Source organism: Delphinapterus leucas, chromosome X (genome assembly GCF_059928025.1).
Source record: "Delphinapterus leucas isolate spDelLeu-1000000601 "Yukka" chromosome X, BTC_Dleu_Yukka2, whole genome shotgun sequence".
Lineage (NCBI taxonomy): Eukaryota > Metazoa > Chordata > Mammalia > Artiodactyla > Monodontidae > Delphinapterus > Delphinapterus leucas.
The window spans coordinates 21250175-21319729 of NC_143150.1; the positions used below are offsets into that span (position 1 = coordinate 21250175).

Below are 69555 nucleotides of genomic sequence, written 5' to 3' on the forward strand. Positions count from 1 at the left end.
GCTCTCAGCTCCAGGCCAGGGAGAGCCGTAGTTGCAGATAGTTGAGTGAGGTTGCCTGGTGTTGGAGGGATGGAGACTGAGGCGGAGGCCAAGGGAACTGAGACTCCAGTCCTTCTTGCCTGGCCAAAGGGGTGTGTGGATGGAGAGCGCCTTCAACAGGGCGTGCCCTTTGAGTTTTCTGCCCGAGGAACGTGGCTGCGTTAGGCATCCTGTCTCCCTTGCCCCGGCGGCCCTGGTTAACAGCAGTGCACGTTACTGCGATGGTTGCTGATGGGGTAGCCGTAGTCGATGCGGAGGGCAGATTAGAGCGAAGCTAACTGGCGGAGGGGAGGGGACACAGTAACTCTGGACTCGACACCAGAGGTTCCAACCTCTGTCCTACCTGCCCAAGAGATAGCTGTGGGAGGCTAACCTCCAGCCCTCAACCTCCACCCCACCTAGCGTCCTTCTCCCTCTCAGCGGGCAGAAGACAAACCACCCTCGGGGCCTACCACCACCCACCCACCCGCAGGGCGGGAGCACTCCCTCCCCCTCCCACCCCTCGATCCCTAAAGCCAGGAGATGCTACGGCGAAGGGAACCCTGGGAGTGCGCCTTGAATGACCCCCCAAACACATCTGGATTTTTGGAGTTCGGGCCAGCCCCCGAAACGGACCCCAGGGAAGTCCGCCAGAGGGAGGGGGCGGGGGAAGGGAGCGGCAGAGCCGAGCGAAGGGCCTGCCGTTTAGGACTCCCGGCCCCACGACTAGGACCGTCCCAAACTTCCTGTTTCTTCCGGCCGCTCTGACCCTGGGGCTGCAGCTCGGAGATAGCTCGGGGCCTGGAAGTGCATGCTGGGTAAGCGCAGACGGACAGAGTAGGCGAGCTGCTCGCTGTCGCTGTCGCCGCGGCGCAGGGCCGGTGTGGGCGCGCGCTCGCCTTCCTTCCCCGGCGGTCACGCTTTGCATGTGGGATGGGCAGCGGGCAGGTGGCAGGGAGGCCCCCGCGCCCAGGGCTCTGGGAGGAGCTTAAGCCGGGGCGGGGGCGGAGGGGGAAGGGGAGGAGGTGGCCGAAGGGGCGGGGGTGTGGGCCGGGAGTTTCTGCATTTTAAAGGGAAGCCGAGTCGTCTGCTTCGGAGGCCGAAGTTCGAGCCGACCTCGCCGCGCCGAGTGCAGGAAATCCTGGAGGGGCAGCGCAGCCGGATCGGCCCCGGCCCGGCCCCCGGCTCTCGCGCCCCGCTGAAGCCCTAGGGGGGTCGTTTAGGGCGAGTAAAAGGAAGTCCTTCTTTACTCTGCGAGGAGGAAACTTAACGGAACGGGTGACCCCCCCCTCCCCAAAGGTGGGCCAGATTTAGGATTAAAAAAAAAAAAAAGTGTGGGCAAATACCCGACTCCAGAGAGAAACTAAGGTGATCCCAATCGCGGAGGGGGTGAAGGTAGGAAAGGACAGCCCTTCCCTCAGTGCTTCCGTCCTCAAGATAGACGGCATGGAGTGGGGGGCCTGAAGCAGACGACGCTCGACTGCTATCCTGAGGTGCCTTCTCCCCAGCAGCCCCACTCTCCTCCCCGATGCTGCTACTTAGTTCCCGCTTCAAGACGCCGAGGGAGAGAAGTCGCCGGGGAAAGATAGTTAACTGCGTAACGAGGAGATTAACCACCACCCCCCCGACCCGTACCTTCCTTTGGGGCCACACCCCCTGAACGCCACCGCATCTCCCACTCCCATCACCTCTCAATAGTCCCCACTCTCTGGCTTCGCCACGTGTTTGCGTGGCATCTCGATGAAACTGGTAGTTATGCTCTCGACCTGGGGTCGAGGTTGGATATAGGACCAAGCAGGGTGGGAGGTACGGCACACAGGGGCCCACTTCACAGATTATTGCTCCTACTTTGAAGATGAAGAAACTGAGGCAGCCCAGAGAGCTTGGACGTTTGCTGAGCTCACACAGGGAATTAGTAATAGAGGTTAAAACACACCTTGGAGATGGGGGGCAGGGGTTGATGTTTAAGACTCAGATTAAGCAATCACATCCCCCACCAAGTCTCTCCAGACTCCATGCCTCCCACTAGCTGGGTGCTACCTTAGCAATCCTCTCTTATCCTCTCTCTGATGGCACAACGCACTTAGGGTTTGTTTGTTTGTTTTTTTAAATCACGTTTCTGTCACCCATGCGCTGCTGGACTGTGAGTGCCTCAATGATGGAGACAGGGTCTTGATATTTATTATGTGATCTCAGTGCCTAATAAAATGCCTGGCACATAGAAGTCATTCAATAAATGTTTCTTAAAAAAAAATGTTTCTTTTTTGAACAATGGAAATCAGGAGTCCAGACTCCCAGCCCTTTTCAAGTCAAAATGCTCTCTTATCCCATAACTAAGACCCGGCACAACCAAATAAATAAATAAATATTTTTCTTTTAAATGCTCTCTTATCTACCCATCCACCTACACACCCGGCTTAGAAGTACCCCTTTAGGCACAAGATCTTTCTATTGCCACATATCCCTGGTGCTGGACTCTGCAGTTGGAGGGGCTTTCAAAAGTAGACACGGGGGGTGGGGAGGGGCCGTCTTGGGCTGGCTGGCTAGCTCACCTAGCCAGGGGCAGGCTCAAGCTGCCCAGTTACAAATCTGTTATGTATGTTCTGTACTCTGGTGCCCTTCTCCCGAACCAAAATATAGCAGGCAGTGCAAACATTTATGCAAATGAGCCAAGAGCCCTGCTGCTTTCAAAAATAAATGATGGAGCCCGTATCAGTAGTTGCAGTGTGTCTTGGCAGGGTTTGGAAGGGGCCCTGCCCGCCCCTTGCTAGTTCTCTCGGGAAGCCAGGCACAGTGAGAAGCAGTGTCCCCTACCCCCGTAGTTTCCCCCTCCCTTCCAAAACTACAAACAGTCACAAACCACATGGCCCACAAGCAACCGAGATTTGTGGCCTTTGGAACCTCCCAGGGCAGGGGTCAGTAGGGAGGTCAAAGGGGGTGTAGGCATCACACAGTCCAGAGTCATTACTCTAATGCCCTCTGGGAGAGTTTCAAATCAATGGGCCTATTTGTCCTCCCTCCAGGGAGGACTGGGGGTAGGGCAGTGGGGGTCCATTATCATGCCCACCCCCACCCCCCATAACACTGCCTCCAAAAAGCTCACTGAAGGCCTGGTAGCCTGCAAATCTCCCCACTACCAGAAAAGCAGAAACCGGAAGTGGGATGATTTCTGTGGGGATGGGCAGACAGGACGCGTTCTTTGGATTCTAGGTTCGGAATCTAGGAGTCTGGACTTTCATTTGGGAGTCTGTGGCATTTACAATGCCAGTGGGGTAACCCAGGGCCGCTGTTGACCCCCCACATTTTGGTAGCCAGCCAATTTCCAGCAAGATTGTGCCCTGGCCCATGATTGTCCCTATTCCTTCTGGGAGAGTTTTAGAATCACTCGCTGTGGGAAAGAGGCGAGATAGTATAGTGAGTGGTTGAGGGCCTGGACTTGGGCGTTGGCCAGACCTGGATTCCAAACCCAGCTCTGCCACTAACCAGCTGTGTGACCTCTTCAAGTTACCTTCTCTGAGCCATAGTTTCCTTATCTGTTAAACCGGGATAATAATAGTACCTACCACATGAGACTGTTATTGGATTAAATATGATGTGTACTACGCACTTGGCACTTGCTTACGTGCTCAATAAGTTGTAGCTGTGGTGACCATTCTTAATAAGTTTTATTTTTATACATCTTTATTGGAGTATAATTGCTTCACAACTGCAAGTTAAGTATTGTGTTACCTGTTACCTATCAAACCTGGGGCATTTCTCAGCTCAAGTCCCTCCCTAAGATCCTGGAGAGATGGAATTCCTTCCGGCACCCCTCCCCTCCCAGCATTTGGGTAATTGTTATCAGGATTGGCTCGGGATATGCCTAAGGTGCGGCAAGGGTGGCTTTGGCCACAGGCTGTATCCCTTGAGGGAATTTAGCTTTATTGACTAAAATGGTTTTAAGTTGTGGTCAGCGCGGGGGGGGGGGGGGTGTGGGCGGGGCTCAGGGAAACTGTCCCTCCGTAAGCTCTAAAACACATGCCCATGGTATCTAGGGCCAGGCTAGTACCATGGCTCTAGGCACCAGCTAAGTGTGCATTTACAGTGAGGCAGCTTTGAAAATGGTTTGCCTGATTTACTTGATAACTTCCATCTCTAAATGGCCTTTGTTTAAAAATTTACCCTGGTATGGAATGAGAGAGAGTTCACTTTTAATTCCAAATTTTGGAGGCGGGGGTTGGTAGGCCAGGGAGTGGCAGTTCGCTAAGTGCTGGCCAAGATGGGCAGGGAAACACAATCTGGTTCTGTCAGAAGTTCACGAATATGTAGGTCCAGCTCTGCTTTTGCAGGGCACTTTCGGATTCATCCTTTTTTTCGTTGAGTTTGTACTGCAAAAGAGAGGGAGACTGAGTGTCTCTCATCAGACTTTGGCTCCCTGAGGTTGGAGTCCTTGTCATCCACCCTCACAGGACCAGGAGCCTTCCGACGGCGGGGTCCTAGTCTCCCCAGTTAGGCTGGCGGTTCCCCAGCCTGGGAACCGAGAGCGTTGCCTCGGTCCTCGGAGCGTCTCCCCCCACCGGCGCCCGGTGCATTCCTTGATGTTCGAGGCGCCCGGAGGCTCAGCACCCGCGGCAGAGCGATTGGCGCGAACGGGGAAAGGATGATGCCTCGGGGGCCCTAACTCCCCAGACCTCTGGCTGGGGAGGGGACGGGGGAGCTGCACGCCGCCCGCGGAGGGAGGGGCCACGTGGTGGGGAGCTGCAGAAGGGTGCCCCCGGAGTCCGTCCGAGCCCTTTTGTCTGTCCCCCGCGGAGAAGCCCCCTCCCCAAAGAGGGCTGGCATCGGGGAAGGAGGGAGGTCCGGGCAAGGGGTGGGGGGGAGAGGGGAAGGAGGAGAGGAGAGGGAGCGAGCACTATGGGGGCTGGGAGAGGCTGGAGGGGTGGAGGGGCCGGAGACCGAGCCGAGAGGAGCGGCCGGAGCTGCCCGAGAAGGCGAGGAGGAAAAAACGGAGGAAGGAAACCCATCCTGCCCCCAACACCCGAGTGTCTCCTGTTACCAACCGAAAGGTGCTGCCTCAGGAAGAGGTGATCGGAGCCGTTGAGAGCAGTCGGTCACGTGAACCGAGGGGGGGCGGAGAGAGAGCGAGAGAGAGCGAGAGCAAGAGAGCCAGTGCGAGAGAGAGCCGACAGACAGACCGACCGACAGACAAAGAGCCCAAGAGGGAGGCCGGCGGGGCCCGCGAGAGAAGGAGGAGCCGGAGGGAGGGCAGCGCGGCCCCGGGCCTCCCCCTCCCTTTCCCTCTCCTCCCCAGCCTCAACTCTCAGGTCTCCCACTTGGGGAGACCAGTGATCCAATGAGGGCCGGAGACCCGGTCCTCCCGCAGAAGGGGCCCTTTATTCCCCTCGCTGTCTCACTCTGCCCATGCAGCTAGGCTTGACGCTTCCCCATTCCTGGAACGACAAAATCAGCTGTAATTGGGCCTGGTAAATACTCCTTTCTAGCTTGCAGAATAAGGGCAACTCCCTGTTATTCGCAGAGGGGCTTCCCCAGGGCCCTGGGAATCCGGAATCTTCCAGACCTTAGAGCTACCCCCGTCCCTGCAAGTCCACTGGGAATTGGGACCCCGTGGGGTAGACACTGTTGTCCATTGGGCAACAAGAAATGAGGTTTGGGTGAGGAGTCCACTGTGCCAGGCACTGTGCTGAGTCCGGGGGCTGCTGAGATGGACAGCACAGATGAAAGGCTGTGACCTCCCTTCTGGGAGCTTCTGCCCTAGGAGAGGCGGTCACAGTCGGACAGTCAGAGTTGACTGTGAAAGGGCTCTACCCAGCACTTGGAAAGAGCTAGAGGGAGTATGGAAGAAGGAGAAATGACCGAGGAACTGCAAGGCTTCTTGGAGGAGCATGGCCTTGAAGGCTGAGGAGAGCTCTGGAGTCTGGGGGATGTAGGTGCAGGTGGAGGGATTAATCTGAGCAGAAGGTCTGGAGCACAGGCTAGCTCCTTCTAGCAGGAACCTGCACTGGTTCATAATTATAAAGATAAATTTGCTGTTTTAAAACAAATTGGATTGTAAACATTGCTATTTTTCTTGATCTAATTGCAGGCCCTACTGCTGGCCCCTTGTTCATGCTGATTACTGGGAATTGGCTATAATTTTACAAAGTGCTACCAGTTCAATGAAAACTTTCCTCAGCCCGCTTTTTCCACTTTTTCCATTGGGGAAGCACGGGCTAGGAGGAAATGAAGTCAGTATCCTGTCCCCTGTCCCCCTGCCCCACAGGGCTAGGAGGTGACCACCCACTGATGAGTCTGGGCCAGGGGCACAGAGAGGTTTGCCTTGGTCCTGCCCTCCCCTCTCACTGCCTGCTTGGCCTCACCATTGGGGTCACTGGGCAGGGATTCCAAATCCAGATTCCAGGTCCCTGTGAGCAGGTCAGGTGTTCCTTGGCTATCCCAGGCCTTTCATATTGGCATATTAATCGTGTGAATTCCTTTATCTTTCATCTTTTTTAGTTTGCAAAATACCATCAACTCCCTGTTATCCTCAGGGCCTTCCAGGATGCTCTGAAATTCCAGCGTCTCCCTGACCTTAGTTAGACCCCCTCCCAGCTCCAGCCCGCGAGGAGCTGGGGCCTGACAAACAGGGGTATTTTAGTGGAAGGAAGGACGTGGTAGCTACAAGCCTTGGGTGGCAGGCCCAGTACATGGAGTCCCCAAGATTAGGGATATCACTTGAGATATGACTAGCTGGGTTGCTCAGGGCAAGGGGACCCAAATCTCATAGGAAGGTGTATAGCCCTAAAGGTACCCTTCTCAACATTCTGGTGAAAGGGCCGTCTCTTCCCCAAACACCTTGTAGACACACGGTATTAACATCACCACAATGAACTTTTTACGACTGTTACTCATTTATTCCTTCATTCAGTCCGTTATTCCACAAACATTTATTCAGCATCACTGTGTGCCCGTCTGTGTTCAGGACTGGGGACTGAGTCCGCCCCCACCAGGAAGTACTGCTGTACTGAGAAAGAGATCACAAATTCTGAGGAATGGGAGAGAATGCTTCCCTTTGTTCCTAATCCAAGAAGGATTAATTAGTTGAAGAAAGGGACAGTTGGGAAAAGGTAGAAAGCACATGCTCATTGTCAAAAATTTGGAAAATAGAAAAAAGTAGAAACATAATTTTTAATCATGTCACTTCTGAGCTGTGTGGATTTTAGCTAGTTAGCCTCTGGGACACTCAATTTTCTCACCTGTAAAGTGGGAGTAATTGCCTCACAGGGTTGTTGTGCAAAGACATGTGATAATTTATCTAAGTAAAATGCCAAGCACAGACCTGATACTTAATAGGTCTTTGATAGTTTGCCTGTACCTAGTATTGTTAAATAACTACCATCCAAAGACAATCAACTGCGGTCAATATTTTGGTGCATTTCCTTCCAGTCTTTTCAAAAATGCATAGTTTTTCCATACAGTTTGTGATATACCATCAATATACCATTTTATAGCTTGCCTTTTTTAATTTTACTTAAAATTATAATAAGAATTTCCTCATGTTATTAAAAAGATCCTTGTAAACATCATTTTAGTGGCCATGTAATAGCCCCTTGTGTCGATTCCTGTTGCTTTTTAAAAGCTCCCAGGTTATATGTCAATTATTTCTCAATAAAGCTGGGAAACAGAAAATAAACAAATAAAATAAATGAAAGCTCCCAGTCCTACTGTCTCCTTTATCCTTTACCCATGACCAGCCCGGCAATACCATGTCTTTGCTGAAGACAATTATGGAACCACCTGTTTCCCACCCGCCACGTTCAGATCTAGTTATTTTCTGTGACATGGATTGGTCCTTTCACTTGGGCATTTCCACAAGTGTCTGCCCTTCCATACACTCATTGGCAGCCAGACATTCTCAGGCTGTGTGGTACCATGTTGTAACTCAACACAGTCCCTGCCTCAGAGGACCCTCTCCTCCTCCCCCTCACCACCTTTGCCTCTCCCCATTCCCTAGCCTGCCCCTTAAGCTTGGGCTGCGAGTTCCTTAAGGACTCTCTGGATGCCAACTCCACTTCCACCCTTCCAGCCAGAGATGGCACCTCCACTGCTCTACAACCTCAGTTTCAGTTTTTTTGTTTTCGTTTATGTTTTTTGTGGCCACACCTCACGGCTTGCGGGACCTCAGTTCCCTGACCAGGGATCGAACCCGGGCCACAGCAGTGAAAACCCAGAATCCCAACCACTAGGCCACCAGGGAACTCCCAACAACCTGTTTTGATGTCACCAAGAAAAAAGACCAGGAGGCAAACACTGTAGCCTCTGGCAGGTCTCAGGAGGGCTATAGATCAAGCTCCTGTGTCTGGAGGAAGCTTAGTAGGTCCTCCTCTCTCCTGGGCGTTGCCATAGGTGACAGTGAGAATTACACAGAATAAGGAACCAGTGAGGTGGGTGGAGTGGGAGTGGGTGCTTGTCTTGGGGCATTTCTTTTTTCATTAGGTAAGCACTTCTAACCCCTCTGAGTTTCTCCAAATGGGGGCTGGAATCGTCAAATAGATGTCTTGCTATGGGGAGACCTAAAGTCAGCAGACATGTTTCTTAATGCAGTCCTCCAGCTTAAAGAGAGAGAAGTCCTTAGATATCCAGAGTGTTCAGTGTGAAGCAGGCAGTCTGGGGTTCTAGAACAGGAGACTTCCCTTGGGGAGAGGAGAATGAAAAACCCTCTGGTGTTCTAGGAGAGACAAGGAATTCTAGTCAATGGGACAGTCCCAAGAGCAAAAGCTCATTCGGTGGAAAATGTCACGCATTTCAAGTCGGTGGGAAGAGAATGGATTATTTAACAAATGGTTTGTGGATATCTGATTATTTTGGGAAAAAAGTTAGCACCTCATGCCATCTGCCAATGTAAATTCCATAGTTAAATCCTAGTAGCCTGATGAGTCAGGTTCTTGGTTGCAAACCACAGAATCTAATTGGAACTAACTGAAGCAGGAAAGGAGTTTGTTGGGAGGCTATTGGGGATCTCACTGTGACCTTGACTATGTTAAAGAACCAGCCTCAGGAAAAGGGTAGGAAGCAGGGGAGGCAGGCAGTCAGGATCATGCCAAGGATGGGCTTGCCCGGGATGCTGTGACTGCATGGTCCCCTCCAGAGACTTAACTGCTGCTCTTCTGCATGTCTGGCTGCTGAGATCTCCAGGAATAATTGCTTTTCTCCCCTGCAGTGCTGTACCACTCAAGTTCCAAAGTCCAGCGGGAGAGAGGGCATCTGACTGGCACACCCTGGGCCATATCCCTGCTACCAAGCTGCTGGTGGATAGAGAAAGGGAATATCTGCCTTCGTGTGTCTTGGGATTTGCTTCAAATCATCAGAGTGCTTGAATACTGAGCAACTCAAAATAAAAAATGTCCAAATACTGTTGCTGATGTTTCCTGAGCACAATCAATTTGCTATACATATTCCCCTTGCCCCACTCCCTACCCTGCCCCCTAAGCCTGGGATGGGGGTTCCTTAAGGACTCTCTGGATGCCAGTCCCGTTTCCACCCTTCCAGCCAGAGATGGCACCCTCATTGCTCTACAGATTCTTTACATATATTATTTCATTTAATCCTGAAAACCACCCTGTAAGTTGGAAACTATTATTATCCCCACTTTATAGTGGAGGAAGATGAATATGCCCTTGGTCACAGGGCTAGTAAGTAAGGGGTGGAGCTGATTTTGGTCCCAGCTCCATCTGACTCCAGAGCTAATGCTTGCACTTATACACTCTGCTCCAGAGTGGAAAAGAACAGCGAGCAGTAAGACCATAAGCAACCTAGAAGAAAATAGGGGAATATTCCTCTGGTCCTGAGAATAGGGGAAGTCTTTCTAGACATAAAGGTAAACGAAGGAACAATAAAGGACATGAAAATACAGATTTGGCTATGTAAAACTTCTGTATTTAAAAAATAATAACACCACAAGCAAAATTAGACAGCAAGGAGTGTTTACAATATATAACAAAGTTTAAGTATCTTTGATATATAAAGAAGTCCTACAAATCCACATGAAAAAGACAAACATCTCATTAGAAAACTAGGCAAAGGACATGAATTGGCAATTTGCAAAACAAGAAATACTAATGGCCATTAAAGTAGGAAAAATATTCAATATTGCTAAAGAAGTGCAAATACTGAGATACTGACATACAATTTTTACCCATCAAGTTCACAAACATATATGTATACATTTTAATTTATTTTAGTAATAGTTATTTAAATAATACTCTGTTGGTAAGAGTTTAGGGAAGCATGTTTAAAAAATCAGCTTGATTGATGGATACTTTAGCTACAATTAATGTCCATTTAAATGGTGCAATTTAATGAGTTTTGGTATATATATCTACCCGTAAAACCACGGCCACAATCAAGATACAGAACATATCCATCTCTCCAAAACTTTGCTTTTAATAGTCCATATCTTCCCCCATGTCTCTCCCCAGGTAACCATGGACCTTGCTTTCTGTCACTATAGTTTTGTTTGTATTTTCTAGAATTTCATATAATGAGATTATACAGTATATAGTATTTTGGTCTAGTTTCTCTCACTCAGCATAAATGTTTTTGAGGTTCATCCACGTTTTACCTGTATCAGAGTTTATTCCTTTGCATTTCTGAGTGGTATTTCATTGTAATAAATATACTATTAAAAAATTATTTAACCGGTGATACTTATTTGGGTTGTTTCCAGGTTGCACTGACTGGGTTATTGTGAACAAAGCTGGTATGAACATTCTGGTAGGAGTGTAAACTAGTAAAATATTTTAATAGGTCAATTTGGTTCTGTGTGTCAAAATATTAAAAATACACCTATCAAAATTACATGATGTACACCTATCAAAATTACATGATGTACAAGGTTTGCTTCAAAATAATCCATTGGCAGGAAGAAATAGGTGAAGGTGTAGGTGAAAAAAGATCAGCCATCAGCTGATAATTATTGAAACTAGGAGATGGGTACATGGGGGTCTGTTAAACTATTTTACCTTCACGTATGTTCCCATCATAACATTTTAATACTCATACCTCTTGATCCAGTTTTTCGTAAAATCACATATGCACAAAAGACGTCCATAAGAAATTATATTTATAATAATGGAAAAAGCTAAATGATCTAAATACCCAACAAAAGAGTGGGTAAATAAATTATGGCACATTCATTGAACAGAATACTATGAAGTCTTTAAAAATCATGTTTTCAAAAAATATTTAATGACCTTGAAAATTACAATATACATTTTATATAAAAAATGTAGGTTACAGACCAGTTATATACAGCATGATTCCACTTTATTTAAAATATATAGTAAAATACAAAGACTGGAATGTTAATGATGGTAAGCTATGTGGTAGGATTACAAATGTTTTTTATGATCTTCACAGTTTCCTGTATTTTCAAAATTTCTACAACGAGCATGTGATACTTTTATAATGTTTTTAATGAAAGAAAAATAGTATTTCTTTTTCCTCTGGTCTTTTGCATTCTTTTGAACTCTCTTCCCTTACAGTGTCTTAGTTTTAACTCTACAAGATCAGTAGAACAGCTTTTTTTACATTTCCACAGACCCAAAGTAATACATTCTCAAAACTAGATGGAACCTTAGAGACTAAGACTGATCCCATTTTTCAGATGAAGAAACTGAAGATCAAAGAAGGGAAGTGACTTATTTAAGGCCAGCCACACAGAAAATGGGTGTCAGAGTCAAGACTAGAAGTCAAGCCCCCTGAGGCCAATTCTAGGGATGTTTCACTGCCTTCTGGAAGGGATCCCAGGTAACCCAGCTCCTGACAGGGAGCGTGACTGGACATTCTTGAATAGGAGGCCCCAAAGATAAGACCCCTGCCCTGACTTCTAATCCTGATCCTAACCCTGGCTGCAGACTGAACCCAACCCCATTAATCCAGGCCTCAATGGACCCCTCAACTCCACACGCAGACCAATCTCCCCAGCCCTGGCCAGAGGCTGAATTCAGATCTGTGTTGCACAGGGAGCCTTTTCTCCACCCTCACCCTCCATCATACAAATCTGTATGATGGAAAGGCTGACAGGGGCAGAATATAGGTGAATCGATACAACCTCCTCCCTTCCAGGGTCAAGGGCAGGACTCTCCTATAGGCAGGCAGGCAGGCAGGCACCTTTTAACTAGAAAGACAAAGGCAAGTCCAGGGCTCCAAAGGAGGATACTCAGAGCCAGCGTTCTAACTTGGGGAGAGTCTGGCTCCTCTTGAGAACATCTCTCCTATCCGTCCATGTGGCTCTCTGGGGCCCTCAGCCTGCTGGATCAGAAAGATCAGGCCCGGAGGCCTTTCCCGGGGTCCCCGAGTTAGCTGAGGGAAGGGAGCGGCCCAGAGTAGGGCGGTTCTTGAAAGGCCTTTGGGAAACAGGGGCGGGGCGCAGGGGTGGGGAGTGTTGAGAGCTGCTGGAGGGGCGCCAGAAAAGATCGAGGGAAAAGATGCGACACGTGACGCCTGGTTAAAGGAATTGGAGCTACAGGAAGGAATGGACCATCCTCTCTTCACCTTCATTCCCGGAAATTCTGTCAGAACTCCGTCGTGTTGGGAACCCCAGCGGAGGGGACTGGGACTCCCTCAGGGATAAGGAGTTCGCCAAAGTTGAAAAGGAATTTCTCTTCCTGTGAGATAATTGGACCAGTGCCTCAGTTCCCCCTATCTGTACAATGGGGCAGCAATAGCCTTCCGGGCCCTTCCTCCTTGGGGACATAAATGAAAATGCATAAGAATCGGGTACAACGTTGTTGAAGCATCTCTGGTTTCAGGCTCAGCTGGGAGGGAGGTACACGTCACACTAAGAGAGTTATAATCCATTTCGGTGCCTTTATTGACAGGCACTGGAAGGCTGGGCATTTAGCTTAGGCCTTTTTAAGGGCTACGCCACAGCTCCTCGCCCCCCCTCCTTAAATTTCCAGGGGTGGTATTGGGAGGAAGGGAGGGGGCTCAACCCTTGCCTCTCCATCCTCCCTGGCCCAGCAGGGGAAACCTATTCCAACATCACTGCTCAAAGATTAAGGCGACCCCTCAACGTTCAGCATCTTGCCAAGTGGAAAGAATTCCTTTGGGGGCATAAGGTGGCCCCATCTCTGAGTCTGTGGAACACTGTCGTCCAAAACTTTGCTGTTTGGAGTTCCTGAAATCTGGAAAATGAACTGTCTCTTTCTAGCTGTAATTGTGTGTGTGTGTGTGTGTGCGTGTGCGTGTGTGTGTGCGTGTGCGTGTGTGTGTGTGTGTGTTGGGGCGGTTTGTGGGGGAGAGGGAGGTGAAGTAGGTAAAGGGGAGGGAAATTGTAGGTAGTATTGCAGGTATTAACCTGCCCAATAGATTTTGTTTCCCCTCCCACAAATGCTTAGAAAAAAAAAAAAAAAAAAAAAAAAGACCCGCAAAGCCAGAGAGGAGCTTCAGGGTGAATCTTCTGTGGTTTAAGGCTTTTCAGACCCCAGTTAGCCCTCTGCCCACCTGAGCAAATTAAAGATAAGGATGAAAAAGTAAAAAGAAGAGATCAAGGTAAACATGTGACTCTCCTTTTTACCTACATCATGATCTTCATAGAAAAGATGCCAGTGGCAGCAAAGCTACAAACCCAGGTGACAACATGGAGGAAGCAAGGACCATGGGAAGAAAAAGGAAGCTGACCACGTGTCTTTCTTGAAAAACTTTCCTTTATTTCTCTATAGCCAAAACTGTGAGCTCAAGGGGCTTACAGTGTGGGCAAGGAAACAGGTTATAAGAAACTAGAGAACAAGGCAAGAGAGCAGAGCATCAAGATTCAGGTTAAAAAAAAATCAGACAGGATGAAAAAGTTGAGAGGTGGTCAGAATCAGGGAAGGTTTCTGGGAGGAGGTGAATCTTGAACCTTGACTTGGAAAATTCAGGTATGGAAAGAGGTAGGGAGGGTATCAGACTAGAGGGACACCACGAATCTGAATCCATGTGCGGTGGGGGGTGGTGCAAAAGAACAAAGGCTGCAGAGAGCAAGGTTTGTTCAGGGAGGCAGCATGGCTGAAGAGGAGGGTGCTGTGTTGCAAGGTCATTGTGCAGATCTGAAGAGAATGTACTGTACTGTGGGGGGTCAAGGAAAGACATGTTGTTTCCTTTTGAGAACACTGGGAGCGGGGAAAGAGACTTTGTCTCCCTTTTGGGAACACTGGCCCCAGGCGATGTGGGAGAGGCTTCCACAGTTTCCCCAGCCCTTGGGACACACACAGCGCTCAGCCCTCTGACCCCTTGCACCCCCTCTTCCTTCCATGCTTACAGGGCTAAGGGGTGATTTATAAAATAAGAATACTGACCCCACAAAGATCAGTGTAATTATTTTACAATCCTACTGTGAACATGCAGGTTGCTGCATGGGTGTGCATGCGTGTGTGCGTGCACGTGTGTATGCACGCTACAGTGCAAGGACACACACAAAGCATGTCTTGCATTTTGTCAAACTGAAGCAGAGCAGGTGGCAGCCTGCTCGGCACTCTTTGAGGCAGACTGCACAGCATAGCAGAAGAACACAGAACTTAGATTTGAATCTCAGCTCTGCCACTGTCCGTCTGGGGGACCTAGGTAAGTCCCTTCACCTCTCTGAGTCTCGTTTTCTCATCTGCAAAATCAGGATAACAGTACCTCCCCCAATAAGGTGAAGGTGAAATGAGATCAACAGGAAACCACCTGGCTCATAATAGATACTCAAGCATGGACAACTTTTTATATTAATTACCCAACTCCCCAGGCCCACATCACCCCCCTGGGAACCTGCTGTGCAAGCCTGAATTCCCACCGTTTCCCACCAAGCCTCAGCTCCTTTGTTGAAAGAGCTGTTCCAGGCAGTGCTAGGCACTGTTTGTGTGGGATGCAGGACACAAACATGAAGCAGAAACAAATGTGGCAAAATCTTGATATTTGTGGAATCTAGGTGATGGGTGTGCATTGTGTTATCTAGTCCTTTGTGTGGGTTTGAAACCCAAAGTATAAAGTGAAGCAGAAGCCCTCCTCAGCTGCAAAAAAGGTTACATCTATCCCACAGGAGAGCAGCAAGCCAGCAACTAATTTTTATGCCAGGCAGAATGTGCAAGGAGGCCCTCAAAGAGGGACTACTGAGTGCTGCAAACCCAGGCGGGTGGGCGGGAAGATTACTTCACCTGGGGCACTGTGGGCAGCTTCCCAGAGGCAGGGGCAGTTCAGCTGGTCCTTTGAACAAGAGACTTTGATTTGCAGAGAACAGGGTTGGGGGCCTGGTTACAGTGGTCCAGGCTCAGAGAACAGTTGCCAACTGCATAGACTCTGGCACAGACCTGACGGGTGTGCTTTGAGAACTGCAGTCCAGTTGGGTGTGGCCGGAGGGAGAACACATTAACCCCTGAGTGCTCAATAAACAGTTGTGGAGAAGGCTGAATTGATCAGGTTAATCTGTTCTTTGCTAGTGAAGGGCAGAGCCAGGAGGGGGGCCTATTTCAGAGCTCAGCTGGGAGATGTGGATGAAGGAGCATGGAGCTTGAGGACTGAACTGGTTCCTGGGGTGTGGGGTTACTCCGGGTGTAGAACTGGAGGGGAGAGGGTGAGTGCCTGGGGGCGGGGTGTTGGCTGGGCCTGCTCAGGGCCCAGAGTACAAGGCAGAATTTTCAAGGAGGCAAAACAGAGCAGCATCACGGACAACGAAGGGTAAAAGTTCTCTCCTGCCCATGCCACCTCAGCCTGTTGAAGGCCCAGAAATCCCCTGCCATCTGTTTGCATTCTTTTCTAGGCACCTTGAGGATTTTTTTTCCAAGTTAAAGAGGCTCCTATGCAACCACAAGACCTGGGGAGGGGGTGGCATGTTAAGCCAGTACTAGCTTAACTCCTTACCTGTGCAGAGAGAATTTTCTAAACCAGTACTTACCAACCTTCCAGACTGAGAGCAAGACTCTCTTGAAACAGGAAGGGACAAAGGGAGAGGGGGCATCAGTGGAGCTGGCGAGTGAAGAGGGACACTCCATTTGGCTGAGGACAGACCTCCTTGGCAGGTGACAGGGAGGAGAGCGGGCTTCAAAAGGAGAGGATGGGTCAGGAAGCAGAGGCCACCAACGTTGTCTAGGTCACAGTTATTTCTCCTGAGCGTCCTGTGGGCCCCTCCCTGCCCCCTTCCTCCTCACTTTGGCCCCTCTCAGTACTGTGGTCCCCACCCGTCTTCACACACAACAGGAAGAAGGCAACTGAGAACAACCCAGAATACTCTCTACAGGATGGGTCTGGTTAGCTGGGGAAGGATGCCCAGGCCACTACCAGGCTGGTCTCCACCTGGGAGAGCCAGCTTAACTCAAGCTTCTTAGGCAGGTGCCAGGACAGAAGGCCCTAGAATCCAGCAACCTGGAACACAGGACAGTGATCCTTATGGGCTAGAGCTAATCCCGGGTTAAAGGGATGGCCTTAAGAAGTTGGAATTAACCAACCAACAGCATCCCTTTGCCAGCTATATTTGGGAGGTTCTGGGGACACCAGGGGTCCATGTTCACCTTTTATGGCTAATATCTAGCAACCAAAATCATTTATTTTTCATCTTCATTGCTGCCATTTTTGGAGTGTATACCATGTGCTAGTTACTTTATTATCATCAGTAATAGCTAAAAGGCGTGGAACACTTACAGCGTGGCAGGCTCAGAACTTGACTTGTATTATCTCAGTTCATCCCCACAACAGCCCCGTGATGGAGGTACTGTGCTGGTCCCCATTTTACAGAATGCAAAACAGAAGTTCAGAGAAATGAAACAACTTGACTCATTGAAGGCCACATAGCGAACAACTGGTAGAGGCAGGATTCAAACTCAGTATGTGGGTCTCCAAAACCCACATACCATGTGCTTCAGCAGCCCGCTCCACAATCTCCAGCGTGCTTTGCTGCCTTGCTCCTAACTAGCGATGCCTTCTCCCAATTAGTAGATTAGTCATGTGTTGACACTTCTAGTCTCAGTCTAATGGCTTGTTTATTTAACTGATGGATGCTGCTCCCCATTTGAGGCCATTAGCATTTAAACAAAACAAAACAAAACTGTTGAGGCTGGCATAGTGACACTGTGTTTACTGTTTTTCTCCCAGTGTTAATTGTACTTTCCAAATATGTATTTTGATGTGCTAACAGTCCCTAAAGAGAACATCGGAACAGTTTAGTAATCCCCTCATGTAGCTCCAGCCCCACTCCCCTTAATCTCCTTAGTGAGGGGGACAAATGGCTTGGGGACCAGCCTTGGCTAGGATGGGGAAGAGGGATGGTGACTGTCCCATTCTGAATAATTAGGGGGCAGAGAGACTGGGGCTGGGCTAGCAACTCTGTCCTTGGAGGCTAAGCCCTGGAGCATCCCCCCTCCACACTTGGGGAGGGAATTTCGTATTTCTTTCCAGGACAATAAGAACATCTGTGCCAAGGCAGAGGAGGAGGCCGGGCGCTCCGAGGCATCTCTGCCCGAGTCTCTTGACACTGTCCGATTGTTACTGTTTCAGTTTCTGCTTGGATCACTGACCGTGTCCATTTAGAGCAGGCTGGCTTGGGTAAAGACAGTGTAGGGCTGAGGAAGGACAGAGAGGACCTGTCCGACTGGGGGTGGGGGTGTGAGTTGGGCAGGGAGCTGGACTGACTCTAAAGTGACCAGGTTACAAATAAACCGCTGCAAAGTACAGGATCAATCTTGCATCCATAAATGGGAGGAAGGAGCACTTCCACTGTCCCTCTTTCCCTGGGGTTGACTGCTGTTGATCGGGTCCAGTTTGTTTGTAGCCTCCTTACTCTGACACAGTGGGGTTCAGCTTGACCTTGGGGTAAATGGATGAGGAGCTTCAGGTTTGATCCTTATATGGGACAGTTTGCTTTACAGGGAGAAAAAAACTGGCTACTTCCTTCCTCCCAGCTCCAGTTGCAAACTGATGGGAGTTAAAGTGGGGAGTTTACGGCTCCCTGCAAACCCATTCCCACCCAGTACTGGAAAGTCACATCACCCAGTGTGTTCTGATGAGTGCAGCCGGTTCTGGCCCTATGAAGTCGGCCTGGGACTGGGAATGAGCTAAGGCAGCTCCTTATTTTCTTCCTTACTCGGGACATCCAGCTCTGGAACTGGGAGTTCTGAGGACCAGGAGGAGGTAGGCATCTGCCTCGTGCATAATTAGCTACATCAGACTCAAAAAACATTGACGGCCCATCCCTTTGGGCATCATGCTGCGCCTGGCACGAGCTAGTAATCCCTACCCGGTCCTGGCCCTCCCGAGTTTACAACCTTAAGTCACACGATAATGACACAGATCCCAAAGGCGGGCAGTTAACAAATAAATCCACTTGTCCGCCAATCACAAGGGATCCATTGAGGGAGCCACAGAGACAAACAGGGCCCCCTTCAAAGAGCTTCCAATCTGGTGGGTAAATAGGTAAGACTGAGTGAGGGCTTGGGGGAAGAGGTTCAGGCAAGGAAACGCGGTCAATTTGGGCATCACCGAACAGACTGTTTTAGAAAAAAGTGCCCATTGACCTGTGGCTGGGTTTTCTGTTCACTTGAGCCGCGCCTGCCACCCCGAACTGAGGTTTAATTCCAGTCCTCCACGCGCGTGGGGTGGATACAAAGGGCTAGAGGCAACGTAGCTCTGCGCCCGGGAGGTGGGCAGCCCGGGACTGGGAGGCGGGGGCCGAGGCGATCCGCGTGGGATCGCCCCTTCACCTTGGGTGGTCGGGGCGTGTCAGTGGCCCTCACCTCTCTGGGCCTCACGGTCCGCAGCTAAGGTCCCTCAGGGTATTTTCGGGACAGTCCCCCTCCCACCCCATCCCGCTAGCCGCTAGTCCCTGCTGTGCACTGCGCGCTGGTGGCACAGGTTTGGGGCGGGAGCCGGGAGGAAGCTCTGGGTACAGTCATCCCATGCGGTAGGGTCGCAGCGTGTCCCCAGGGCGCGCCGGCCAGGCCCGGGTTGCGGGAGGCGCCGTGGCCCGCCCGTCCCCCAAACACTTCCGACGGGCGCCTGCGTCCCGGGCGGCCGCCGAGGGCCAGGCGGGGGAGGGGGCGACCCGGCCCAGGTTCGCGCTCCCGGGCCGTGCGCCCGCCCACGAGGTGCTGGTGGCCGGGGGACGCCGAGGCTCCCCCGAGGGCAGGCTGCGCGCCTCGCGGGGCCGGGCCGCCGCAGGGCCTGAGCGGGCGAGGCGTGTGTGTGTGCGTTTGTGTCTGTGCGGGGGGACTGCGCGGGAGAGCGAGCCGCCGACCCGGGAAGGGGTGGGTCGGGGAGGGCGGCGGCGGCGGCGGCGGCGGCGGCGGCGGCGGCGGCGACGGCGGCGGCGGCGGCGGCGGCGGCGGCGGCGGCGGCGGCGGCGGCGGGAGGAGCGAGCCGGGAACCAGGGAGGTCGGCCGGGCTGGCGGGCCCGGAGCCGCGGGGAGGGAGGGCGGAGCGCCGAGGGCGGAGATGGGGCCGCGGGAGGGAGGGGGCCGGCGGGGCGCGGCCAGGGGGCGGGGCGCCGGGACCTGGGGAAGATAAGAGCGTGCTCGCGGGGAGCGAGGGCGGGAGTGAGGGAGGGGCGGGCGACTTAGAGACCAAAGAGGAGACAAAAGGACGGGGTGGGTGGGAGGGGCGTAGACAAGCGGGGTTAGGGGAGGGGCGCCGGGGGACGCCTCGGAGGGAGGGTATGTGTGTACGGTGTGGGGGGGCTGGTGTGGGAGGGACTTAGAGAGGGACGTGAAGGGACAACATAAGAAGGGAGCGCGGGGGTACGGAGAAAGGGGGGTGGGCCGGGAGTGCTCCACCACGCTGGCCACGAAGGGGAGGGGAAGCCGCGAAGGGGAGGCCGCTGGGAGGAAGGGCCACACACAGGGAGGGGATCCTGGGGATGGACAGTCCGCGAGGAGGGCGGGCCGGGGCTTCGGCGGGCTCGGGAGGGAAGGGTGAGCAGACGCGGGGAGAGGGAGTGCTGCAAGAACCCGAGGGTGGAGGCGGATGGGCGTGTGTGGAGCGCTGAGGGCAGGGATTTAACGCTGCCGATCGGGATGACCGAAAGACCACGGTGGGGGCCGCACAGACGGGACGGGGCTACCAAGGCAGGACGAAAACTGCCCAGGGGAAAGTGGGACCTACGAGGGCTGCAGAAGGGTGGCGGGGGCGGCCTCGGGCTCGGCAGGAAGGCGCCACCACCGCCCTCTGCCCGTCCCCAGCGTGCCCCGCCCCGTCCGGGGGCCCTAAGGGCAGGGGCCTGGGCCGAGGGGGAGCCGAGCCAGGGCGGTACCATTCGGAACAGAGAGGGGGGCTGGGGGGGAAGGGAGGAGCCAGGGGTCAGAACCCTGTTGGGGCGGGGGGGGCCACACCCTGGGAAAAAGGCTTGGGCACATCCAGAATGGACCAATCAGCGAGCAAGGCCAGGGTGGCGTCAAGGGGCAGCTCCGGCCAATGGGAAGGGAGAACACTTCGGAGGTTCGGAGGAAGAAAAGAAAAAAAAAAAAGCCCCACGAAACAACAATCGAATCCGTTTGGGGGCTTGGAAGGCTGGGAGTGGGCGTCGTTTATAGCACGTTCCAGCGCCTGCCCTCCCCTTTGAAGGATGGGGTCGTTTGCATCACTCCTGGGCCGCGGGGAGCACACGGAGCTGAAGAGGGTCCCGAGAAAGTAGACGGGGATTGGCCGTTTACAGGGGGCACTTGATTGGGTGCTTCGATTTGGGGGGGTGGGGTGGGTGGGACGGAGGTGGCAGCTTTGTGCTCAAAAGAGTGAAATAGAAGGTTATGGTCTCTTCGAGGGAGGCAGGAGTGGGCAGAGGTCCACCATTCCCCCTCACTGGCTACTGACTTAAAGTGACAACCAGCAAGTGGATCGCGGATAATCTCAAACCAATGGATAACTTAAAAATACCTCTTGAGCTCGGAACACTATCAACATATTCAGTTCCCTTCCCAGCACCGGGCAGGTTCTTGAGAGGATGAGCAGTGGTAGTCCGGGCCCACAGCTGCCACTGGGAATTTTATGGACACTTATGGCGTGGCTTTTGGCTTCGGAGTTAGTCGAGGGTCCCACTGCTTAGTCACTAACTGAAATCTTAAGCCTCTAAAATAAAGGCATTGGGACTAGTTACCTTTGAGGTGGAAGCACTTGGGAACTGATCTGGAGAGTGATGGGCTCAGAAAAGAGGGCCATATTGGTGGGGGCCATTGCAAAATAATATTCGTGGAGTGGCAGAATTTTTGGCCCAGGGATTCCAAATGTCTGCAAAGCTCCTGAAACTGTATGTAAAATGGTGTAGGTGTTTGTGCATTTTTCTGGGGAGGGTTCATAACTTCAAATTCTCAGAGGGTTCTGTGACACACAAAAATTAACCCCCATCTTGGTCTAAAAAGAGTAGGGGGACCCATCTCCAAGGCAGGAGGTGAAGTGCAGTAGTGGCTATGTCCTTTCGGAATCAACAGAGGGGTTTCTCCAATTCCTTGTGAGGAATCTTGGCTGCAGGGGCCCTCTCCATACGTATTGTCATCCAGAGAAAGGCAGGTTCCTCAGAGCCGAGAAGCTGACGTAAACTGCCATGCAGCAAAGTAATGCTTGAATAAACTATAAACAATGGTGAGGAGTTGGCCCTGCTTAGGAAGTAAAGGGAATAGAGCTTTACTTCTGAAAGCTCATCTACCTCATCTGTAAAGTAAGGGTAAAAGTGCTAACTACTCTAGATAGCAACCTGTGTAAGCCGGGAGGCTCACACATGAAAAGAAAACCATAGTGGTTAGACTTAAAGCTGAACCCAGCTTCAGCACCATCCTAGGACCAGCCTCGAGCAGAATCCAATTGAATGATTTGTGCATAATGCTGCTAGGTTCAGAGGTTAAGAATATACAGTATTTAATTACTATCCCTGACTCTTTAAACTGGTTGTTTATGGTTATATCCGATGTGATGGATTTAAGGTTGTAGGCTAGGGTAACTTCCCTCCAGTCCAATTTAGGACAACATAGTCCTTGGTAAGAAAATAAGGTCCCCTGACAAGTGCGACTAGAGAAATGCAATGAGGAGCATCCAAAGGTGTCTTGTCTAACTTGAAGGAAATGGGAAACAACACAGAACACACTCCAGTTAAATAGATTAAAAGAACGCCTTTATTTCTAAAATGCGGCTTAACTACACCCACGGTGTGCTAAGCCAGTTTTGGAACTGATCCTGCAGCTCGGAGTAAAACCGGACCAATGGAGGAGCAGTCAGGGCTCCCAGTTACAGGCACCAAGGTGTCACTACTCCAGCAACTCAATCTACAGAGATTTTCTTCAGCTGTTTTTTGTGACGTATGGAGAGTCGTTTTGGATTTCTCTGTACGACAGAGAGGTCCGACCTTGAGGAAGACCGGTAGCCCACATCCTCTGCTTTTATAGGCTTAATGATATGGCCTGGCTTGGTGACAACCTTGGGCATAGTCAGCTTTTGGAAGGACCTCTGGGTGTTCCACGTAGATCCTATAGGGGTCTGAATGGTCCTTTCAAATTGCTGATGGTGTGTGAATGGATATGGAAGCATCCGCACCTAGAAAGGAAGGCAGAGTGATGTGGCATGAGCCAGGCCTGTAAACTCTAATGGCACCTGGTCAGGTAGTTTTAGCACATAGGCCATAGTTCTACACAATGGTTGCAGTGAGTGAAGCCTCTGAGAGGCTAAGGTATCCCCATGCCCCCATCCAACCTTAGGAGTGCCAATCTGCTTGATGGCATATGGGAGTAGAGGGGCCTAATTTGGATTAGAACCTCCCTTCCCCCAGGCTTACACAACAATCTAGGGATTGAAAAACCATCCCAACAAGGCCCCTGCAGCTATAGGAACACTACAGGAGCTGCAGGTTGCTGGCCCCTAGTGGGTCTCCCTATACAACATTGTGACTGCAAGACACATCTGAGTATTGGTGTATCTCTGTGACTCTCCTACCCTCTTCATGCTCTTAATCCCTTCCTTTCCTCCCCTTGATTCACAGGATTGATGTTTTACGGAACCCAAAGATTTACTCCTGAATCCTGAACTCTACCAGGCTATTACACTTAGCTTCATGCTCTTCCCAAGTCTCATTTCCTTGCCCAGGATTCTTCTTCACTCCACCAAAGCGCTACCTTCAGACATATAAATAATCTTTAAACACCTCCCCAATGGCCAAAGGGGAGCAAAAAGATGTAAGCAGAAAAACGGGTAAGTTACAATCAGTAGTCTCTAGAGATACTCAATGGAACACTCAAGAGAAACTGAGTACTGCCGGGCAGTCCTGGTGGTGGTGAAGGACACAGATTCTTTAGGTTAAGGGAGGGTCTTAGTGGGGTTGACAGCTACATCTGTGCATGTCACCCAGAGCAAAAGAATAGAAAAAAACACCTGCACAAAATATGCAGTCTTGGGAGGTTTTTCCCCCTTTGGCTCAAAGTGCTTTATTCTATTGCATGCTGGGACCTGAAGTATATATAGCTTATTAAAAAGATGAAGAAAATCAAGGGAGATTCTTGGAAAGTTATTTGTCAATTTACTGTGACTGTATTAAAAAACAAATAGTTAAGATTCCTGGAAGGGAAAGGTGATCTTTATTGAGGTCTCTACTCTGCCCTTCGCCTAGAATCCGGGCCCGGTGAAGCACCCCTTTTCTCTCCCTCTTATCCCATAACTGCTTGTTCATTGCCTATTTTCTGGTTATATATCCTCAATTGGGATTACAATTCAATTTATGCAGCAAAATAAGATCAACAGAGTATTACTGAAATGATATTTTCTCCTCTCTTCTGTACCTATTAAATAGCCCTCCCCCACTTCAGAAGGAAAAATACAACTCATTTCAATATTAAACCGGCTGGGGACAGATCACAGGGCCACAGACTTTCAGAACTGAAGGGAACATAAAGGTCACCGAGTCCAGTCTCATTCCCAAGTCCCTTTTACACATGCTCACAACCCCAGAGCAACCCCTTCTCTCTTCTGACCGGCAGAAAGTTTTTCCTTGAACTCTGCCTTTCCTCTAACTTCTACTTTATGTGACTTCCACACGACAGCCTTCATTATACTGGAAGACCATGATCATGCTCAAATCTGCTCCTCTCCTGGGTAAACATCCCTAGCTCATTATCACATGACACAATTTTAAATCTTTTCATTGTCCTGAACAAGTACTGGTTGATCTTCATTTTTCTTAAGATGCAGCTTAAACCTATAGCCTCTGAACATTACCTGGACTATAAACAAAAGCCTGCAGAATGGCAATTCTTAGTTTGCTGAGACCCATTTGCATCAGCATTATCTGGGGGTCCTAGCTGAAAATGCAGATTTGGGGGCCTCACCATTGCTGCAAAGATTATCCTTTAAGTTTTAACTTTCCCAGCCAGTAATTAAAACAGCAGAGTCAGTTTGGAATTATTCATCTCAGAGCCAGTGAAAACAAAAATAGATCTGATTCTGTGGCCAAGATCACACATCCCTCTTGACCACAGAGCACCAGAACGCTCCTCCCAAGCAGGAGAGCCAGGCAGAAAAGAGGAGGTTGCTAAAGGGCTCTCTATCCCTCACCTGATGAGCCACTGCATGGATGTTCCGCTTCTCATTGAGAATCACATTTGGCAAATTCTTGTCTTTCCTTGGAGGACCCTCAGGGGCTTTAACGAGAAACCTGGAAAGCAGAACGGCAGGACGTCTGACTAAGAGCATTAAGGACTTAGTCAAAAGGGCAGAGAGGACACATGAGGGTCAAGTGGGAGAACCTGGTGCCCTTCTAACAGGCTTTCTTCCCTGTTCTTACCGGCGTCTCTTCTTGGCACTGGGCTTCAGGCCCACACCACCCCACTCGCCCCAGCCAGGCAGAGTCAGGTCCACATCCTTCGGCTTACTCGCCTCCACAGCTTCCCTCTTCTCTTTCAAGAAGTCTCTGATGACATCATCCCCAGCAAAAGCTTCCTTTATCATCTGCCTTTGATCTCTCTCTTCATCTTCCTGGGAAGAAATGAACAACAGCTACAGCTTGCCTCCTGAGCCGAGGTTCGTGGCAAGACCGCTCAACTGCTGGGTCGTGACATTTTAGCGCCCCCTAGGGGGAAGTGCGGAACAATGATGGTCTTGCACTACAAACCCATCGGCAGCCAATCAAGCTCCAATCTTCTCTCTAGGGTAAATATCCCTAGCTCATTATCATATGACACAATTTTAAACTTTCAATAAGGACACTGCAGGGTAGAGGAAGGAATGGCCTGTGTTAGGAGGGGGAGCTCCAAGTGGGCCTGGCCAGAATGTGGGGGTCCTCCAGCTTATATCTCTGAAAAGACAGGCACCAGGGCTCCTCACTTGAGCAGTTTCAGTGACTTAATCGGGGAGTTTCCCCCCCCCCCCGGATCATTCGAGATCCCACCGAGTAGAGCAAAATATTGTCAACAGCTCACTGACTCACCTTTGAGTTGTCCTGCCTGGCATCTGGTCAGAGCTCTGAGTGACTCCCTCTTTCCTCTGAGGGCTTTAGAGTCACCCCAGGGAGGATTCGGTGGCTCAGAATTTAAGGCGAGGGAGTCTCAGCGGCACTCACAAATTTGCATCTACGAAACTGTCACTGGGACAAGCCGGGCCCATACTACTCCAGACCTCTTAACTGCCGCCATGTGCCCCCAGCACAGAACTTCACTGATTCTATTCCTCGCGGAGGAAGGACACTTTCCACACCAGCTCTGATACCCCCCAATGGCCCACGACCCTGGCTCTGCTCACCAACTCCTCTACTGTCGTGGGAACTGCCAAGGACTTCATGGAAGGAGATTTTGTGGTCAGGAGGTTCTGGAGATCAATCATTTGCTCCTTCCTTTTCTTCTCCTTGGGGACACCAAGATGATTACTTGGGTTCCTCTCCAACTGCTGCCCTTCTACCGCAACTCTGGGAAGCTCCTTGTTTTGAAAACATCCTTCTTTGCCCAGCTCCTCCAGTTCGTCCAGAGTTCGTGCTCTCTCCGGCCTCTGCAGCAACAGAGGCTCCTCTTCCTCCCCGGCAGGTTCCTCTCTCTGGACCGCCAGAACTGTCCTCGTTGAACTCAGTTCTTGCTTCCTGGACTGATGGCTCTCCCTGTTGAGTTTCTGAGACAGTGCCCTCAATTCAGACAGCACCTCCTGGCTGCTAAGGTCTGGGGGAAGAAATGAAAGCTGTCGGAAAAGTAGGGTGGGAGCTGCCTTGTCAACAAGCGTCTACTGACCTCTCGCTGGGCGCTGGGCACCATGGGAGACATGCTAACGGGGACAAATGGGTAAGAGAAGATGCCATTCGCTGGATCTCCTGGCAAGTTCACTAATCATTACCTGTCAAGTCGTGGACAATGGAGTTTAGGAGTTAAAAGCTGCATGTTGGGAAGCAGATGTCCGGGTCCTATTCCCAGCTTTGCCAATGACTCACTGTATAACTGGAGCTGTGGCTTATTTCCCCGTAAACTCTGCTTGGGAAGATCACCCCAAATTCCAAATTTGTATTAAAAGAGCTGTTTTAGCCAGTGGCCTCTAAATTCAACTTCATTGTCATTTATTATTTGTAATCGCTAAAAAATTGTGATTTCTAATTTGTAATTTACACTGTAATTTCCTACTTGTAAAAACGGTATCCAGCATTGTTTTATCTTAAAGCAGCATTTCACAATCTGCTGTGGCAGAGTCAAGTAGCTCGCACTTTCCAGCCACGAGCATCATCTGAGCAAATACTGCTAGTCTCTGAGAGCCCCGAGGGAAACACAGCCGTGACATGCTTTTAAACTGTCCCTTGTGTTGACTCAAGTTGCCTCCATTCCCAAGTTCATCCTGCTCTCTAGCTCTGGCTTGAAGCCACTGGAAGAAGCTACTTAGATCTGGCCTGAGGACATGCATGTTTATTTTCAAGGACTAACTTTCCTTGCTCATCTTGTTTGGGGTCCATGCCTTCCCACTATTTTAGGATACTATTTCCCCAAAGGTTTGGGATCATTCTATTTATCATCCAAGGAAGTCCAAATCCACCTTTCATTCCGCAACCAACTGTTCTACACATTTCACTAGATGGGCAGCTTTTGAGGGGTCTTGGGAGGAACCATCTCGGCCTGCGGTGCTGCTTTCTACAATCCTCTCGGAAGCGACTGCTTGCAATTATTAATCCCAGAAGTCTTTAGCTGAAAACCCTAAGTAAAGGTCCTCCAATACATTCTAAATGACAGCTCTAAAAACAAACTTTTTTTTTGCCACTGAAAAAGATTCTTGCTGTCGTGTAAATGCATTCATTATTCCTCTAGGAAATATAATCGGACCCAAGAATCTGTCCAGATTCAGGTGATTTCTGAAGGCAGTTAGTTTCCTAAGCAGGCTTTATAAGGCTTTGTCCCCGGAATGGGAACTCTGACCTGCCTCAAGGGTGCTAAGGCTGCTAATTAATATATAACATGCAAATCGAGTCTGAGCATGGCGTAACAATTCTAATTTACCCTGTACCTTGTGGAGTCATTCATTCCTATCAAGAAAATCACACCCCATTATCAACATATCGACAGACAACTGCAGCGATGATTTGAAGACACTTCATAATGTCTCAAAATACGCCTCTGTGTCTGTGGGTGTGAACAACTTTCAGATTTGCCAGTCCACCACATGTACTTCTCACTGGCTTGTGGGTACCAGTGATGTTAACTCCTGCCCTTCCTTCAAGGATGGTGTACTTCCGTCTTTCTGAAGACTGGACACACACTCTAGAGCCATGCAGATGCCTGCTTATTAAATGCCTTTGAAGGAGAATGGTCATGACAAATCTGTTTTCTCTTCAGGGACCCAGGGCACTCTCTTGAAAGTACCTAGAGCCTAGTCACTCTGTGACACAGGTGGGTGGACCCGGCTTCCCTCTCAGTCTGCCAAGAGCACCAGCACTAGGCACTCCTCCCCTCTGGTCCACCACTGCTCACCTTTTGCTTCTTGACTGCCCACCGGCTTGGCGATCTGGTTGAGCCGAGACTTTTGTCTAAGTGATCGCCTTTCCTTAAATTCTTTCAACAGAATTTCTTCCGCCACCACTGGTCCTTCTTCCTCACTTTCAGGAGCCTCCTGGGCTGCAGGCTCTGCAAGTTCTTCAGGGTCCCCCTGGACCTCAGCCTCTTTTGTGTCACCTGAGTGATTCCTGAACATCCAGGGGTTCGGTGTGTCTGCCTTCACCTGCACCTCATTCACCACGTCAGGGACAAAGGGTTCACCCTCTTCCTCCGCACCTCCCTCCTCTTCCGCACTCTCGGAGGCCGCCTGGATCTTCTGCATCAGCTCTTTGTTCCTGGCCAACTGTTCCTGCATAGCCTGGCGAGCCTGGAGGAAAGGGTCACGGCACGAGCACCTTGTCATTAGTGACCACAGTAACACCTTTCTTGGTCCAGTTCTTAGAGCTGCCTCCTCTCAATCTGACTTAAGTATTTCTTACTGGTACCTACTGTTCAAACTGCACATACACCACTGTGTTAACAGCTATGGAATAAAACGGAAGACAAATTCTTTGTCCTCAAGGAATCAACATGTGAAACAAGGTTTTTAAAAAAAAACACAAAAAAACACACAACTCCTCTCCCCTTTAACTGGACTTGCCTTCAATGCTGCTTCCCTTTCATCTCTCCCTTTCCACCTTGTTCCTGGTCATTTTCCTCTCTGCCTTAAGAGATTTTCTGATGCCTTTTTAGAGTCCTGGTTTTCCAAGCATCCTCATGGCTCTTTCCCAACTCTGCTTCTGCTAGCATCCTTATGGATTTTCCTTTCTTTCCTCCAATTCCATCTCTGATTCTTAAGAGAATGGTATTGTTTTACATATATCAGTAATGTGAACAGAGTGATCCCCCCGGTAATATTAGAGAGTAGCCTCAGAGTCCTCTTGCTGAAGTTGTCTTAAATCAGAATAAAAGTTAAGGCTTTACCTACACAGCTGAACAGCGAGCCTGGATGGTCTCTCACCCTGATGGTCTCTTACCTCCAGGTCATATTTGGCCATAACTGCCTTTGACTTTGCCCATTTCCCACTGTTCTGGTGCTTAAGGCTCATTCGCTCCTGGAAAGAAAGGGCAGAGTGAGATCCTTATTGCTTTCCGGGGAAAGTTGGTTCAAGGGTTGGAGGCCAGAGGCAGCCTCACCATCATTCTGGCCTTTTCGAGTTTTTCCAGTTCTTCCAATGCTGCAGCAGGATTGACCTTCCGCAGCTTCTCGAACTCTTTTAGGGCTTGCTTGGCCTTTCCTTTCTTCAGAAGTTTGTGATACCTATAGGATGAGAGAGGGGTATGGGGGAAGAGATTTAGCTGAACCACTGGCGCCACACACGAGTGCCCCGCCACACAAGGGGTTTCCCTATGTGGGGGAATGGAACGGACATCACAGAGCTAGCTGGCTGCAGGGAGCCAGCTTGAGACATGCGACACCCCGCGGGACTCTCAGTCCCTGCAGCCCCCAAGGGCAGACCTCTGCAGAGCAAAGAGTCCCCTCTGCTTCTAGAACGCAAGGGAAGAGCAGAATAGGATCCAAAGAGGCAAAAAGGCAGGAAGGAAGCCCTACTGGCCTCCACAGCTGTAGAACTCAAGAGCTCATTCGGCAGAACCACTGTGTGATACCCTGGAAGGGAGAGAAAGTAATTGAACAGTCCTCTTTTTAGCAAAACCAAGACGGAAAGCCAAAGCCACAGGAGCAGGTACTACTGAAGGAGGCAAAACTCTCTGAGGTTGGTTTGAAAAAGAAAGAGGCTAGTCACTACTCTTTGGGACCTCTCCTACATGACCCCAGCCGCCATGGGCAAGGTTCTCTCCTAAGGACTCGCGATTCTTCCTCGTCACTTTCTTCCATGGAACCCAAGGCCGGTACACAGGGGCCTCCTTACTTTTTGCTTTTGATTTTCTTCTCTCTTCGAGCCCTGGCCTCATAGTAGGACTGCAGGGCCCGGGCCCTTTGAAGCTCTGCTCGGCGCATCTTCACCTATAATGAATGACATTTACAGTGACCCCTGGGTTTGATGGCAAATGCTAAGAGAAAGAGAGCATGTCTGGGTGGATCAAAGGGCCTAGCACACTTACCTCTTCCAGGCTCATGGCTTTGAGAGAGGCCTTTTCCATGGGAGTCAGTAAAGGGTCTGTCACTGGCTGCTTGTTCTTATGGAGGAGATTAAAAATCTCCTGCTCCAAGGGAGTTCTTGCCTTAAGGAGGTAACAGAACACTCTAAGTCTTAAATCATGCTCCTAGAGTCTCCCTCTTTACAATCCTATGGCCATATACTCTATGACATTATAATTGGAATCACGAACTGGATAGGATTGACTGTTACAGCAAGAGAAGGGGGTTCCAGGCTCGCTGTTCAGCTGTGTAGATAAAGCCTTAACTTTTATTCTGATTTAAGACAACTTCAGCAAGGGGACTCCGAGGCTACTCTAATATTACCGGGGGGGATCACTCTGTGTTCAGATTACCAATGTATGTAAAACAATACCATCCTCTTAAGAATCAAAGCAGGATGCCCTTAAGGTCAATGCTGGCAGGAGAGAGGAACAGCAGTACCAAATTGTCAGTCTTAAGAGTTGCAAAACAAAACGGTCCCTGTATTGTTATGTATATTTGAAGCACAATACTCTTAACATAAAGTTAGGGACCTCAGATCCATATCAGCCTCCTTTTAAGAATACTTCTAGAGAAAAGGGGAGGTTAGGTCTTAAGATGAGCACAAAAAGACACTGCCTTTAACAATAAGACCTTCAGGTAATTAGCCTGCTTCCTGATAGTTCAGATTTAACTCTCATCAGTTTCTAACTTTGGCTCCAACTCCTCAGTCGCCAGTTAACTTTGCATACTAGGTGGTGTCTACGCTGATGAAGTGAACGGACTGTGAACCAGTGACTTTACATGTCAACAAAAGACCCCATTTGCTGCTTGACTGATATTGTGAGGATGGCTAAAATAATCAGGCTGATCGTGTCATGGTCCACTTTGGCAAGGCACAAAGACAGCCTGGGGCAAGAGCCAGTTTCAAACTTCATGCACGTATTTTATGTGGCTTTCTTCAACGGCCATGTACATCACGGTCAGTGTTAAAACTTACAAGTATCTGGACAAATGCATAAACACACATCATCACACGTTACACGGCACTATTGATCTAACCATAAACCTACTGAATAGTAAAGGTGCATGTTCTTCCATTTTTAGTATTTGCAGTAGTAATCAATCACAGGCTACAAAGTGATTTATATTACAATGTTGTAATCTCCCTCCAATTCAATTCAATTTACAAACACTTATTGATTGCAGCTACATTCCAGGCACTTGTGCAGGGTGCTAGGAATACACAATTAAGATAGTTCCTGTCCTCATAGAGCTCATAGCCTTTCAGAGGAAAGAGACATATGCACCACTAACAACATAATGGGTTAAATATTAGACCACAGGAGTAATCACAGAGGAAGGAACAATTAATTCTGATTAGGAGGTGGGGCAGCTCGGGGAATGAAGAGACTTTTTTTTTTTTTTTTGCGGTACACGGGCGTACGCGGGGCTCTTATTGTTGTGGCCTCTCTCGTTGCGGAGCACAGGCTCCGGATGCGCAGGCTCAGCGGCCATGGCTCACGGGCCCAGCCGCTTTGCGGCACGTGGGATCTTCCCGGACTGGGGCACGAACCCGTGTCCCCTGCATCGGCAGGCGGACTCTCAACCACTGCGCCACCAGGGAAGCCCCAGGAAGAGACTTTTTGAATTAGGCTTTGAGGCATAAGCACAATTCTACAAGGAGGTGGAAAGAGCCAAATGGAGAGATGAGTATAAGCAAAAACACAGACCTAGGGAAAGCAAAGGTATGTCAGGGAACAATGCACTGTCCAGTGTAGCTAAGATGCCAGGCACTTCTGTCTCATTCGGTAAGTGGAGAGCCTTTTGAAGGATTTTAAGCAGGGAAGTGATAATCGGTTTTGTGTTTTGGAGACAAAATCCTGGTGATTGTGTAAGGGGTTCTATGGAAGGTATCAAATGAAAATGAGGAGAGGAACCAGGGATGTGAGAGTTATTACAGAGACAGAACTACAGGACTAGACCCCCTGCATGGGCTGGGGGTGCTGGCAGTTGAGGGGAGAAGGACTTATGCCATTGACTGAGTTACAGCATGAAGGTCGTGGTACAGAGCTTCAGGGTCTGGGGAAGGAAAATGCCAGGCTTTCTTTGTTGTTGAGAAGTTTAGGTGCACAGGGGAGAGCCAGGTGAGGCCTGCTGGTCATATGGAATGGGTCTGGAACTCAAAGGAGTTGAGAGTGATCTGTACCATGTTTACAGAGCAAGAATAAAAAGGACTAAGGAGAGTCAGATAAAAAGCAAAACAGACAAGAAAACAACAGCAGGACTACGTCACAGAAGCCAAGGGAGAAGTTTTAACCACATGATGTGTTAATAGCGTCAAATAGGCTGAAGACGCAGAGGACTTGGGATCTGGCTATTGGGAGGCCCCTTGCTAACACCTTCTGAGAGAAGTTTCAGGAAGGCAGTAGGGGAAGAAGGTGAGAGAATGGAGACCAGCTCTTCCCGAAGCATGTTCCTCAGCAGCTGACAAGATTTACTTCATTTTTTAAAAGTTTAAAATTCAACGTGTTCGATTTTTAATAAAATCAGCCTGTCCTACCTGGGTTAGAGTAAGTCATAGGGGTTTCTTTACTATCTTTTCATAGCCTTTAAAAGGCCAGCGTAGGGGCTTCCCTGGTGGCGCAGTGGTTATGAATCTACCAGCCAGTGCAGGGGACATGGGTTCGAGCCCTGGCCCAGGAAGATCCCACATGCCGCGGAACAACTAAGCCCGTGTGCCACAACTACTGAGCATGTGCTCTAGAGTCCGTGAGCCACAACTACTGAGCCTGCATGACACAACTACTGAAGCCTGCGCGCCTAGAGCCCGTGCTCCACAACGAGAGGCCACCACAATGAGAAGCCCGTGCACTGCAACGAAGAGTAGCCCCTGCTTGCCACAACTAGAGAAAGCTTGTGCGCAGCAACGAAGACACACAACAGCCAAAAATAAAAATAAATAAATAAATTTATTTAAAAAAAAAAAGTCTAGCATACACCGTGGACCGCCAATCTCCAGTAGGGGCATGTGGCATTTTCTAGCAACGGAACCCTACCAAACGCCCCACCCAGTCCCACTCCCAGGGCATACTGAGAAAAGAAGGTTTTGAGGAGAACACTTTGGGAAATGCTAGTGTCGGCTGCCAGTGGAGGGAAGGAGGGAGTGGTGGGAAGTTACCTCACATCATTTCTAGCACTTTACAGTTTACAAATGCTTTCTCACACATTATCCCCTTTAATTCTTCTCAGCTAGAGTCAAACGGAATTTTAGGAAACTGGACCAAAACTACAAGTGCAGACATTTTGGATTCTTAATCTCCAGAAATACTAGTATATTGCTAGTCCTTGGGCTTTGCCCTCTAAGGCACTGCCAGCCACAAAGGACCCCCTGACTTCTCTGTGCCATGTTGGTGTAATTTCTCAAAGATGAACCTTAGGGCTTCCCTGGTGGCACAGTGGTTGAGAGCCCGCCTGCTGATGCAGGGGACACGGGTTCGTGCCCCGGTCTGGGAAGACCCCACGTGCCACGGAGCGGCTGGGCCCGTGAGCCATGGCCACTGAGCCATGGCCGCTAAGCCTGCGCGTCCGGAGCCTGTGCTCCGCAACGGGAGAGGCCACAACAGTGAGAGGCCCACGTATCGCGCAAAAAAGAAAAAAAAAAGATGAACCTTAGAATGAATGGTACAGCAGGTTTGTGTACAGCATCTGGGCCCCACTCTGTCTCGCACAGGGAGTTTCTGGAGATCAGAGGCTACGCCGTTCTCAGTGCAACCCGCCCCCCCGCATCTCATCTTTAATGACCAACTCGGCATTGACCTGCCATCTCTAAGGTCATACCAGCATTTGGAAAAAGCAAGGTGCAGAACAGTGTGTAGTAGTACTACTACTTTTTTGATTAAAAAAATGAGGTAAACATAAATATATCCATAAAACTCTTAAGTTAACAGCAACAAAAAACGTATAAAAAAGTGGTGATCTCTGGGTGAGTATGAAGGTAAAAATGAACAGATGGGAGGACAAGGGTGGGGTCAGACTTTTCTCTATGTATTTTCTATACTTATTTTTGAATCCTGCAAATTGTATTACCTCAATTTTTTCCCCCTAAAGTCTCCCTTCCATCCTGCAGCCACACTTTAAACCTGGTCTCTTTTTCATGTGGAAAAGGAAGCATCCTAGAAAGAGAATGGTGGTGACTTCAACAACAGTATCCGAAACAGAGCTTATCCCCGTAATGAGCAATGACTTGCTCAATTTCTAGCTATGGCGGCAAGCCATGTTTACTTTGATGATCTTTAATTACCTCAACTTCCTGACACATAGGACACCATTTTTGGATTTATAGAAAGCAGAGAAGCCATCTATCCATGGTTTGGGCACTGATGTTTTGGACTATTTTTCTACTAAAGACAGAGCACCACATTATAGACTGCATAACCAATGGTGTATTGGAAAAGAAAGGCTAGCTGTTCTGAAGTTGTTCAGACTAAAAATTGAAACTTTAGGGACCAACACAGGATTACTAACTTTTAATTTTGCCAATGGCATAACTACCGTTCCACCCCCAACCCCATCATTTACTACCACCATCGTTTTGTAAAGGAAAAGCTATTTCAACACCATTAACGTGGAAAGAATAACCTCATAATAAAAAAGAGCTGGCAACCTTACACCAGCATACTCACAATTGTCCTTTTACTTCAGACGGATGAAACATCTGCCAGAGATCGTTGTTTGGGAAACCCAGCGCTAAAATACCTTTTTTATTTTCTGCAGCTCAGTCATAATGAGTTACTTGCTAAACTTCTAGTCATTAACAGCAATCTGCTATATTTTAATATGGTATTCCTTTTCAAGCAAACTTTGGTTCTGCTGCTCATATATCCCTCCTAAGGCATCATTAATGCTGCCAGGTTCCTGATCGTCCCAAGGTCAGAATGTTGGCTTTAAAAGCTTTTTTAAAAGAATCCAGTGTGTGAAAAAGAAAACATCATTATGTTCCTTCTCTATTGGCAATCAGATGTGGTCACACAAACACATGCAAATAACCATGCAGTGGACAATCCAAGCTGAGGAAGCTGAGGAAGGGCGATGACAGAGCTATGGCAACTGGCTACGAATCTTGCTCCCCCGCCCCCTCCCATTTTGACCGCTCAACTAAAATGACTGCAGCTGCCATTTCGGCTTAAGGTGTCCAACAAGACCAACTGCAGGCTCTGCAATGTCCACGCGGTGCAATCTCACTTTCCAAGGTGTGCTATCCTCGTGTTGCACTTACCTTCCAGCCACTGACCACATGTTCGATGGGAGCAAAGATGGACTGCTGCTTGCTCAGGGGAAAAACCAGCTGCTCTGCTTGCCGGTTCTTCTGCACGACGGGATCCCATTTGGAGAGGACTTGTGAGGTTTTATTGAATGCCACTTCTCTGTGGATCTTAAACAGGCAAAGCACACAGAAAGAAAGAGCCATGAAATTAAGCATCAAACTCAAAGGACCAGCAGGAAACTAAGAGGCCATGTTTCTTAGTTTAAGAAAGAAATCAGGATGCTACAGATTAGCTCTTGCTTACTTCTCAGGACTATGCTTCCCCTGAGATCAGTTTTAATCTTTTCCAGGGTGAGGCAACCACAACTTTCCTTCCTCCCATTTTTCAGGCCATCCCCCTTCTCTTCTTACGCTATTTTTCCTTGTCAGTTCAATTTCTCCCCCTTAATGGACCACATTTTCTTTGACTCACCCGCTCAATCTCTTCTCTGTGAAGGGGTAACTCCACAGTCTTCTTCGATTTGACTCTATTCAGCTGCTTTTTCACAGCAGCCAATGAGGATGAAGTTTTAACAGGCTCAAGCAGATCTGAAAGGACCAGCTTTTCTCCTGATCCTGCAGAAAGGACAAACTTTCTGGTCAGACTGAGAAGTGAGGCAAAACCTCAACATCACATAGGGAGAGACCTCAGTAGAAAATGCTGGCAGACAGGCAGGTGTGCAGGGAAGCAGGAATAGTCCTCTTACTTCAGTCACTAGCCAGAGTGACGCCACTGCCTTCCTACATTCCCAAACGTGTTGGAAGGTGGAAGACAGAAAACTATTTAAAACAGTTATTTGCTTTTCTCCTGGTCTTTCTGCTTCCAGTCTTGCCCCACTTCAATTCATTCTTCACACAGCAGCCAGAGTGTTTTGAAAATGTAAATCGTAGCACGTCATGATCCTGCTGAAAATCCTCCAATGGCTCCCCATTATACTTTGGTCCCTGTCTGTCTCTCCAACCTCACGTCATCCACAGATGGAGAATGCTCCAGCCGCACTGGCCTTCTTCCTCTTCTTCAAACATGCTGAACGTGTATCTTCCTTAGCGCATTTGCGCTAGCTGCCCCCTCGCCTGGAATACTGCTTCCTATCTTTGCATGGTGACTTTTCTTGTTATTCAGATCTCAGCTTAAATTTTGCCTCTTCAGAGGCTTTTCATGCCCAGCCAACCGAAAGCAGCCACTTACGTCACTTGACTGCATCATCCTGTTGTAATTCGCTTACTGTCTCCCTGCACTAGAATGTAAGCTCCACGAAGTTGCGACTTATTCCTAACTGTAGTCCCGGAAACTGATATATGGTAGAGGCACGGTAAGTATTTGCTAAATGGATAAGCTTGGAAGAATATATTGTTACCAGTTCTGGGAGGTTATGTTAATGGTTACTAGAAGCACATAACTCATTCAAGCTGCGTAAGCTGTGAATATGGTGGAAAAGATTTGGCATCTAGACTTGTTATCAAGATAAAATCAAGTTAAAACACTGCCACTTACTAGATCATATATTCTCAATCGGGGTGATATCATTCCCCCACCCAGGGGTAAAAACTGGTTCTTCGGTGGGCAGGGGTAAAAAAAAAAAAAAAAACACTTAGATACAGCCATCCCTTGGCATCCATGTACAGGGGACTGGTTCCAGGACCCACCAAGAATACAGAAATCCAAGGATGCTCAAGTCCTTTGTATAAAATGGCACAGCATTGATATTTGCACATAACCCATACACACCTTCCCATATATTTTAAATCATCTCTAGATTACTTATAATACCTAATACAAAGTAAATTCGATATAAATAGTTGCTGGTATGCGGGATAAACTCAAGTTTTGCTTTTTGGAATATTTTGAAATTTAAAATTTCAATCTACATTGGTTGAACCCACAGATGTAGAACCCACAGTTACAGAGGGCTGACTGTATTAGTTTTGTGTCCCTCCAAAGCTCAGCCTTACCTAAGAAAATCTTATTCCTGGTGGCAGAGTAGGCGAGGAGGGAGAGAGGAAGTGAGGAAAAGAAATGCCTAAAAAGGCTCCTCAGGGGAGCAATAAAGAAAAAAGTTTGAGAAACACTGTACTGGGTGAAGGTCCTTGAGTAGGTAACTTGACTTCTCTGAGCTCCAGCAGTAGAGGAGAGATTATCTGCCTGTCTGAACTCAATGCACTGTGAGAACTCAAATAAAAATGAAATCAGGGACATGACTAAGCTCGTGAGAGGCAGCTGTCTTCATTCACGTCCCTCTATCCTAGAAGTAGCTCATCAAGCTCAGTGGGAGACCCTGACTGTGGCCTTTTGGCTTTCTTCTAGAAATGGAAGAAATTCAAGAGCATCTGACTACCCTTCTTCACCCCCTCGCACGGTAGTGTTAATGGTATGATTCATTAACCACATCAAAAACAGCTGGGGGCTTCCCTGGTGGCGCAGTGGTTGAGAGTCCACCTGCCGATGCAGGGGACACGGGTTCGCATCCCGGTCTGGGAGGGTCCCACATGCCGCGGAGCGGCTGGGCCCGTGAGCCACCGCCGCTGAGCCTGTGTGTCCGGAGCCTATGCTCCGCAACGGGAGAGGCCACAACAGTGAGAGGCCCGCGTACCGCAAAAAAAAAAAAAAAAAAAAAAAAAAAACGCTGGGAAGTGACCATCATGCTTTTGGAACTCCACAAGTTCCATGCAGATAGTTTCCTCTGGTTAACTCACCTTCAGAACTGACACTGAACTCTGACACCTTCAGACTAGCCTCAGATCTCTCAGCCAATTTCCACCTGAAATTAAGCAAAACAGAATATAGAAAGAATGGATACATTTTGCTGGGGAACAAACACTTCTCTCTTCAAACAATGCTTCGGTTTCATTTCTATTCTAGAATCAGGTTTTGTCACAAAGCAACCAGGAAATCTGTTCCTAAGCAGGACATGGTAGTCTAACCATCTCTTAATGTAGGCTCAGCCCCTCAAAAACACAAGGCAATGCAAGGTAGGCATAATGAGAAAGGTATTGGACTTGAATTCAAACATATCTGGATTTGAATACTAGATCTGTCACTTACGAGCTGAGTGACTTTGGGACATGTCAATCTTATTTTCTAGTTGAAGAAACTGACATGCAGAGAGGATAAGAAACTTGCCTACAGTCTCCAAAGTACATGCTCTGACAATTGTATCTTCATTGTCTTAGGCACTCAATAAATGTTAGCTGCAGCTAAGTCTCATGGAATCAGCTAGTTATAACCTGTCCAAATCGAAGGGAATGTTACCTATTCTTTCCATCAAGTGAACTGATTGCTTCCAGAAGCTTTTGATGCTTTCTTTCTCCATCACTGTCCCCCTGGAAACAGAAAAGGAAAAACCATCAGAATGATGAGGGGAGGGAAAAGACAGTATGGCAATTGAGGCCCATGTAAAATCTCTCATTCTTTTGGTCAGTGGAGAACTGGTGAATCAGATGAGGTCTGGCATGCAGGCATTCCAGCTCAAATGGAAAGAAATGCTTCAATAAGCCAAACTCCCTCATTGTAAGGAACATAGAGCCTTAGTAACCAGGAGCTAACGCCATGCCTCTGTCTTGTTTTGAGAAGAAAAGTGCCATGAGAATAATGTTTCTGTATAGAATATACAGTGTGATCTGACACAGAAACTGACATAATAAAACCAATTTAAGTAGTTTTGTCAAGAGAATAAAGAGCTGGAATTCCTATAGCAGCTGTTGGAGACCCAGCTTAATTATGCATATGTATATTTCAGTCGGATAATCAAATAACCCTCTATGGAAATCCAAACTTGGGAAATAGGGAAATCATATAATACCATGTGTTTTGGTCTTATATACTCAACTTAAGCAACCTGAGGACAGTGTATCTTATATACGATCTTGGAATTCCCATAGCACTTAATACAATATCATATACATGAAACACTAAATATAGGTATCCTCTGCTTTTTGAAAGTTTGCTTTGCTTTACGCCGCTTCACTTTCACAAAAGACCTACATTAGTACCTGCTTTTGCTAACTGAACAAAATCTGAAGAGGATTTTTGCTTTTACAAGAACAAACAAAAAGCCTTAAAATGAAAATAGCGTCTAGCATTCGTTTTGCAGTGAGTTGTTATAGAGGCAGCACATACTCAGAGCGGCACCACCAAGCCCCTTCCCTGGAAACTACACTTAGCACCTCAGCATCAAGCTGCCATAGCTTTGAGCTGTCTATGAGCATCTATGCTTTATCTTGATTTATTTTGTGTTTCCATTAGCAAGATGTGTCCTAAGGTAATAGCTTCTTTGCTTTATGCCATTTTAGCTCATGAAAAGTTTCGTAGGAACACTCTAATTTGGGTAGTGGTGGAAACCTGTAACTAATTTATTTGTGAGACCTGAGCAAGTATAAACAATGTTGTCACCCCTTTTCTTTCCAGGAAATGTGGCATCTACCCTAATTTTGAGGCAGAAGGGAAATTGGAGAAGGCGGTTTAGTGGGTGTCACCCACCTCATCTTCACTGGTGCTCAAGGGGTACTCTCTTGGCAAATCCTCTAGTTCTTCCTGTTGGTTTAAAGCCAGAAGGCTGCTAAAGGAGATAAAAGAGAAATATTATCACTTGAAACAATTTTTCTTATGTTGAAATGATCTCTAAAAGATAACTGCAGTTCTTAGTACAGAACAGTCCTATCCCCTGGAAGAGGTGCAAACCAAGCAGTGTGAGCATCTTTGGAAATTTGTCAAGACATAAAATTTAGACTGCATAAGGCAGGCATCACCTGCAAGAGGTGAGCACTGGTTAGTAATACCCATACAGAACTGCATGAAAATGAAAAAGATCTAACACTCTTCAGTGACTGATTGGCACTCCATTTCCCACTGACCTCTGGTAGGCTGTAAAAATGTCAGACCCTAGGTAAGGTGGCAGAAGACGCTGTTGCTAGCCCTTGAGGCAAGGCAATATCACAATCAACATTTCTAAATCCTCCACGTGGAAGATGCCTGTAAAGGTGCAAGCTTACTTAAAAGTGACATCTTGATCATTTGTTCTCAGGAATAGGGAAACGGGGAATTGGAAGAAAGCAGCTGGAGCTTGCTTGGCAAAGTAGGTGCTTAACTTAGGAGACTGGTACCCAGTAACAAATTATAGAGTCTACCATTATCTAATGGTATATGTCAAACTCTGCTAGGTACCCATTACTAAACAGATTATATTTAGTTCCCCCGGCGGGAGGCATGAAACGCCACAGAAAATGTTGTGGATGACTCCAATGAGCAAAGGTTTCCAAGATAAGAGGACTTTATAACGCAGTCACTGTCTGCGCGGAGGGTTGAAATGCTCCCCAGCAGCTGCAGAAAAAGGAGTCACGTGATAAGGAAAGTGCAACACGTTAACTTAGCTGGAGAGGGACAGGAGGCATCAGGACCAACAGGGATGAGACTAAAAAGCCGGGGAGTGGAGGGAGCGAATTAAATTAAATTAAAAGGGCTTTAAAGGATGGATCATGGAAATAGTAACGAATGGCGAAGTCTTGGGAGGGGAACAACCGACGCCAGCTAAAAGGCGGACTCCATTTCTCAAAAGCCCGGGAACCCGACCCACAACGAAACCCAGACCACTCTTCCCCTCCGTTACCCCTCACCTCTCCGCAGCCCGACTCGAGCTCATCTCACCAGCCTGGATCTCACATGGGCCAGGAGCGGAAGCCGAAAGGAAAGCAGTTTCCGTGCCGGCCGCAAAGCAATTTCTGCTTCCGCCAATCACGCGCGACAAGGTGCGTCACTTCCGGCCCGCCCCGAGGCGTGCGAGAAACAGGAGCCGCTTCGGGAGCGTTCCGCTGGGAAGCGGGAGACTGGAGATAAAAGCTTGTCAGCGGACTACGCTTTGCTTACCCCACCCACCCCTCAGCTCTCTGGCGCGCCAGCGTCCGTCCTCCCGGCCCCCCGGGTTCCCTCGCGGCGCAGGTGGGTGAGCTTAGCGGGAGGGTGCTGCGCTATTGGGAACCGGGCAGAGCGTCCTGCGAGCTTGCTGCCAGCCAGCTCAAGGCTTTATTGACCGCCCGGGAAGTGGCCAGCATCGTGCTAGGTCCTTGCGATCCGCCCATGGAGAAAATCCCCTTTCACCCCGCGCCCCTTTGTAATTGCAGCTCTGGGTTCCTACTTCCCTACGTAACAGAGTTTCATCCAAGAATGGGCTGTGTCAGTGGCTGCAACTTCCTCATCTCCCATCAACTTTTAAGAATTTTTTTACACAAATGCCCTTTAACTGTTGAGGTAAGAAAATGATTTGCCAGCCTCCATTTAAACATTTGGTGGTAATAGCAAAACTATTTCATAGCAATATTTGAAAAATTACTAGTTGCAAAGCAAATTACTGGACAATCTAAAAGTCATAGCATTGATTTTTCAAATTCTGCAACAATAAGCCATGTTTTATTTTCCTGCTTAAAAAGATGAATTTTCCTTTAATTAAAAAAAATGTAGAAAAGTAATACACGAAAACATTCTTGGCATTTATTCTTCGAAGCCACTCCCATTTTGCTTTCACCCCACCATTCCACTGAAACTACTCTGGACAAGATCATCAGTGACACCCAAGGTTGCTAAATAAAACGGACACTTCTGTCTTTTTCTTCTCAGAACTCTGTGGTATTCGATACTGTTGGTTTGTCTTCTTAGTCATATTCAGGGAATGTCTTTGACCATCTACTATGTGCCAGGCCTCTCGGCAGTGGGGATACATTGGTGAATGAAACAGACATGTTCCATGGCCTTATATAGTCTACTTTCTAGTGCGATTAAAGACAATTTTGTCGTGGTTGAAACTCCATCCTGGGCTTCCATGACACCACTCTCCTGGTATCTTAGCTTTATGACCATCTTCCGACGTCTTCACTGCTGGAGACTTCTGTGCTTACTCCCTAAATGATGATGTTCTTTAGGTTCTGTACTCAGTGCTCTTTGTTTATCCCATGTGCTCTTCCTAAGCCTTTAACACTTGTATCAGAATTCCAAAAATCTATATCTCTAGCCCAGATCTTTCTTGAGCTCCAGACTAGTATCTCGGATTGCCTTCCGGTGTTCCTTTTTATCCCACTGGCACATCAACTGTGAAGTGGTCAGTGATTCCTATCTTTTCTATCAGAATTCCGTATTTCCCATTTCTGGGGGACTGGCACCATCAACTACCCAGTTAGTCAAGTCAGAAGTCTGAGTCATCTTAGATTCCTCTCTCCTTTATGCTTTACGGTGATTCCCTCACATTGTCGGTTCTACTTCCTAAATCTCTCTCATGTATCTCCCTACCTTTCTGTCATTATTGCTGTGGTATCAGACCCTTACAATTTCAAGCCCATGGCATTGCTGTAATCTATTATAGAAAAGGGGAGCATTAAAGCATATTGATGGGGCTTCCCTGGTGGTGCAGTGGTTAAGAATCTGCCTGCCAATGCAGGGGACATGGGTTCGAGCCCTGGCCCAGGAAGATCCCACATGCCGCAGAGCAACAAAGCCCGTGTGCCACAACTACTGAGCCTGCGCTCTAGAGCCCACGAGCCACAACTACTGAGCCCTCATGCCACAACTACTGAAGCCCAGGCGCCTAGTGCCCGTGCTCTGCAACAAAGAGAAGCCACCTCAATGAGAAGCCCACGCACTGCAATGAAGAGTAGCAACTAGAGAAAGCCCACGTGCAGCAATGAAGACCCAATGCAGCCATAAATAAAATAAATAATTTTTTTAAAAAGCATATTGATGAAGAGCATAGGTTTTGAACTGGACTCTCTGGGTTTGAATCTTATCTCTGCTGCTTACTAGCTTTGTAATTCTTTTTTAAAAAAAATTATTTATTTTTATTTTTGGCTGCCTTGGGTCTTTATTGCTGCCCGCAGGCTTTTCTCTAGTTGCAGTGAGCGGGGGCTACTCTTCGTTGCGGTTCCCGAGCTTCTCATTGGGTGGCTTCTCTTGCTGCAGAGCACGGGCTCTAGGTGCGCGGACTTCAGTAGTTGTGGCACTCAGGCTCAGTAGTTGTGGTTTACGGCCTCTAGAGCGTAGGCTCAGTAGTTGTGGTGCATACGCTTAGTTCCTCCGCGGCATGTGGGATCTGCCTGTACCAGGGCTCGAACCCGTGTCCCCTGCACTGGCAGGTGGATTCTTAACCACTGTGCCACCAGGGAAGTTCCTAGCTTTGTAATTCTTTACTTAACCTCTCTATGCCTTTGTTTCCTCATCTTTAAAATGGGAATTATAATAATACATTGGATAGTTGTGTGGGCTAAATGAATTACTATACATAAAGCACTAGAATAAAGGGCAAGCCCTTAGTATAATACCTGTCACATTAAAATGCTCACTCAATAGATATTAGCTCTACTAATTATTTTTTAGGGCTTTTCAGCCTTTAGTCTTTCTTCATCCAATCACATAAGTTGGACCATGTCATTCCCCTACTTAATGAAGCAAATAGACCCTAATCACTTTCAAGAAAAAATGAAAAAACTCTTTTGTCCTGTCTACTTCTTCAACCTGTTGGAATTGCTTGCCCCTTCCCCCACAGCAATTCTAATTACATTTTTATGGACAGATGATGCTCTCTTAATCTTATATAAAGTATGAATAAAAGCATTTTAAGAAAACATTGACATGTTTTATTGATTTATACTTAATCTAAGTAAAGACAGTGTGTATGCTATGCAAATGCAGCTTTAAGACAAGTCCCCTAGGTACTCCCCCTTCCTAGCTCTAACCAGATTGCTGCCCCATTTCCCTCTTATGCAGAATTATGGAACAGCTGAGACCTAAAGGAGGAGAAGGAGCCAGCACTGGGGGGAACTGGGGATGAGTGTTCTGGGCAAAGGACCACCATGCAGCTTGCGGGATCTCAGTTCCCCAACCAGGGATTGAACCCGGGCCATGGCAGTGAAAACACTGAACCCCAACCACCAGACCACCAGGGAACTCCCATAAGAACCCTTGATCTTGATAAGAGCTATTAGTGATTATCAGTAAAATAAAAATATATCCCCCCCACACACAAGTATGTTCATATTTCAACTGGCTTACATTTCACAAAAAGGACCTAGGCTCAGCCAAAACTTGCAACATGGCAACAATTGTGATTTTATGATAAATTCATGATGTATGCCCTGCAGCATCTAACCTACTCCTTGAATATAGTAGGGGCCCAATAAGTGTTTTTTGAATTAGTGAATGAAGTCATGATAGTCCATGCTATTCATAATCATAAAACTGCATAATTATAATTATTTTACATAACTTTAGAATTTACAGAGTGCTTGCTATGGTCTGAATGCTTGTGTCCCCCCCAAATTCATATGTTGAAATCCTAATCCCCGATATGATGGTATTTGGAGATGGGACCTTTGGGAGGTGATTAGGTCATGAGGGTGGAGCCCTCATGAATGGGAGTAATGCCCTTATAAAAGACACCCCAGAGAGCTCCCTTGCCCCCTTCCACAATGTGAAGTCATAGCAATAAGGTGCTGGCCATGAACCAGGAAGAGGGCTCTCACCTAACCATGATGGTACCTTGATCTTGGACTACCAGCTTTCAGAACCACCAGAAATAGATTTCAGTTGTTAATAAGCCACCTAGTCTGTGATCTTTTGTTATAGCAGCCTGAGCAAATTAAGACAGTGCTTTTATATCCATTATGCCATTTTGTTCTTTTTTTTAATTAAACTTTTAATTTTGAGATAACTATAGATTCACATACAATTGTAAGAAATAATACAGAGATCCTGTGTATCCTTTACACAGTTTACCCTAATGGTAACATCTTGCAAAACTCTAATACAGTATTACAGCCAGGATATTGATATTGATATAGTCAAGGTACAGAAAAATTTCATCACCACAAGGACCAGTCATGTTGCCCTTTTACAGCGTACCCACCTTCCTCCCACCCCTGCCTCCTCCTTAATGCCTGTCAATCACTAATCTCCCCACTGGTATAATTTTGTCATTTCAAGGATGTTATATAAATAGAATCATACAGGATGCAACTTCTTGGGTTTATATTTTTTCACTGCAGATTCACTCAGATTATTCTGTATATCAGTAATTCATTTCTTTTTGTTGTTGTTGTTTTTTAAGTGTATAATTCAATGGTTTTTAGTATATTTACACAGTTGTGCAGCCACCATGACAATACATTTTAGAACATGTTCATCACCCCCAAAACAAACCTTGTACCCTTTAGCCACCATCCCATGGTTGTATAATAGGAACTATATTTGATCTTTGTCCCTGGATCCTGGCACAAAGCTCCCAAAGTCCTTGGAATTTTCTGAGTGATAGGAGTGCCTTTTGCCAATGATTTAATCAATTATACCTATGTAATTAAGTCTCCGTAAACCCCCAAAAGGTCGGGTTTCAGAGAGCTTCTGGGCTGGTGAACACATGGAGATGTGGGTAGAGAGGCACACCCAGAGAGCATCGAAGCTCTGTGCATCTCCTCACGTACCTGGCCCTTTGCATCTCTTCCAATCTGGCTCTTCCTGAGTTACATCCTTTTACAATAAACCAGTAATCTAGTAAGTAAGCCCGTTTTCTTAGTTCTGTGAGTCACTCTAGCAAATGAATCGAACCTGAGGAGGGGGTTGTGGGAACCTTCGCTTTATAGTCAGTGGTCAGAAGCACAGGTAACAATCTGGACTTGGGATTGGCATCTGAAGTGGGGTGGGAACAGTCCTGTGGGACTGAGCCCTTAACCTGTGGGATCTGACGCCCTCTCCATGTAGATAGTGTCAGAATGGAGTTAAATTTGTGGGACACCCTGTCAGTATCCACTGAGAAGTGGAAAATTGCTTGGTGGTATGGAAAAGAACACACATTTTGGAGCCCCATCCCAATCCCTCTCAGCTGTAGGCATCCACTTAATCTATTTTCTGTCTCTATAGATTTGTCTATTCTGGACATTTCATATGGATGGAACCATACAACATGTGGTATTTTGTGACTGGCTTCTTAGGATAATTTTTCAATGCTCATCCCTGTTACGGCATGTCTCAGTACCTCTTTCCTTTTTAATTTTAGAATAATGTTCCATTGTATAGATATACCACATTTTACTTATCTATTATTTTTTCTTTTCTTTTACTTTCTTCTTCTTTTTGTTTCTTTTTATTTGTTTCTTTTTTTACTTATCTATTATTAATCAGTTGATGGATATTTGGATTGTTTCCACTTTTGACTATCATGATGTATCATGATGGTATTATTTTTTATATTATATACATGGTGAACATTTGTGTACAGGTTTTTGTGTGGTATTTTCGTTTCTCTTGGATATATACCTAGGAGTAAGATTCCTAGGTCATACAGTAATGAACTGCCAACTTGTTTTACAATGTGACTGCACAATTCTACGTTCCCACCAGCAATGTAGAGTCTTCCAGATTTTCCACATCCTTGTCAAAACTTTGTTGTTGTTTGTCTTTTTTTTTTTTTTTTTTTTGTGGTACGTGGGCTCCGGACGCGCAGGCTCAGCGGCCATGGCTCACGGGCCCAGCCGCTCTGCGGCATGTGGGATCCTCCCGGACCAGGGCACGAACCCGTGTCCCCTGCATCAGCAGGCGGACTCTCAACCACTGCACCACCAGGGAAGCCCTGTTGTTTGTCTTTTTGATTATAGCTATTCTGGTGAGTGTGGAGTAGTAGTATCTCAATGTAGTTTTGATTTGCATTTCCCTAATGAATAATGATGTTGAGCATCTTTTCACATGCTTATTGGTCGCTTGCCTACCTTCTTTGGATAAATGTCTATTCAGATCCTTTGTCTAATTTTCAGTTGGGTTAATTGTCTTTTTATTATTAAGTTGTAAATTTCTTTATATATTCTGGATACAAATCCCTTATCAGATACATGATTTACAAATATTTTCTCCCATTCTGTGGGTTCTCTTTTCATTTTTTTTGGTGGTGTCCTTTGAAGCACAAAAGTTTTAAATTTTAATGTAATCTAATTTATCTTTTTTTTTGGCACTTGTGTTTTTGGTGTTGTATTTAAGAAACCTTGCTGAACCAAGGCCACAAATTACCCCTCTGTTTTATTCTAGGAGTTTTACAGTGCTTGCATTTAGTTCTATGATCCATTCTGAGTTAAATTTGCATAAGGCATGAGAAGGGGTCCAAATACATTCTGCATGTGAATATCCAGTTGTCTCAGCACCATTTGTCGATTGTTTATCTTTTTGCATCTATTCATGAGGGATATTGGTCTGTGGTTTTCTTATCTTGTAATTTCTTTGTCTGGTTTTGATATCAGGATAATGCCTCATAGAATGAGTTGGGAAGTATTCCTTCCTCTTCAGTTTTTCTGGAAGAGATTGTGCAGAATTGGAATTAGTTCTTCATTAAATATTTAGTAGAATTTATCAGTGAAGCCATCTGAGTTTTCTTTGTGGGATGATTTTTAACTACAAATTCAATTTTCTTTAATAGATACAGGGCTATTCAGGTTATTTTGTTTTTCTTGAGTGAGCTTTGGTAGTTTGTGTCTTTTAAGGGATTTGTCCATTTAATATAAAATTTCATTTTTATTGGCATGATGTTATTCATAAAAGTTACTTATTATTCTTTTAATATCTGTAAAATCTGAAATGATGTAAACTATCTCATTGGTAATATTGTTATTTGTGTCTTCTCTCCTTTTTTTCCTAATAAGACTGGCTAGAGTTTTATCAATTTTGTTGATTTCTGATTTATTTCATTTCCTGTGCTTATTTTGGGTTTAATTTTCTCTTACTTTTCTAGTTTCTTTAAGTTGAAGCTAAGGTCATTGATTGGAAAATTTTCTTCTTTTCTAATATAGGCATTTAGTACTATATATCCCCCTTCAAGTATTGCTTTCTCAACCTTTCACAAATTTTCATATACTGCTTAAAATATTTTCAGTTCAAAATTCTTTGTAATTTTCCATTTGACTTTTTTTTTTTTTTTTTTTTTTGCGGTACGCGGGCCTCTCACTGTTGTGGCCTCTCCCGTTGCGGAGCACAGCTCCGGACGCGCAGGCTCAGCGGCCATGGCTCACGGGCCCAGCCGCTCCGCGGCATGTGGGATCTTCCTGGACCGGGGCACGAACCCGCGTCCCCTGCATCGGCAGGCGGACTCTCAACCACTGCGCCACCAGGGAAGCCTTCATTTGGCTTTTTATATTAATGATTGTCATCTGCCAAAAAAGCCACTTTTACTTCCTCCTTCCCAATCTAAATGCTTTTAATTTCTTTTTCCTTTATTGATTGTACTGGCTTAGAATCTCCAGTACAGTGTTTAATACAAGTGACAAGAGTGGATTCCTTGACTTGTTTCTAATCTTAGGGGGAGAGCATTCACTCTTTCACCATTGATGCTGTGATGATGTCATGATGTGAGCTATAGACTTTTCTTATGCCTTTTATCAGTTTGAGAAATTTACCTTCTATTCTGACTTTTTGAGAATTTTAAAGAATTGTGGTAAAATATACATAAGATAGAATTTACCATTTTAACCATTTTTAAGTGTATAGTTCACTGGCATTAAGTACCTTCACATTGTTGTACGATCATCACCACCACCTAACTCTAGGACTTTTTCCTCTCCCCAAACTGAAACTCTGTACCCCTTAAACAATAACTCCCCACTTCCCCTCCCCCAGCCCCTGACAACCACTATTCTAGTTTCTGTCTCTATGACTTTGACTATTCTAGGTCCCTCATGTAAGTGGAATCATATATTTGTCCTTTTGTGACTGGCTTAGTTCACTTAGCATAATGTCTTCAAGGTTACTCCGTATTGTAGCATGTGTCAGGATTTCCTTCCTTTATAAGATTGAATCATATTCCATTGTGTGTATATACCACATTTTGTTTATCCATTCATCTGTTGATGTACACTTGGTTGCTTGCCCCCTGCCAGTCCGTTCAGGCTGCTATAAGAACATACCACAGACTAGGTAGCTTATAAACGACAGAAATTTATTTCTCATAAATTCTCTAAAATTATTTCTGGCCTCTTGGAGGCTAGAGGGCCAAGATCAAGGGGCCAGTATGTTCAGGTGAAGGCCCTCTTCCTGGTTGATAGCCGACACCTTTTTTCTGGGTCCTCACATGGTGGAAGGGGCTAAGGGGCACTGTTGGATCTCTTTTATAAAAGCACTGATGCCATTCATGAGGGCTCCACCCTCATGAACTAATCAGCTCCCAGAGACCCACCTACTAATAAATTGGTGGGACCCATCACCTTTGGGAATTAGGATTTCAACATATGGATGTGATTGGTGGGGGCTGGGGGGGAACGACACAGACATTCAGACCATAGCACCACCTTTTTGGCTATTGTGAATAATGCTGCTATGAACATGGGTGTACAAATATCTGCTGGAGCCCCTGCTTTCATTTCATTTGGGTATATACACAGAGGTGGAATTGCTGGACTTTATGGGAATTCTATGTCTAATTTTTTGAGGAACTGCCATCATTTTACACAGCAGCTGCACAGTTTACATCCCCAGCAGCAATGCACACAGGTTCCAATTTCTCCACATCCTTGCCAACACTCTATTTTCTTTTCCTCCCTCCCTCCCTCCCTTCCTTCCTTCCCTTCTTCTCCCTCCCCTTCTCCTCCTTCTCCTTCCCCTTCCTCTTCCTCTCCTTCTCCTTCTTCTTCTTCCTCTTCTCCCTCTCCTCCTTCTCCTTCTCCTTCTTTTCTTCTTCTTCTTCCTCTTCTTCCTCTTCTTCCTCCTCTTCTTCTTCTTCTTCTTCTTCTTCTTCTCCTTCTTCTTCTTCTTCTCCTCCTCCTCCTCCTTCTTCTCTCCTTCCTTCCTTCCTTTCTTTCTTTTTTCTTTCTTTCTCTCTTTCTTCCTTCCTTCCTTTCTTTTTTCTTCCTTCCTTCCTTCCTTCCTTTCTTTCCTTTCTTTCTTTCTTTTTCTTCCTTCCTTCCTTCCTTTCTTTCTCTTTCTTCCTTCCTTTATTTTTCTTTCTTTCTTTCTTTCTTTTCTTTCTTTCTTTCTTTCCTTCCCATCCCAATCAGTATCACATTGTTCTGTGCCTGGGTCTTAATTTATAAAGGCGACTGAATGGCAACACGGAGAGAACAATGCCATTGAAGGAAAAGTTTAATATTACTTACAGTTCCCCTAGAAACAAGAGGCAATATTCCTCTGCCTTAATCATGCCAGGGCCAGGTACCAGGCAACTAGAGACCACCCCTATAGTTTAGAACCTGCCGAAATTATTCAAACTAGCCAATCCGAAACTGTTTACCCTGCCCTGTCTTGCCTTTCCATTGGCAATCCCACTAAAGTCTCTGGCCTGAGTCTATCCCTCACTCATCACTCAGTCACCTTTATAAATTAAGACCTGGGCATAGAACAATAGGCGCAGTGTGCAAGGTGACTCAGCTTTTGATGGAGGGAGCTTGCCTCTAGACTGCCCTTGGCCTACTAACTGGACTTACCAAACAGCGAGTACTGCCCAGGAAGACATGGCTGACCATTGGCACACTGGCACTCTGGCTGCACTGCTTCATGCTGTATCTGCTATACACTGCCATGGTCCTCCAATTAAATCTAAGAGGACCTCAAAGGCACTTGCGTCTATGGTGCTCCTCATTTAGTTTCAGGTGCTAAAGTCTCCATTCGTGGTTGCTGTAATTCCATAGTTGGCATCTTACCTTGGACAGCTGGGTCAACTGGGCCAAACCTGATTTTCCTGGTTCGATGCACCTAGGTTCCGGGCAGTGACCTCTAGATCCTGGGCAGTGACACTGGAGGTGATTAGGATCACTGGCTAATTTACAAGATAAAGCTCCCTGCCCAAGGGAGTGAAGAGAGGCTTCCTCTGATGAGAGCATGTTGGATGTGAGTCTGATCCATCGACCCAACAGGGCTGAAGTTAGCAGTGGACACTCAGGCTCCTGCTGGAGTTTCCCCTCCCAATAAGCAATTAAGACATGGCCTGCTCTTCTAGAGGGAGTCCCTGGGGAAGAGTCTTGGCGTTGGTCCCTGGTGAGCTCTACAGATCTGCTGGTGATGCAACTCAGGGTGCCTTTTCACAGCAAACCATGGCACCCAAACACTGAAGTTTGTTTCAAAGGCAAATCCTTTTGTTGCTTGCTTTACTGCTGTCACATTTTTCCTTTGATCAAGTGGGATGTAAGGAATCCATCCTTGGAGACCCGTGGCTCAATGTTTAAATAAAAAAGAGGATGTGGAGAAGAAGGGGAACTTTAATCCCACTCCCCCTAAAACACCTGAGTAGGTCTCTCAGCTCACTTGAGATTATAAATCTCCAGGTCCCTGTGCTTGGGCACTCTCAAATGCTGCTGCCTATGCATATGCTAAAGTCTCATGTTTAAAACAAAATTATCACAAAACAAAAAATGTAAAAGATAAAGCTGAGGCCACCATTGCTCTCCTAGATGTCACCCCTCTGAGGTTGATTGGGGTACCCTAGAAATAGAGGCCACTGCTCAGAGCAGAGGCTACTGGGGATCACCAGGAGCTTATCAGGTAAACACCCAAAAGAAAAAAAATGAGGGGGAGAAGTTTAGCCGACTATAAATATTACAGACCATTCTAGAAACGTGTTTAATAGGGACAGCGTTGGTCCCAGGGAGAGGTTGCTTAGAGGCAAGAGGTCCCTTTTTTCTCCCCTCTTTCCCTCTTCTCATCTGGACACAAAAACTAGACTGTGGCTTTAGTTAGGTAGCTACAAGCCAAAAACAGAAGAAAAAGGAAAAAAAAGATAAAGATAAAAGACTGCCACTTTTGGCGGCTACAAGCCCAAGGGAAAATAAAGAGGAACTTTAAACCATATGTACTGAGCAAATGCCAGTTCTAACAAGCATAATGCTAGCCCTAGATTACTTATTGATTTTGAAACAAACCCTAGCTAGATACAGGAGGAGAAAATAGAAGGTAATTAAATTATGTAAACATGTATAATATTTTCATATAAATATATAATAGGTGAATTGTGAGTATATATAAAATATATAGCTAAATTAAAACAAAATCCCCCAATTTGATCCAACTGGAAATTTGGAATTTATATATTAAAGAATTTATATAACAAAATGATAAAAAAAATGCTGATTGGCTTTTGTGCCTCTACAGGCTTGGTTCTAAATTAACTTTAATACTTGCTAAAATACATCACTTGACAAGAACTTTATGGACTTAATCAAGATGGGGCTTAAATTGCAGTTGTGCCTGGGGATCCCAGTAAATTTAAACATCATGTCCCCTAAAATCTAAAGAAGGTAACTAAATATAAAATGAAGAAAAAATGGGTATACCTCACTCTAATTGTAGCCTTGCCTAAATATCCAAAGGCATAATACCTATTGCCCTAAAATATTCTATATAATAGGGCATAGATGCTCTGACACAATATAATAAATTAAGACTAAAGTAAGTCTTTGAGACTTACAAATTGGCTTAATAAAATGGGACCCCGTGGACCTGCAGTTAAAATAACCTGGTTCAGTATAAGTTAAAACATGGAGCTCAAGGATTAAAACTTATTACAGAAAACCTAATTAATAAAGGAGTGATTATCTGCATTTCTTCTCCATTTGATAGCCCCGTGTTGCCTGTTCTTAAATCTAAAAAAAAAAAAAGAATGAAAAGAAAAATGGTGTGTGTGAGGGTACTCCTCATGATGGATTATTACTACCTTTATGCTGTGGTCCCATTCACCAAGGCCCCCATACCAGATATCCAATATTATCAAAATCAATGATTCTATTCAGTCAACAACTGGGAAATATTTTTCTTTTATAGATCTGGCTACCGTTTTCTGTCCAGTGCCCATTTCAACAGCCTCTCAGCTGCAATTTGCCTTTACCCCTGAAGGGACACAATACATCTTCTCCAGCCTACCCATGGGGCACCTCAGCAGCTTTGCCATCGCACTCAGTCCTTATAGACAAGATCTTAACTACATCCACCTTCCTCCAGGAGCACAGGTATGACATTCCATTGATAACATCCTCCTCCAAGGAAATTCATTAGACACACTCATTAAGGACATACAAATCCAAACACAAATTTAGCTCTTCTTCGGTTCTAATGACAACATATTTCTCATTTACCAATTTTACTCCCAAATGAAAATCAACAGGCACTCTTGTTAATACCCGCTCCAAACTCCTTCACTAAAGAGACTTTGGCAACCTCTTCTCATACCTCCCAGCGTCTCTGGACCACTCCTGATGGCCGTAGGTTGCCCAAGGGTTTCTGGTGCAATAAACTGCCCTTACAAAAAATGCCTGGCTACCTACTTGACCTTCCTAAAGACAGAGGTTCTCACAGATCTTGAGCCTGTGACCCTTCATAGCCAGCTGCCCATTATGCTTTGAGTCATAGAAACAGCACCCCACCAACTTGGCACAGCTACTGAGGCCTTCTTTTTTTTTTTTTTTTTTTTTTGCGGTACGCGGGCCTCTCCCTGTTGTGGCCTCTCCCATTGCGGAGCACAGGCTCCGGACGCGCAGGCTCAGCGGCCATGGCTCACGGGCCCAGATGCTCCGCGCGCATGTGGGATCCTCCCGGACCGGGGCACGAATCTGCATCCCCTTCATCGGCAGGCGGACTCTCAACCACTGCGCCACCAGGGAAGCCCAACTGAGGCCTTCTTAATCAGCACGCAACCAAACCTGGGCCTTCTGACATGTTCTACTTGCAGGAGGGGATGGCTTCCCCTGTCCTTAGTCCCTTGCCAGATTCCAGGGTGCTGGAGGAAGTTACCGCTCCCCCAGACCCTTGGCTACCTGGGAAACCCCCTGGGATTAACTGTGCTAACAGCAGTAGATTATGCAAATGGCCCTGCTAAACATCATACATGATGGAGCTCAGTGGAATGTTGCTGTTTTGCATCCCTTAGCTAGGATGTCCCTAATAAACGACAGGACACCAAAAACCACACACTTGGCCAAACTTCAGGCAGTTATCTTAACACTGGATGCCCTGACCAACAAATGGTCACATCTTCACGTTTATTATAAACTGGTGGGCATTGCCTAAAAATCATCTCTACCAGGTTAAAGAACTCTGGAAACTCTTGCCTCACAGATACCCAAAATATAAAATTACACATGTCTTTCTATGCATTAAGGTCACAATATAAGGCCTTGCCAAGGGTTCATTACTCATTATAAACACTATTAATAGTAACCAAGGCACACATTTCATTACTCAAAATACACAGTGCTGGGCTCTTGGAAAAAACACTCAATAGAACTTTCATGTCACTAATAGGTCTCAAATAGCCCTTTTAACTAAGAGACACAATGGTCTCCTTAAACAATTCCTTTTCAAGTTCCAGTCTAAACAAATCCCTAAATGACTCTCTATCTTGCCCCAGGTGTTAACCTATCTTTATACATTTTCGATCTTGTCCCATTCCATAAGGGCTGGAGGCCAGATCGATGGTGCATATTCTCCTGGGACCTCTTAACCGTAGATTGTCCCATAGGCCAGGCAGCTGCTCATCTGATACAGGACCCATTTGAAACTAAACTTCCACCAAAAACCTGTCAAGTGCAACTGCACACTATTCTGGTGACCATGGTCTTACTATCACTGGTCTGGATGCTTTCATTGTTTACAATCCGGAGGCCCAACCCTTCAAGTAAGCCACTGTTTCAACCAAACATAGCAAATGCTAAGACCCACATCAACTCGAGTGGGTATCCCCTTAGAAATGATACTCCTAGTCCCACATCCTAGATTACATCATCTTGACTCAGAAGCTTACCGCTGGAGATGGCATCGCCTCTGATGACATCACCCCAGCCCAAGACCTCACCGTTGGAGATGACTTCATTCCCCGTGCTGGAGACAACTTTCTCCCAGACGCTAAGACCTTTCATAGTCTCATAATAAAAGGTTTCTATGCTGTTTGGATTAACTTAAACCCTACTACTGAAGGTCTTTATTATCACCACCCCAAAGTTTCCTAATATGATGTCAAAAAATCAAAGGAGTAATTGTATTAATCATGCTTTCAATTTGTTTTTGTATATTATGATGCTTCGACATTCTAAAAAAAATCTTCCTGGCTGGGGAGAGACTACCCCTCCCAGAGCTAACCAATTCTTAGAGTAGCAAAGGACTCAGCCTTTGATATGCAAACTAACCAATCCAGAGCCATACCTCCTCCATCTGGCCAGTGTACCCCAAGAGGCAATATTCCTATGCCTTAGTCATCCCTGGGCCACGTACCAGGCAACTAAAGACCACCCTTAAGATATTTGAATGTTAAACCAACTGGGCATTCCTGGGAAAAATCCCATTTAGTCATGGTGTAAAATAGTCCTTATATGTTGCTAGATTTGGTTTGATTAATTTTAAAAGGAGTTTTCATCTCTATTCACGAGGGATATTGATGTGTAGTTTTCTTTTCTGATGATGTCTTTGTCTGGCTTTGGTGTCACATAATATTGGCCTTGTAGAGAGAGTTGGGAAGTGTTCTTTCCTTCTTTACTTTCTGGAACATTGTTATCATTTATTCTTTAAATGTTTGATAGAATTCACTAGTGAACTCATCTGGGTCTGGGTTTTTTTGTGTGTGGAAAGAATTTAAATTATGAATTGAATTCCTTTACCTGTTATAATCTTTCAGATTTTCTATTTCTTCTAGAGTCAGTTTTGGTCAATTATGTCTTTCCAGAAATTTGTCCATTTCATCTAAGTTATCTAATTTGCTGGTATAAAGTAGTTAATAACATTCTCTTATAAACAGTTTAATTACTGTAGAGTCAGTTGTGTTGTCCCCTTTTTCATTCTTCTTTTTGGTAAATTAATTAATTAATTTATTTATTTATTTTTGGCTGTGTTGGGTCTTCGTTGCTGCACAGGGGCTTTCTCTAGTTGCGGCGAGTGGGGGCTACTCTTCATTGCGGTGCGTGGGCTTCTCATTGCGGTGGCTTCTCTTGTTGCGGAGCACGGGCTCTAGGCGTGCGGGCTCAGTAGTTGTGGCCCACGGGCTCTAGAGTGCAGACTCAGTAGCTGTGGCGCACGGGCTTAGTTGCTCCGTGGCATGTGGGAATCTTCCTGGGCCAGGGATGGAACCCATGTCCCCTGCATTGGCAGGCGGATTCTTAACCACTGCACCACCAGGGAAGCCTCCCTTTTCCACTCTTGATTTTAGTAATTTAAGTCTTTTTTTTTCGTTGTCAGTCTAGCTAAAGGTTTGTCAATTTTGTTGACCTTTTCAAAGAACTAACTTTTGTTTTCATTAATTTTTTTCTATTGTTTTTCTGTTTTCTATTTTATTAATTTCTGCTGTAATTTTATTATTTCTATCTTATGCTTGCCTTGTGTTTAGTTTGCTCTACTTTCTCTAGATTCTTAAGGTGAAAAATTAGATTATTTGTGATCTTTCTTCTCTTCTCACATAGTCATTACAAGCTATAATTTTTTCCTTTAAGCACTGCTTTAGCTGAATCCTATACATTTTAACATGTTGTGTTTTAGTTTTCATCCAGTTCAAATTTCTTTCCAACTCCCCTTGTGATTTCTTTTACCTATAGGTTATTAGAAATAGATTGTTTAATTTGCAAATATTTCTGGATTTTCTAGATTTCTTCCTGTTGCTGATTTCTAATTCAATACCATTGTGGTCAGATATATACATTGTATAATTTCTATCTTTTAAAATTTACTGTGGCTTGTTTTATGACCTAGCATAAACCATAACCATGAACAATATAGAATGTTCCATGTGCACTTGAAAAGACTGTGTATTCTGCTGTTGTTGGATGGAATGTCCTATAGAAATAATTTAGGTCAAATTGTATGATAGTGTTGTCCAGGTCTTCTTTATCCTTGCTGATTTTCTTCTCTAGTTGTTCGATTAATTGTTGAGAGTAAGATATTGGAGACTATTTTCCCTTCACTTCTGTCAGTTTTTGTATCACATTTTTGGGGCCCCTTTGTTAGGTGTGTTTTTACAGTTGTTATGTCTTCCTGATGAATTGAACCTTTATCACTATAAAATGTCTTTTTTTCCCTCTAATAACACTTTTTTTGTGTTAAAGTGTGTTTTAGCTGATATTAGTTGTGGTAGGCAGAATTCTAAAGATGGCTCCACAAGATTCCTGTTTCCTTCTTATTCAATCAAATACTATGTGATTAACACAAAGTGATTAATTTTCCAGATATAAAGTCCCAAGACAGTTAACCTTACTATACAAAGATTATCTGGTAGGCCTGACCCAATCAGGTGAGCCCTTTAAATACAGAGAGTTTTCATCAGCTGATGCTAGAAGAGGTGATCAGAAATTCAAAGCACAAGAAGGATTTGATGCTCTATTGTTTGCTTGAAGGTAGTTGGGACCATGTATCAAGGAAATGGGGACCTCAGTTTCACAGCTACAAGGAATAGCTGTTGAATTGCTGCCAACAACCCAAACTTGGAAGTAGATTCTTTGAATGTGGAAGCAGATACTTTTTTTGTTGGAAGCAGACTTTTTCCTAGAGCTTCCGTATAAGAGGCCAGCCTGTCCACACCTTGATTTTGGCTTCTTGAGACAAAGCAGAGAACATGCCTTGTCTTATGACCTACTGAACTGTGGGCTAATAAATTGGTATTGTTTTTTGTCTGTTTTTTTTTTGTTAAAGAAAAATAACAAATAATCTACATTTTTATTAGATAGTATAAGTTTCCTTAATAACAAGTACATAAAATAATCCACAACGGGTTACATATTCCCAGATGTTAACATCTCTCTGTATACTTCATGTGTTTAATGAAAGGTTGTAAAATTTGAGGAAGACAAAAATAAAAGTTTTTAAAACTCAAGATACATAATAAATAAATTGGAACAACTAGAGATGACTAAAAACAAAATGTATCATATTGATCCACCCACAACATAACCTGATCTCAGGGACTTTAAGATATTTATACAGTAAACTTCAAAAGTATTTGCATTTAATTTTTTAATGTAATTTTACTTATTTATTTATTTTTTCCTTTTTTTAACATCTTTATTGGAGTATAATTGCTTTACAATGGTGTGTTAGTTTCTGCTTTGTAACAAAGTGAATCAGCTATACATATACATATATCCCCATATCTCTTCCCTCTTGCATGGTATTGTTTTAAGGTGCTAAATTTGTTACAAAGAAGTAGAAAACTAATGCATTGGTACAGCCACTCCAGCTCTCTTATGGTTGCCGATTGCATAGTATATCATTTTTTATCCTTTCAACTTATTTGCGTTGTAAATCTAAAGTGTGTCTCTTCTAGACAGCATGCAGTTGGATCCTGTTCTTTAATCTAGTCTGATAATGTATTTTTATTGTAGTGCTTATTTCATTTACATTTAATATAATTATTGATTATGATATAAATATAATTATTTATAACTGCCATTTTCCTATTTTCTATATGTCTCATGTATTTTTTCCCTCTATTTCTCCTTTACTGTCTTCTTTTTCATTAGATATTTTCTAGCATGCCAGTTTAGTTCCCATTATTTACTCTATTTGTTGAATTATTCTTTTAGTCGTTGCTCTGAGGATTAAAATATATATCTTAACTTAAAACAATATACTTCACATTAATGCTAATTTATTTATGGTAGTGTATTGAAACTTTGCTCTCATATTGCTCCCTTTCCTCCTCCCTCCTTTGTGCTATTATTATCATATATACTACATCTTATATATTCTAAACTTAACAATATTTTAATAATATTGTTTTATGCAGATGTCCTTTAAATCAGTTGTGAGAAGGATAGAAAAATATATTTATATTGTATTTTATGTTTTCCTATGTAATTAACATTATTGGTGCTCCCTTCCTTCCTTCCTCCCTCCCTCCCTCCCTCCCTCCCTCCCTACTTTTTCTTTTTCTGTCTTTCTTTCTTTCTTTCTTTCTTTCTCTCTCTCTCTCTCTCTCTCTCTCTCTCTCTCTCTCTCTCTTCCTTCCTTCCTTCCTTCCTTCCTTTCTTTCTTTTCACCAGATCTTAGTTGTGGCTCGCAGGCTCCTTAGTTAAGGCTTGCCAGCTCCTTAGCTGTGGCTTGGGCATTCCTTAGTTGCGGCTCGCCAGCACCCAGACTCCTTAGTTGTGGCATGTGAACTCTTAGTTGTGACATGTATGTGGGATCTAGTTCCCTGACCAGAGTTCAAACCCAGGCCCCCTGCATTGGGAGCACGGAGTCTTATCCACTGCACCACCAGGGAAGTCCCACTGGTGCTCTATTTCTTTGTGTGGATCCGAGTTACAATTTCTCTTCAGCCTGATGAACTTCCTTTTTAAAATTTCGTATAAAGCAGGTCTGATAGCAATTTGTTTTCTTAGGCTATTTTTTCTGAGACTGTCTTTGTTTGTGGGGCTTTCATTTTTTAAGGGTTATTTTTCTATATATAGAATTATTATTTATTATTTTAGAATTAGTTTTTTAATAACAGAATTAGAGATATAAATCATATAACATGATTAACCCATTTAAAGTATATAGTTCAATGGTTTTTAGTAGTATATACACAGAGTTGTGCAATCATCACCACAATCAATTTTAGAAATTTTCATCATCCAAATAAAAGCCCTGTACCCTTTGCAGTCACTCCCCATCCTCTACCTTTTTCCATCATCCCTAGGCCTCTACTAATCTCCTTTGTGTCTGTATAGATTTGCCTCTTCTGGACATTTTATATAAATGGAATTATGCAACGTGTGGTATTTTGTGACTGGCTTCTTTCACTTAGGGTATTACTGTCAAGGTTTGTCCATGTCATAGCATATACCAGTGCTTCATTTCCTTTTGTTGCTGAATAATATTCCATTGTTTGACTATACTACATTTTGTTTATCCATTCATTAGTTGGTAGACATTTGGTTGTTTCCACTTTTTGGCTATTATGCTGCTATAAACATTTGTGGACACGTTTTTATGTGGTCATAGGTTTTCTCTTGGCTACATATATAGTAGTGGAATTTCTGGGTCATATGATGTTTCTCTGTCAGTTTTGAAGAACTGACAGACTGTTTTCCAAAAAGGCTGTACCATTTTCCATCCCCACCAGCAATGTATGAGGGCTCCCATTTCTCCACATCCTCACCAACACTTGCTATTATCTGTCTTTTTGATTATAGCAGCATTTGTTTTATAAATGGTATTTCTTGATATTTTGTAATACATTTAGACATTTTAAAATTTGAAATATGTTAAATATTGTTTACTGCTGTTTTGCTTTATGAATTCTCAACTTAAATACTAATGTTAATACATATTTCAGTATTAAACAAAAAAAGGACCCCAAATCTTCATTTTTTCCTCTGATTATTATTATTTATTTATATTTTTGGCTGTGCTGGGTCTTCATTGCTGTGCGCGGGCTTTTCTCCAGTTGTGGTGGGCAGGGGTTACTTTTTGTTGTGGTGTGTGGGCTCCTCATTGCAGTGGCTTCTCTTGTTGCAGAGCACAGGTTCTAGGCGTGCAAGCTTCAGTAGTTGTGGCTCGTGGGCTCTAGATCGCAAGCTCAGCAGTTGTGGCGCACGGGCTTAGTTGCTCTGTGGCATGTGGGATCTTCCTGGACCAGGGACTGAACCGGTGTCCCTTGCATTGGCAGGAGGATTCTTAACCATGTGCCACCAGGGAAGTCCCTCACTGCATTACATTTTAAAGTCATATAAAAGAATTATTTGGCTATATGAAATTTATGCATTCTTCCTTAAAGAAAGGAACGTCTATAGAGATACAGAAGTGCATTTGGTATTCATTACTGGTGATTCTGAATAAAAAGAATTTAGGTTTTGGGATATAAGGTGAGAACAACATTAGCTAGAAACTATACTAACCAATGGATGGTTTCTGGAAATTTAAAGGTTAACAGTTTCACTTATTAAGTTGGGGAAATAAATTATATGTATATTGTAGACCAGTGTGACAGTTGCAAAAACAGTCTAAACATGAATAAGAGAATTTGATACATTTTCTAAATGCCTTAAAAGAACCTTTCTCCTACCCTCATTCAATGTCCATTTCTAGACTTGACTTGAGTATTGTGAACACTTACAAAGTTTGCTCCAAAAAACTAGGCCATCACTGTGAATTAATAAACATCACAAAATGACTTAAATCACCATGTACTAAGTGGCAGGTCCTTGTAGTAGTTGAATGAGTATTGGTTTTCTAGAATGGTAAGAGGCCTGAGAAGTTGCATAGTTTGCCTCATTTATCTTACAGGTGTGGAAAATAAAGATGAGGTGAAGAGACTTTCCCAAGTTCTCATAAATTTACAGCAGAGAGGGACTATAACCAAGCTGATTCCTGATTGGAGGCTATTTCTGCAATACCGTGATGCTTTAAGTCAAAGTTTAAAATGCATTTGATTTGCCCCTTTGTTTAAACCTTTAAAAAAATGAGCATGATATAGCCTAAAATAGCAAGCAGTTTTGATGAACTCACATTTTTAGCTATCAGCCAACTAGAAACCAAATATAATAGCAATGTTAATATCAGAGTAGATAATGGATATATTATTAAAAGCAAGTGTAATGATGACAGCCTTCCTGTTTCCTAGGCTATTTTAAGAATCATAAGTTCTCTAAGTGCCCATCATCGGATGAATGGATAAAGAAGATGTGGCACATATATACAATGGAATATTACTCAGCCATAAAAAGAAACGAAACTGAGCTATTTGTAATGAGGTGGATAGACCTAGAGTCTGTCATACAGAGTGAAGTAAGTCAGAAAGAGAAAGACAAATACCGTATGCTAACACATATATATGGAATTTAAGGAAAAAAATGTCATGAAGAACCTAGGGGTAAGACAGGAATAAAGACACAGACCTACTAGAGAACGGACTTGAGGATATGGGGAGGGGGAAGGGTGAGCTGTGACAAAGCGAGAGAGAGGCATGGACATATATACACTACCAAACATAAGGTAGATAGCTAGTGGGAAGCAGCCGCATAGCACAGGGAGATCAGCTCGGTGCTTTGTGACCGCCTGGAGGGGTGGGATATGGAGGGTGGGAGGGAGGGAGACGCAAGAGGGAAGAGATATGGGAACATATGTATATGTATAACTGATTCACTTTGTTATAAAGCAGAAACTAACACACCATTGTAAAGCAATTATACCCCAATAAAGATGTTAAAAAAAAAAGAATCATTAAGTTCTGCTAGTACATATTTTAGGGTCACTAAAATTACTTTCTAAAATAATTTTTGAAACTAGACTAAATTACTAAGAAAATTACTTTCAGGTGACAAAGGAACACGCTTCTGGAAGAGGAGCTAAAGAGGTTTAATAGCTCTTTCTTATCTATCTCATCACCTGAAAAATGTGTCGAGCAGTAACTTCACAATTTGAATATTACAAATGAAAAAGGGGAAGAAATAGAAATCCACCCAGTTCTGGAATTATGGATTGAGTTTTGGAAGATGATTTGATCTTGTAATCTTTTTTGCTGGTCCTCTCTTGGCATTTACCATCTTCTGATTAGCTGGATTATATCTTTCTGTTTTCACTGGATTCTCTTTCATTCTATGCAGTTGATTCATTGGTTGTCTTTTAGAAACTTGGTGTGAGCCAGAGACCTGAGACATTTTAGCTAGGTATATACGACGTTCATCATTGATCTTGTGGTAAGCCTTTGATTCTCGTTCCAGTCTAAGTACATAGTCTTTCACTTGATTTTCAAGGCTCCTTTTTTCTTTTGCTAGCTGTTTAAGTAATGTACTTAAGGATTCCACTGGCATCCGCTCATAGACACGAATAGAAGATAGTCTATGTGAAGGATTTCCATGGAATTTTTTCCATTTTCTCTCTGAGACTAACAACTTGCTTTTCTAGTTGATCATTCTGTTCAAGTTGTGTCTCATAACAGGTTTTCCACTCACTGCCTTTGTTGTCAGTACTGAGTTTGGCTTCCAGTTCCACTACCTTTTGTCTTATTTCAAGTATTGAGATTTGTACTAAGTCTTTCATATGGATTTCTTCCAATAACTCCAGTTTAAGGAGGTCAGTGCTCATGCCTTAGAAGGTGTCACTTCTTTCATCCCCCATAGTGTCAGGTCAGAGATCTCCCACACCCTTCCCCTCAGCATAGCTTAGAGCAGAATACCTGAAGGGACATCCAGAAGCTGGGGATGAGAAAGTGTTGTCATGAGCTGTTGGTATGGTGAACTGACTCTTAGAATTCTTGGTTGAGCTTCTTTCCCCCAGCACTTTGAATATGTCATAATACTGACTTCTTGTCTCCACTGTTTCTGATGAGAAGTCAGATGTTAATTTTATTGTGGTTCCTTTGTATATGACACATAATTTTCTTCTCACTATTTTCGAGTTTCTCTCTTTGGCTTTGGCTTTCAACAGTTTGACTATGATCTCTCTAGCTGTGAATATCTTTGAGTTTGTGCTATTTAGAATTCATTGAGCTTCTTGGATGTGTAGATTAATCTTTTTTTAAATGAAATTTGAGAAGTTTTCACCCACTATTTCTTCAAATACTTTTTATGTCCCTTTTTTCTCCACTTCTCTTCTGGAACTCCCATTATGCATACGTGGTGTGTTTGATGGTGTCTCACTGGCCTGTGAGGTTCTTCAGTTTTCTTCGTTCTTTTTACGGTCTGTTCCTTAGACTAGATAATCTCTATTGATCTACCTTTTTTTAATTTTAATTTTTAATTGAAGTATAGTTGATTTACAATGTTTCAGATGATCTACTTTCTATTATCAACTCAAATCTGCTGTTGAGCCCCTTGAGTGAATTGTTCATTTCAGTTGTTGTACCTTTTAATTCCAGAATTTTCATTCATTTCTTTTTTATAATTTGTATGTCTTTATTTATATTCTCTATGTGAAGAGTCACTGTCATCATATATTCCTTTAATTCTTCAAACGTGGCTTCTTTTAGTTCTTTGAACATATTTATAATAGCTTATTTGAAGTCTTTATGTATTAAATCTATCACCTAGACCCTCCCAGAGACAATTTATATAAGCTGCTTTTTTTTTCTGTGTATGGGCTGCACCTTGTTTCTTTGTTTTTTAATTTTAATTTTTTATTTTTGTTTAGTGATGTGCTTGGACTAATTATGTAGTGTCTATTTCCCCTGTAGAGTGTGAGAACTGGAATCTCTGCTCAGTTGTTTTTTTAAAATTCTTTTTAAAAAACTTTTTATTTTATATTGGAGTATAGCTGATTAACAATGACGTGATAGTTTTAGGAACACAGCAAAGGGACTCAGCCATACATATACATGTATCCATTCTCTCCCAAACTCCCCTCCCATCCAGGCTGCCACATAACATTGAGCAGAGTTCCCTGTAGGAAAAGGAACAGTAGGTCCTTGTTGGTTATCCATTTTATTTTTTTTTGACAAAATAATACATTTATTACCTATGATTGGCAGATATATTGCTCATTTATTCTCTCCATGTTTAAAAAGAATTTCAAAATAACAAAATAATTATATACACCATACAATTCAGGGTAAGGTTGGGCTCAGGGGACCACTTCATTGTTCACAGGGTGGACAGAAACCTGTCTCCAAACATTTTTTGAGCTAGTTTAACTTTCAGCTCTGAGTCTGGTCCCAGTCTTGAAATCACAGAAGGTTAGGGCCTGGAATTTTCTCAGCCATAGGGATGAGGTTCTAGTTCAGACAGGAGGAAAGGGCTTCCTGGAAGGGACCAATAAAGCCTCTGAGGCAGAAACATGAGGAGGCAAGAGCAGAGGGCACTGGGGCTGAACCAGAGGGGCCTGGCATGGGGGGAGGGGGAGGAGCCCACTCCCGATCCAGCATTTCCTTGTGCTCACCCCTGCGTCTCCACTCAGTAGAACAGGGGCTGCCTTAGAGCACCAGCAACTGGTAAATCTGATGGAGGAACTTTCTCCTTGTAGCTTCCAGAACCTGAAGGCAGGACCCAGTAGGAACTTTGACTGGATTCATGAGATCCCAGGATGCCAGGGAGTTACATACCCTTGATTATTGAGATGGCCCTGCCAATGCGCCCAGTTCCTGGAAGGCATGGTCAGGTAGTTTTGAGAAATATTGTATGATATCCCTTATATGCGGAATCTAAAAAGAAATGATACATATGAACTAATTTGCAAAACAGAAACAGACTCACAGACTTAGAGAACGAACTTTCTCTTTCTCTGACTTACTTCACTCAGTATGGCAATCTCTAGGTCCATCCATGTTGCTGCAAATGGCATTTTTTCATTCTTTTTTATGGCTGAGTAATATTCCATTGTATATAGGTACCACATCTTCTTTATCCATTCCTCTGTCAATGGACATTTAGGTTGCTTCCATGTCTTGGCTATTGTATAAACAGTGCTGCAATGAACATTGGGGTGCATGTATCTTTTCAAATTATGTTTTTCTCCAGATATATGGCCAGGAGTGGGATTGCAGGGTCATATAGTAGCTCTATCTTTAGTTTTTTAAGGAACCTCCATACTGTTCTCCATAGTTACTGTACCAATTTACATTCCCACCAACAGTGTAGAAGGGTTCCCTTCTCTCCACACCCTCTCCAGCATTTATCGTTTGTGGATTTTTTGATTATGGCCATTCTGACCGGTGTGAGGTGATACCTCATTGTAGTTTTGATTTGCATTTCTCTAATAATTAGCACTGTTGAACATCTTTTCATGTGCCTCTTGGCCATCTGTATGTCTTCTTTGGAGAAATGTCTATTTAGGCCTTCTGCCCATTCTTTGATTGGGTTGTTTGTTTTGATGATATTAAGCCTCATGAGCTGTTTGTAAGTTTTGGAGACTAACCCCTTGTCAGTCACATCATTTGCAAATATTTTCTCCCAATTTGTGGGTTGTCTTTTTGTTTTATTTATGGTTTCCTTTGCTGTGCAAAAGCTTTTGAGTTTAATTAGGTCCCATTTGTTTAATTTTGTTTTTATTTTCATTATTCTGAGAGACGGATCAAAAAAGATATTGCTGTGATTTATGTCAGAGAGTGCTCTGCCTATGTTTTCCTCTAGGAGTTTTATAGTGTCGGGTCTCACATTTAGGTCTTTAATCTATTTTGATCTTATTTTTGTGTATGGTGTTAAAGAATGATCTTGCCCTTATTTTTTCTTTCTTTTTTCCCTCATTCTCATTTTTAAGCCTAGCTACCTAGAGTTAACCCTTGGGTCATCATAGTTTAGTGGTCAGCCAGTTATTGGTCCAAGATTTTGCTTAAACACTTTAACCAGTAAGGCTTTCCATCCTTTTTCCTAGGGAATCTATTTATGTGTTGGCACACTCATTCTAAGTTCAGGCAGTTAAAAAATCTCTGATTTTCACTTTCTGCTTATACATGGCCTCAAAGTCAGCCATGAGTGAATAGATAACTGGGGCCATCTCTGGTCTCCCCTGAGCATGTGTGCAGCCCTGTGTGTGTATTGATACATAACCTTCCAGATCCCCTGGAATAAATGAGGGCTTATCAAAGCACCTTATGGTTGGTCTCATTTTCCAGATCTCCTTTTAAAATTTCGGACTGGTCTGTTGCTTGCTCTAACCAGTATCATAGCCTTAGGCAGCTGTGACACTGACCTTCCCTGATTATTTTCCCCTAAGATCATCATTGGGCATGAGGCTTTTCTGTAGAGCTTCAGATTGGGTCAGCCCTTTCAGCTACCATGAGACTGCCAGTTCTCTGGTCCTCAAGGTCACTGCACCTTGGAAGTAGGGACATGGGAGCAGCCCCAAGTCAAAATACTACAGATCCTGCTGTTCTTGCTGCCGTTCAGCAGCTTTTCTTGTACAAACACTTTTCAATGTGTTGTATGCTTTTCGTTCATTTCCAGGGTTCTGAAATGGTTGATTTTGACAATTTGTCCAGTTTTATCATTATTTTGGGGTGAGAGGATTTGGAAAGGTCCTCACTGGGCCATTCTGGAAGTCCCACGATGTCTAGTCATTTTTCTAAACAACTTTTGGAGGTGTAATTCATAAATCATACATTCCACTCATTTAAACTGTACAATTCAATATTTTTAGTATATTCATAAGATTTTTCAATCATCACCACAATCTAATTTTAGAACACACCTAGTAATTTTTGATTGGATACCAAACATTGTGCATTTTACCTTGTTGAGTGCTATATATTTTTGTATTCTTATAAATATTCTTAAATTATGTTTTGGGATACAGTTAAATTACTTGGACACAGGCTGATCCTTTTGGGTCTTGCATTTAGGATTTTTTATGTGGGACCAGAGTAGTGCTTAGTCTGGTGCTAATTATTCCCCACTGTGAGGCAAGACCCTCCTGTGTACTCTACCCAATGATCCATGAATCTCAAGCTCTTCAATCTAGCTGGTGAGAACAGGCAACTTTCCTGGTCTTGTTAGAGTGCCAGCCACTGTTACCTCTAATCCTTTTGGATGGTTCTTTCCCCAGCCTTGGGTAGTTTCCTCATACACATGTGCTGGTCCATCTGGTCAGTACTCAGATGGATCCTTGAGGAGGACCCTCTGAAGATTTCTGAAATTCTCTTTCTATGCAGCTTTCTTCTCTCTGGTCCTCTATTCTGACAACTTTAGCCACCATATTGTCTCTAGACTCTCAGCTCCATCTCAACTTTGGGAGTCTGCTGCCATCAACCTGGCTTCCTCCTTCGTGTGCCACAGCCTAGAATCTCTCTCCAGGCAGTAAGATGGAAAAATTGTAAGGCTACCCTCATTTGTTCCCCACCTATCAGAGATCATTGTACTTTGTTATCTGATGTCCAGTGTCTTGACAACCATTTCATATATATTGTCTAGTTTCTTTGGTTGTTTCAGATGGGAGGGTAAATCTGGTATCTGTTAATCTTTCCTGTCTAGAAGCAGAAACAATCATTTGGGGGATTTTCTAGGTATCTTATTACTGATTTCTAATTTAATTACTTTGTTGTTAGAGAATATACACTCTGTAAGATTTTAAGTCTTTTAAATTTATTGACAAATTTTATGGCCCAGCATATAGGCTATCTTGGTTAATGTTCCATGTGTTCTAGAGAAGGGTATGCATTCTGCAGGTGCTGGGTATAGCATTCTAGAAATATAAATCAGTTAGGTCAAATTAGTTGATAATGTTCAAATCTTCCATAGCTTTACTGATTTTTTTGTGTACTTGTATCAATACCCATGGAGGGATATTAAAATCTTTGCCTGTGATTATGGGTTTGTCTATCTTCATAATTCTGTCAATTTTTGCTCATGTATTTTAAAGCTCTGTTAGTAACTTCATTCATATTTTGGATTGTTATGTCTTCTTGATGAATTGACTCTTTTGTCATAATGAAATGACACTCATTATTTCTGATCTCTGGTAATACTCCTTGTCTCGAAGTGCATTGTGCCTTGCCTTATATTAATGGAGGTGTACCATCTTTGTTTTTTTGTTTTTAATAAATTTATTTATTTATTTATTTTTGGCTGCGTTGGGTCTTCGCTGCTGCATTCCGGCTTTCTCTAGTTGCGGTGAGTGAGGGCTACTCTTCGTTGCGGTGCGCAAGCTTCTCATTGCAGTGGCTTCTCTTGTTGCAGAGCATGGGCTCTAGGCGCATGGGCTTCAGTAGTTGTGGCGTGTGGGCTCAGTAGCTGTGGCACGCGGGCTCTAGAGCTCAGGCTCAGTAGATGTGGCGCACGGGCTTAGTTGCCCCACGGCATGTGGGATCTTCCCGGACCAGGACTCGAACCCGTGTCCCCTGCATTGGCAGGCGGATTCTTAACCACTGCACCACCAGGGAAGTCCCCCTTCTTTGTTATACACAGTGTTTGCATGGGGTATTTTTTTCCATCATTTTACTTTCAACCTATCTTCCTTTCTATTTAAAGTATATTTCTTGTAAGTGTCATATAGTTGGGTCATACTTTTTTCAGATACAGTCTGACAATCTTTGCCTTTTAATTGGTATTTATAGTTAATATAATTATTGATATAGTTGACTTTTAGACTAGCATCTTGTTCTTTGTTTTCTATTTCTTTTTTCCTCCTTTCTTATCTTCTTTTGGATTGATTAATATATTTTAGTATTCCATTTTACTTGGCTTTAGCTATAACTAGTAATATAATATAATATATATAATATAAATATTTGGCTCTAGCTATAACTCTTTGTATAATTTTTTAGTGGTTCCTGTAGGGATTATAATAGGTATCCTTAATTTATCACAGATTACCTGAATTAAACTTGTACAATTGCACATATTATATAACAATGTTACAACTACATAAGTCTATTTTCACTTCTTCTTGTCCTTTG

The 69555-nt window shown here is 45.0% G+C and overlaps 1 protein-coding gene and 1 pseudogene across 1 annotated transcript; both read right to left on the bottom strand.

Annotated features, from left to right (window-relative positions):
• Positions 1–22082: 22082 nt before the first annotated feature.
• UTP14A (UTP14A small subunit processome component) lies at positions 22083–41064 on the bottom strand. Its single transcript, XM_022561520.2, has 15 exons — positions 40958–41064; positions 39825–39903; positions 38598–38668; positions 38042–38106; positions 35781–35923; positions 35321–35476; positions 30027–30146; positions 29834–29928; positions 29100–29223; positions 28940–29017; positions 27900–28290; positions 25708–26114; positions 24755–24945; positions 24526–24625; positions 22083–22518 (listed from the first exon to the last, which is right to left on the bottom strand). Exons 1-15 carry the CDS (start codon positions 40981–40983, stop codon positions 22246–22248), a joined length of 2319 nt encoding a protein of 772 aa, XP_022417228.1. The 5' UTR covers positions 40984–41064; the 3' UTR covers positions 22083–22245.
• A 21456-nt stretch (positions 41065–62520) lies between these two features.
• Positions 62521–64406, bottom strand: LOC149744179 (coiled-coil domain-containing protein 169 pseudogene; annotated as a pseudogene).
• Between the last annotated feature and the right edge of the window lie 5149 nt (positions 64407–69555).

Coding starts and splice junctions, on each gene's coding strand:
- UTP14A (XM_022561520.2), bottom strand. CDS start 40,983: ATGAGCTCGAGTCGGGCTGCGGAGAG. Junction 35,477..35,780: donor ACAGAGAAGAGATTGAGCGG/GTGAGTCAAAGA, acceptor TGCCTGTTTAAG/ATCCACAGAGAAGTGGCATT. Junction 26,115..27,899: donor GGGCAGTCAAGAAGCAAAAG/GTGAGCAGTGGT, acceptor TTCTTCCCCCAG/ACCTTAGCAGCCAGGAGGTG.